The sequence below is a fragment of the Pollicipes pollicipes genome, unplaced genomic scaffold, assembly GCF_011947565.3.
Source record: "Pollicipes pollicipes isolate AB1234 unplaced genomic scaffold, Ppol_2.1 Scaffold_4881;HRSCAF=5763_pilon_pilon_pilon, whole genome shotgun sequence".
Taxonomy (NCBI): Eukaryota; Metazoa; Arthropoda; class Thecostraca; order Pollicipedomorpha; family Pollicipedidae; genus Pollicipes; species Pollicipes pollicipes.
The window spans coordinates 40443488-40515576 of NW_023596576.1; the positions used below are offsets into that span (position 1 = coordinate 40443488).

Here is a 72089-nt window from a genome sequence, read left to right on the forward strand (position 1 = left end):
CACACACACACACACACACCACACACACACACACACACACACACAGAAATGCGGTTGGCCAACCCTGTGCAGGTTTCTTTACGGGGGGACGGTTTTCATGGTGGTTGAGGCATTAATGGCAAAAGCTGTCAGATTTTCGCTAGATGCGGTAAATCTATCACCCGCCACCTTATGTAAGCCCAGCTATCGTGAGCCTCAATCCCGTCTTTTCCGTTTCCTGGCGTTCCGTCAGGTGGCAATGTGCATGTTCACTGTGATGCCTTCCCTGTGGGGCCTTCCTGCGAGGCCTTCACACACTCCTCTGGGCGATCACTTCAGCACAGCGGCACCATGAATGCGATTTGGTGTCATCCTTGACGTGCAGCCGCGGAACGCGACCGCGCTCCAGAATGATGAAAACACTTGTCGCCCCGACTGCGATTGATTTACAAGACATGAGATCCGCCCCCCCTGACGGGCGCCTGGTTGGCCGAGATCTGGTTTGACTGCAAGGTGACACAGGTCGGGGCGTATATAAGCCGGCCCCTGCTGGCACATCGGTATCAGTGCATCACCAAGAACGTCACCATGAAGACCGTAGGTGCTACGTGCTCAGACCACGGACACAAGGCGTTGCTTTGCAGGAGAAGGCGTCTGTGAACGTTTCGTGAGGAGTCCCGAGGGGTGATGGAGACGTCGTGTGTATACGCTGAGAACGAAATAAGTTCGTGGGTTTTCATGGATATGCACCGTGTGGCTCTTCTGCAGCTCTGCATTTAAAGGATCAGTTGTGTTTCGGATAATGGCATTGCGTTAATGAGAAAACCTGACCTCCTTCGGTGTGATGGCAACAAAATTCAGCCAGATAGACCTCAGAACGCATATTTGGGCTGTGATGTACGGTGTGCACTGTGCAGGCAGAGATGCCGTTAGGCTCAGTGTTGACAGAAGTCGCCTGTCACTGGACTGGAAGTCGCTCAGCTGTGGCGTATATTTACCAGGTTTTCTCATCCGCATATTTCTCTGCGTGTTTGTCCCCAGATCGTGCTCCTGTGCTTCGTGGCTCTGGCTTTGGCCAACGAAGACGCGAAAATAGTAAATTACCAGTTTGAAATTGCGGAAGACGGTTCCTACGACTCCAAGTAAGTGCTCTTTCATGTTCCATGCCGCAGTGTAGTTCAGGGTAACGAAGCATGAATGCATAGCATAGCATGTCATTCGTACTACGCAGTGCCAGAACATGCAGTAACACGTACAAACAGTGTTAAGACATGCGTAGTCATGTTACAAATGAGTCGAATGTTGCTCTACCACGCGATAATGATTGCGTTAATCGTCAAGGTTCTTTGTCATCGCAAAAATACTACCGTTACCATCCATTGTGCAATTCATTGTCAGTATAATGTAAGCCCTTGGATGCCTTCATTGTTATTGCACAGACTGCCGGAGCGATATGTCTGCTAAATTCTAGCCCGAGTAATCAACGATAATCGAGCGCTGGCATTCCAGGTTCCAGACCACCAACGGCATCAACGCCAACGAGGACGGCATCTCGTACCCGGGCAACGAGCCGGAGACTGGCAACTACGTGAGGACTGGCTCCTACTCGTACGAGTGGGAGGGCGTCACCTACACCGTCACCTGGACGGCCGACGAGAACGGATTCCACCCGGAGGGTGAACATCTGCCCGACTTCAGCCACACCCGCGAGCACATCGGCGACATTTCAGAGGGGCAGTAAAACACCCGGTTATCAGTCTTGAAACGTTCGGGAAGTATTGCGGTGGCGTAGGCGAATATGCCTCGATCATTTTCATCAAAGAATGTCTTTCGTTACATGTATGTTTGTCGTTCCCATCATTTAATGTCTGTTGTCAGTCCATTGTTATAATGTGAACATAATAAATACGTCGCCAACTACATCCATCGTACCTTATTCCGTCTTGATCGCGTGCGTCGCAAATCGATTTCGTGGCGTCTGTCATAAGTCCTGACGAATTTTCAGCCTCAGTGCACCTAAAAATCCAAGGAGCCAGGGATCAAATTGTGAATTTGGACGCAAGAGCCTCCTGAATTGCACTTTCCTGATTGCAATTTACTCGCCAGACATGAAGTAGTTGGTGTTAACTTCTAAACCGTGAAGATCGCTGCAAAAAGCGGGCTGCTTAACTTGGGGTAACTTAGCTGCGCTCTGCCTTGGCACCATACCTCAAAATATCTCCCCTACCCTTCAGTTGCTTTCCATGCATTTTATTTATATCTCAGAGACATCAGGTCATCATCATATTGTGATCAACGCTTGCTTTTCAATTGCATTGCGCTGTTATCATTGCATCAGGCTATGGATGTCAGTAGCGTAATGTTTGGCAACACAATTAAGTCAAGAGAGCAAAGGTAGATAAATATAACTGGCTTCTCGCCTCGAGATCTCCGGAACAACTGACATAGTTAACGCGTGTTCGGTTTGGAGGGGACATTATACCCGAGTAGGTTTCTCCAAAATAACTTTCCAACGGCGCGCCAAATTTTGTGCACCTGTAGGCATGGGCCATGACTGTCAGTGGATGCAAAAATAAACCACCTTGTTACTGGAGAACTCCTTTTAGGGGCCACCTTTTGACGCCCATTTTTAACTAGCTGATCACATGGACATTAACAGACATCGTATTTGGACTTCATGTCCCGATTATTCGGACCCGAGTACAAAGCTGCAGTTGTCGCGACCGCCGTCGCCATGACAAACGTTGTCATGACAAACGCCGTTGTCTAGCGACGGCAGAATTGTCTGCGAACCATTGTCAGCTGTTACCGTTTAGAGGTTCCATTTATTTAATCCTTTTAACCAACACTCAGCGGGCCTGCGGGCTTAAAGGGAATGTTTCGCATTTGAAAATATGAAACCAAGTATCAGATATGACGGAAAAACTTTGGGATAACATGCGTTGGAAAAAGCAATGCAACTGAAATGAATTACTTTCCTAGCACTTAGCGAGGAGTCCGTTAAGATTTTTCCAGCATAAGGGGCTAATTTAAATTGAAGTTGTGAGCTATTCAGAGGACTTTCAAGAAAAGTGGTATTGCCCATCCAATCGGACGCTTCTGATCTCGCAGCAAGTGAAAAGTGCAAAAAATGTGGCGGTTTTAGGTCTCAGAGCTAGCAACGCAATGCCCCTCTTTGATTAAGATGCCCCTCAATACGTCAGTGTCTGATTAAGTCATGGTATTTTGCACAACATTGATTGAGGGTCCATTAGCGGCCGCTACGTGCTCATGAACACCAGATGTAAACGGCCCAATCATTATCTCTTTCTGGGCTTTGAACGCCGCATGACCGATGGAAACGTAGGAATTGAATAACGGTATTAAGGTGTCATGGATGCCTGGGTGACCTTGAAACAATCAATCCGAAATGGTTTGCACATCTTCCCTGGCGTGTAGCTCAGAAACTAGGAGGGTTTGGATCTAAGAAGGGCATTGCTGTGAGCTGCCTTGAGTGATCTTTAAGATGGATGTTTCATTTCAAAGCCCATATCAATGTAGAACACCGTTTTTAAGCACAGCAAATGCTGGACAATTTAAATCACATCAGCGTCCAGATTCTCGTGACCAGACGTAGCAACAAGATTGACCGCGATACCACAATACCGCTGTACCACAATGCTAGGACGGAAGAGAAAACAGACAACTGCATCAACAGAAACGGAAGTGTGTGTGTAAAAGGTCACCAGATCTCATGCACAAACCGGGGTTTCGTAGTTTTCAGGGTGTTCACATATCGGATTTACACCTTAAGAGCCAGAACAGGTGCAGACATCAAGTCAAGTGCACGGTGGCGGCGGAAGTATTGACTACAATTTGCTAACGGGTCTTAATAGTTCTGACCCCAAGGCTCCCCAGTAATCGAACAGAGTTGTCACCTAAGCCGCCATTGATGAGGTTATAAAAATTAGGTAGTCGTGAAACAGTCTGTTTGTGACTGATATCCTTTTAAGGAGACGGCAGTCTTCACAATTTTCTGACAATTGCAAAACAAAGAAATAAAGTCGAATTCTTCAACGTCCTCATTTAAAATTTAAAAACTTGTAGCAGGACACATAGTCGGTTTTTTAGGGGGTTACTGGTCAATTGGCGTGCGTATGCCGCAGCACCTGCCCTCAAGCTATTAGATTCTAAAAAGGCTGGACTTTCAGCGTATTTTTTCAGTGCAAGGTTTAATTGTCCATAGCCGAAGGTGTCGGACTGCATAAGCTTGCTTTTGGCATCATCTACATACTGTCGAATGGTACCTGAGGTACCTACAGCTGACAGACGTCTGTTAATTACGTTAATCATGGCAAGATCATCCTAAGTGTTTTCCTACGCCTATAAAGGGATTTGGTTACAAATGACTAACGTTCAAAATATTGATACCGGGCACAGGCTCCACCGCATCCAGATTGACCACTGCACGCGAAAAGCACGGAATAGACATGACTTGAAAAGAATTCGCCAACGAAGTTACACAAACTGGAACTGAAAACACCAAGTCATTCTGCATTTGTCCCAAACTAGCAATGTCCCACTTTGTACGATATCGAGATGCCGAGCGTTTTCAGTAGCGCAGCCAGACCATAACGTTCCGTAACATATGGCAATCAATGTACTAACCTCACATTCGACGACTAGCCACGGAAACTGTTTCTTCATGTCAGCCAAGGGGTCCCTGTATTTCATGAGCAGGCACCTTCTCCTTCGAACGTCTGGTCCTTCAGGCAACGTACTCTTCAGCGCTTGGGTCCGTTTGATCTTTGAATTTGTAGATGGAATCATCTCCGCGCCATCTTCTTGCCGTCTCCGCTACCGTTCCCGTCTCCGTTACCGTCTCCGTACCGTCTCTTACCGTTGCCGTCTGCGCGCCGTCCTCGGTGGGCACGGTGTCATAGTTGGGCAGGCCAGCCTTCGCCAGTTGCAGTCGTCTGGACAAAGTGAACCGCTTCGCCGGCCGCGTATCGGGCCTGACTTCCGGATGTCGGTGGCATGTGTGACGTGTGTTTTTGAGCTTGCACTTCAGCTTCGCTCTTACTGTGAAAACACGTGAAAGTGTCACTCTCCACGAACAAGGCCTGGCGAACGCGTCTTCGGGGTACATGGCATGATCACAGCTATGTAATTACTACTTTGTCCACGTAGCACGCACGCACGCACGCCAAACGAAGAGACAAAAGTACGCAGAAAGCCAGGCACATGTGCACATATATATGTACATTAATGCAGGAATACATGCATGGATGCATATATGTATACGTACACATGAGCCCGTATACATGGATGCACGCATGCATACGAACATGCATATGTGCATACATGCATGCATACATACTTCCATACATAATCGCTCCGTTTCATTCACGCATACCCAACAGCACCCACATACCTATCACGCGCAACAACACAAAAACACGCGCTAATAAACGTGGGCAAGGGCACACGAGGCACAGAGCATGCACAAACACACGCACACGAATTAGGCGTTTCAACGGTGTCGCCACCATACAAACAAGCCGAAGCGAGGCATATCTACGATAAAGACGTCTCGCAGTATCTCAGATCGAACTAGACAGGTAAGCGATAAAAACGGCTGGCAATCATCCAACTTACTCGTAGTTCACCACCGTACTTTCTGGATGTGCCACGATCCCAGCCTCTCGCGATCCTGACCTGTGGTGGACTCGGCGGAGAATAAGACATGAATAATTACGGTGGATTCCAGGAGCATGGCTCTCGGTTGGAGGGATTCGCCCAGGGCACCGACGAGTTCAGTTACCCAGTTAAAGAAAATGCTTCACAATTGAAGGCATTAGAGCCAGCATCAGATATTATGAAAAAGCTCACTTATACCTTTTGGTACATTTTTGAGCAGAAAAGACTGGCCTAGACAACAGAGCTTCTCTGTTAAAAAATATACTTCTCAACACGGCATCGTTTAAGATGTCATCGCACCTTGCGCAGCATTGATTTGAAAGCCTATTGACGGCCGTTTTATCCGGAAATAATGCTCACGAACGTTAGATGTGAATGACTCGACAATTCTATTTTGCATGGCATTGATCGCCGCATGGCTAATGGAATGGCAGAATTTGAGCACTGTCCTAGAATTGATGATTTTGGGTGCAAAGTAACACCGTATGAGGATAATTTTTTCAATTATTTTCCCCACATCCTATGTGAATTTTTCACTCCTGCCTGACATCGTCTAATCACAAATGCCAAACCCTTATTTCCCTTTCTGAGATTTTCAGATGTCATCCAAAGCCGAGCTCGCTTGAAACCACCAAGCATAAACGGGGCTCCACAGAACCTGGACACCTATGACTATGTCCCGCCTGACCTACATCTGAATCATGTCTATGTATGCACAGAGCAAGGGAGCCAGGTACCTCCAAGCCCAGGAACCCGGGCAATCCAGCCGCGTGCACGCATTAAGTTTGGTTTGGTTACAAAATGCATCACCATCGGCAGCTGTGTGCCAAATGCAAGGTTTTCACGCATCCCCCACTTATTTATTTTTGTTGTCTCACCACCATACCATGAAAGCAGAGCCTGGTGCAAACACCAGCAAGGCCCGGTAGAGAATTTTACTCTACGTAGTTCTTTTTCCCGGGAAAACTTGACCACTAAATTGCACGTCTCTCCCGAAATGCAGGAGTGAAAAATTCAAGAAATGTCTTCTAAATTAGAGTTACAAGATGAATATCACCATTTCAGCACCCATGTTAACAGATTTTAAGTGAAATCAGCTGACAACCAAATTTTGCCGGAAAGTATCAGTCTTTATATTTATGTAACTGCTTTTGTTTTTTCTTGGTATCATGCGAGTGTGATACCACTTTATTCTTTCTTCCTTTTCGATTGCCTTTAGAGGTACCATCGGTTGCTTGAAACATTGACCAATATTTCTGCAAGATGCTCCAACTGCAACCTTGTACACATTTTATACATAAATTGGATTAATTCGCCAGCCGCTCAAACATGTTTGATATGCACCCACGAGTGAACAATTCAAAGGGAATGAAGGAGACCATTTGAAGCGCGGAACTTATTTTTACCGCCATTTTTACCCCATTAAACCCTTGCTACACCATTTTCTTGGTTTATGTCGGCGCTCAATAATGATAAATCTGAGCATTTCAGTGTCTAACCCACCAGGCTACCTGACAAGGCTATCCTAATGCTGCCATGCAGAGCTTTGGGACAAACCTAACGCAGCTAATACAGAAATGTTTGATGGCGAAATTCTGCCCTTTGAAGATGTTTATCGTGCACACCTCTTACTTGCTTCGCATCTTAATCTCGTACGTTGGTGGGCATGATTGACATTTATATTTGAGGGGTTGAGTGGGGTGACTCTGTCTGCCAGCAGACCATGCAAAAGGTACTGGCTTTTTGTTTTGGGGAAGCAGGAAGAAGCCAGCAAGTCTCCTGTGGACCAGGTAATTGCTTACCTTACCTGCTTTTAAAACATTATTGGTAACCAGAGTCAGTCATTTTCTGTTTTAATCCATCGAGTTTTGTCATAAGACAAATTATGACGCCACAAGGCATGCCATGGGCTTATTTTGTTCCATATTCTTGATTATTTGCCCCAAATTTCCTGAAGTGGTCTCTGATGGCTGCTTTAACCAGATGTTTTCTATAGTTGTCATGGTTTGCTGACTGGCACATGACTGCACTGCATATATGCACCATATTTTTAACACAGGGATACTCTAAGCTGCATAGCAATTATGATACGGGTTAAATATTAATATGTAACAAATAGTCAGAGCATCCCATTTAAAATGTGAAGCCAATATCTCAAACTTTGTCATTAAATATGAATAAACAAGCCTAAATAGATGTCTTTGCTGCAGCTGAAAAGGCAAGCAGCAATACGGGCATGGCCATCTAAAAGTTATGTTACTTTTGGAGAAGCGAGATTGTTTTGTAGAGCATATCCATTATTGCCTCTGACATAGGTTAACCATGACAATCAAAATAAGTTGTTCAAAGTGACTTAAAGTATTTTGGTTTGTGTGTTGTCAACTTTGTCTGATGTCAACAAGCATACACAAATGAACTAAATAAAAATTGCAAGTTGAAACCAGCCAAAAACTAGCTTTATCATGTTGTTATCACAAATGCTGCTGTCAACAGATAGGTGAGTTGAGATGATGTTCAACATATGGGCTACTCTAAGTTAGGTTAAGCTGGCCAAGTGCATGGCAAGTGGCAATAGGAATTGTGCAAGAATCAGTAACTCACAACTGCTGCTGTGATACAAACAGGTTAGACAGGATGAGATGAAGTAAGGCCTCTTTAGGTTAGGCATAGTTAGGCTGCTTTCATGGAAATAAGCATTGGTATTTTGCAAGAAACAGTGGGGAAATGTTTGTTTTCCCTGACCCCACCTTAACAGAAGCCAGAGGTATGTCTATTGTGTTTGACTTGGTGATGGGCTGATGTGTAGGACTCCAAGGTTTTTTTGTTTGGGTGTTTTATGCTTGTTGAACTTTCTGTTCTTATTTTGTCATTGAATTCCTTTGCTTTGTTTCGTGTTAAAAGTGCTGTAGAAGGGTAGTGCAAAGTGATGCATCAAATCATTGGTGTCAATAATTTTTATGCTCATTACACTGTCATGGAATTACTATGCTTAAATGTATTCTGTTTCACATTTATGGCATTTATGTATTGTATATGTATGTATTATTTATATATTATATATTATTATATATTTATGCATTTATTATTATTAAATGTATTATGTTTCACATTTATTTAAGATGTAAAAAACGAAACAGTTTTGTCAGGTTTTTCGTATCACGTCCATGCCAACTTGAAATAGATATCTGTTTGCTGAAGGATCAGTCGCGAGCTCATAAGTTCCATATTTTGTGGAATTTTTTTTACACTCCCGTACGGTCTTTTTGCGATGAAATTTTTCACTCCCACCCTAGCTCGAAAGCGATCCTAGCTCTCTCAATTTGAGTGATTTTGTTATGGCATCATGGATGCCACGCAGAAAATAGAGTGGATTAGGTCTTAAGAAGGGCAGGGCATTAAGCTGCACCGAATGATCTTCAAGATGGCTATTTCTGTGCAATACCCAATACAAATGAGAAACCCTCCGCTTAACGTAGTCCCTGGCTCCAGGATACCTGGGGAAAACGACTGTCGTGGAACAGGTCAAACTGTCGTTGGCTGCACGAAGGGGACACGTGACGTGTAATAGCATTTTGCTTATTCCCATATACCGTGGCTTCGTGGCTTCTTTGGTAAGTTAGTGAAATGACTCGCTGCTCCCCAATGAGCTAGTGCTTGTGTTGCATTTGGAAACGCCGATCCCGAGTCGTCGCAGTAGCATCTGGAATGGGCGGTAGGAGTGTTCCATGCTGCGGTGAACGGAAAACAATCATTTACGTCTGTCCTAATCGAGTGAGAGGATTAAAGGGCACATGACGCCTTGTTAGCACTCCCGGTAATCCAATTATACCATTCAGCAATCAATTCAATAGAGCGATCTCCCAGGACAGCTGGCTAGGCACACCATGTACAGGGAGCAATTTTGTTGTCACTCACCCGCTAAACTTACCGTCTGCCGCGGCGAACATCTGCATGAGCTCCGACCAGTGGCGATTGCTTGACTGCTCCGTTCCGGCCAGGGCGGTCCGACAATAGGGCGCCAGGCAGGCCATATGTTGGAGTTAGGCACATTGGTCACGGAATTTAGCCGTGCCTATTTCTGGCTTTACGTGCTTCAGCTACGCAGCTTGTAAAAAGTAGTTCGTGTGTACTGGGTTATGATTATGGTTGCCGCCTTGAGACAGACTTTGCCTCACAAGGAAAAGCCATTTATCTAATCGACGTCATATCCTACATCGAGTGTAAAAATATACACGCCACTACCATGATCTGGCCATAACAAAATAGCACGTGAATATATGATATGCACAACGGATGTTGTCCTAAAAGATCTGATGACGAGACGAGGCGGACAGACGAGTCACGAGACATCAGCAACCATGCTCACGATCGTCACCCTTCTCAGAAATGTTGATACTAAAGCTTCGCGCGGATTTATTACTAGCCGGTCTCGCTGAGCCCTGGTAAGTCCACCCACCAACCCGTGTTACCAAAATTATGCTTCCAGTCCGATCCGATGAAACAAACTTCTGGGAGCTAGAGACGGTACGCTCAGCCCCCATCTTGGCTCCCGCGCTTTATCTACCATCTCCATCCGACGGGCCTCCAAGCCCTGAGCGGCTCCCTCGTTACCAGCTACATCCTATGGCTTGAAAAGGGTAGCCTCCGTCCATGGCACTGGCGTTCGACGTGACATGCGCGGTGACAGGTGGTGGCATTTTCATCTGGTCTGTCCAAGCGCACCCCCCGTGAGCGATCTCGCCGCCAGTAATTCACTGGGTTCATAGAGAGTGCAGTCGGCATATCGTAAATCCATGCGGCCAGCTGATGTCATGTGCCAACCGCACTTACAAAAAGAACTTGGACGGCCCGCGCCCACACCGGCAAGAGGAGCATCACGACACCGCGAGAGGAACCTCCGTTTTGGAAACGCTTGCCGGCGACCACGCATTTAGAATGTAGCTTCTATGCGACACTATCAACGGGCTATCAAATGAATGCATGTTGCGACGGGATGGGTCGACGGTTACAGACATTTTGATCCGGTTGTCTGTGAGCGGAGGTTATTTCTCGGTCGTCAGCTAAGCTCTCAGGAAAAACGTGACTCGAGAATAGAGCTGGGTGTTCAAGCTTTTTTCAATGCTGTACTTTTCATAAATATTCAGAGAAAGATTCAGACCACGGTCACCCCTAGCATCAGATAGAAAATTTGCATAAGCTGGTCAATATCGCAATGCCGTTAAAACCGCCATTGGGTAAGAAGTGTAACAAGCTACGACGCACTGTCATGGCCTGTATCTTGCCTCTTGCCTGTTGCCTTTGTACTGCAATAACTCTGCAGGTTGCTGCATTCACTCTTATCATATGAAGGCCGCACATGCGCTCGTAATGCTTTCATCGTGGTATGGCTCAAGTACGTAACGTAAGAGTTTGACAATAATGGCAGCATTTCAGATGTCCGGGATTTTCTTGAGTTGGAAAGCCCATCACCGGTGCGAGTTTGTTTTTGCTCGTTTCGGGAAAAACAGCATGGGAAGCTCTTGTCAGGCTGCGTTCTTTAGCATCTGATTGCGTAAACTTATCATCACCGCACGCTGTCAAAAAGCGCATTCGTGAATACTCGGCTGTGTAGATCTTCCGAACAGAAGCTGTCCGGTGACATTTCCTTGCCACCTTTGTCAGCATCTGTTTTAGTAAAATGTGGAGTCATGAATGCATCCTCGCTTGGGGGGAGCCCCCGCGTGCATTACGAAGACTGCTGGTCCGAGTTGACAGGCGGGAGTTTATCATGTTGTTTTTATTCTTTCACGATATGACAACAGGGTAACAACGGACAACACTCACCAAGAACAACCTGGACGGACGGAAATTACGGCGGACATGGCTCAGCTGAATGGGAAAGGCCCGGTCATTTGCAATGAGTCCAACCCTTTCCATAATCTTTTCGTACAATTTTGATGTCATTGACTGCATGTTACTCAACATCCGAAACGCCTCCGATGTGCTCGCGGGTGTGGCTGAAGTCGGGCAGGTGGTCACCCTCCGGGTGGAAGCCGTTCTCGTCGGCCGTCCAGGTGACGGTGTAGGTGACGCCCTCCCACTCGTACGAGTAGGAGCCACTCCTCACGTAGTTGCCAGTCTCCGGCTCGTTGCCCGGGTACGAGATGCCGTCCTCGTTGGACGAGATCCCGTTGGTAGTTTCGTATCTGAGAAGCAAGGCAACAGTTAAAGTTTTCGCTTCTGTTTCGCGTTTGATGGTCGCCATTTCCAGGGAATTTAAATGATTTACGTGATAAGTTACCAATGTGTTCCACGTGGTTTTAAGCGTGCTGGTGATATAGCATACTTCATAAACATAAGCAGCAAAGCAACGAAGAAATGCACAGGCGATGAAAGGTTGTGATGTGTCCATGTTGGTCACAGCGGTTTACAAAAACGTATGCGGTTCCTTACTCGGCAGCGTAGGCACCATCCTCCTCAATCCCGTACTGGAAGTTGACGATTCTGGCGTCCTTGTCGGCCACAGCCAACGCCACGAAGCACAGGAGGAGAATCTATAGCAGAAAAGAATATACGTTTTGGCCCACTGGTCTCCACAGCTGGGCTTATACAATATTCAAGATGAACGAAGCAAAATAGCACAACTTTTGAAAAAATGGCTCGATAATGATATTGTTATTTCATCTCCATCTTATTATATACACATGCATATACATATATATATATATATATATAGCATACACACACACACATATATATATATATATATATATATATATATATACACGACGCATGTGGTATTCTGCACGGTGATATACACACTGATGTACAAGCGGTTAGACCTGCCGCCGCTGCAAGCGCCACTTTTCATTCTGCACGAGTCACAGCCCTCGCCGGGTAACTCACGGTCTTCATTGGTAGGCTTGCGTTGGTCCACTGATGCTTCTGAATGGCTATGCGTCGGCTTATATAGTTGGCGGGAGGCCATCACCTCCAGGACCAACCAGAATTCTGTGAATTTGGCCGGCGGCCCAACCTTGAGCGTTGACGTGCAGATGCCGATTGAGAGGCGGCAGACAATCGGCATGTCCCGTGCAGGATGATAGATCCGCTGCAGAGAAGCGCTGGGATGGTCCAACGCATGGGTACTCGACCGCAGCCTGTGTTGCGTGCCAGCTTCGTTTTTGTTGGCTTTATTCCGCTGAATGCGTGGGCTGTCTCAACGGATTATTACGAAAAGAATCGTAAGAATGACACTGACGATGGCTGATTGACTTGCAGTTTTGTGGATAGCCTTCACGGCATGGTTTATCACCAGTAAGCATTATTTCCATTCTTACCTCGTGCGGACCCGTTTTGACGTTAGGGTGTCGATGCTCCAATAAAAAAGAGGTAAAAGACCTGCTGGGTAATTTAACCCGAGATCAAACATCAAAATCAAACGTTTTGAGATCAAAATCAAACATCGAGATCAAACGTTTTGATGCGATGTAGTGCATTTCCGACTTGTTTACGGGTGATGCGACTTCGATTGATTGCGATTTTATAGCACTGCAACTTTGCGCATTATTTGTCATTTGTTGTGCAGCCTTCGTTCTTGTTTACAAGGGTCACATCACCTTTCTTTTCTAACATGAGCAGGGGGCAATGTATTTTGCCCACCATAAAATGTTTCAAATTGTTTTTGTAAATCCATGCAAAAGGTCGCAAGTAAATGACGCGTACGTCACGTACAATCCTCTTGCAGGTTCTATGACTGACAATTTTCCACCGAGAAGAAAACAATACACCGCATGCCGATCGATGAAAACACAGAACTGGTGTCATACTCCGCATCTTCCTCATCTTGGCTTTATAAGATGGCCTGCCACCTGCATTTTCATCAATGTCGTATGGACCGAGCTAGCCTGTCCGCCAGCAGTACGCCCAAAATAATCTTCCCTGGGACCATACCGAGCGTAAAGTGGATTTTTGCTCGAACTGCATTTTGACAGATGTCAATTGACGGCTTGAAAGGGCCTTTTCGCCTCACGCACTATTTACAATGTCTGCTTAAACTTGCGCGCGCATGCACGGACACTCAGGACGTTGGATCTATCCCTGCCTACCTCTATGGGTCCGAGTGCCTTGAGCTTGTTTAGTGATCTATCTTGACGTCACATTGTCCTATACGGTACAGATGATCGTACGCCATTGTCCGGCTGCGCTGTCGAGACCCGACATGAACGTTGAAAATTGTTGCCAAACTGCCGAACCGATTCTTTTTGTGCGAGCGCACGTGCGTGGCTGCATACGTCGCCTCCTACGTTTTTTAGTGCGATTACCCGTTCCTTTGCCAAAGTCGTAATTTGCTGATTTGGTTCCACTGCGACCCTGCGTTGCTGAGAGAGCAGTCCAGTTGCCGTCCGCCATGCGATGATTTTTGGGTAATTTTTGAAGCTCACGTTTCTCATGTTAAACCAATGAGAGCCATTTCCGCCTGTCACGTGAGTTACACCACTCGCACAGGCACGGCAATCGTAAATCACATTTCATAACCGTATTCGATTGTATGTAATCGTATTTCAGTCTGAATTAAACTGAATGACAAATGAATTAAGGAAAGGAATGATTCTTCTGAACCTGACACCCACGTGCAGGATTCATTCAATTTAAGCTACGTCTCACCCAAATCGTTACGTATCTGTTGCTCCGTTACTGGCCCCAAACAACATGGCTTACTCAGACAATGTCATATTGCCAAGTGCGATATGGTCATTTGACAATACAAAATATCCTTTTGTGATATTGCCAAATGTCATGCTGTCAAATGTCACATGGGCTTTGTGTGCGCGGAAGAGGTGGAGTACGAACATAAAGCACGTATTAACTTGCCGTTTCTTCTTAAAAAACAGGCATTCTAAAAAGACTCACGGGTCACGATCCGTCTCCCATCACCTGCCACGAATGATTCCTGAGTGGAGCGATTAGCTTAACGAGGCACTCATCTGCTGAGGTTATATGGCGTCGCTTGCCTCTCGCCCTGGTATGGCCGCGGCCACGCCTCCAGCGTCGCCACAGCCACCTCTCGGGAGATTGAAGTACTTCAAATGAGTGCTATGGTGGCGATTTCACACGGCTTGTTTGGCAGCACCTCAACGTCATACGAAAGTCCACCATATCATTTGTGGTCGCCTGAGGATGCCCAAAGATGCCTCAAAGTGCGCGTCAAAATAGGCATTGCGTGAGCAAAAGCAAAGGAAGACTCAGGCTGGGACGCCAGGGTTGGCAACGTCATCAAGAAGAGGGAGGTCGGTTAATGGAGTCAATTGTTACTGTAACAGAACGATAGTTTCCTGAATGACTGCTCCTGAACCGAGAGTTCAAGCGGCAGTCGATGTAACAGAAACACGGAAACTTGTTCAGCTCCCAAAACAGTTCGCGTGCAGACATCCTCCGAAAAGGTGATGTGCGCCGTGTTCTGGAACTACAAGGGCATATCATTAAAATACTCAGCTCCCAAAGGTACCATTGTCACAAGCCCGTTGTACGAAACCATCCTGAGTAAACATTTACTTCCAGCCACCGCCACGCACCGTCCAGTGAACACACGCAGCCGGTTCGTTCTCCACCACGACAACGCCCCGCCTCATCGTGCCACCGCTGTGACTGGAACTCCTGCTGATGAGCATTGAGCTGCTGGAACCACCCTCCGTCTTCCGCGGACCTCGCCGAAGGTCGATTCTGATTGATACACATACATGCGCTGTCCACAAGCAAGTGGACCTTATCTTTAGGACGCACTGGTGCTTGTCTGTCCACAACAGAACATGTAACTTAAATATGCATTGTTACGAGTCTGACGAGTATATTTTGCTAACCGGAGCAGACCGGATTGCATTCAGAAATTTGAAAAAGCCGCACTGGCGGGCAGACTGTATTCTGGAGCGCCGGATCGTACTGGACGGGATTAGTTCTAGGGTTGGGGTAGCCAGGGTTAGTTCAGTCGGCATCCAGGACCGCAACAATGCAGTCACCGCAACCGGCAAACAGACCGCAAACAGATGGTCAGTCAGCAGACGCGCAGGTGGAACAGGCCAGCAAAAGGTTGATCGGAGCCATTTTATGTCCGTGACCTCTGATCTTTATGAAGTCAGAGACGACATTCATGTTGACGTCCCTGTGATGAGAAAATTTGACATTCCACAATCATCTAATTGTCTAAGAAACCCCCTCAAATGCGTACGGCCTCGTCTTTCACTCCGATGTCACATCAGGTTGAATGATTCCCTAGCAATTGTCTTCGTTGACAGCCATTGTCTGAGTTTGGCCTGCCATAGGTCAGCAACCAAGGATGTACATTTATTTTGCGTACATCAAGATCGGCTTTTTAATTTTATTTTACCCTTCACGGTGTACAACAGCTACGCTGCGCCGTTGGGAAGTTATTTTGAAAAAGCCTTCGGGGTCAAATTGATCGTCCAGCGCAGGAGAAAATACTGTACAGAAAGATGGGCATTTCACGAATGGATATGCAAGTTTGCACGGACGGATATTACGGTCAGATTGATACATTTGTATGGATGGATACGGCGGGCGAATGGACAAAATTTGTAGGGATAGATGCGACGGGGAGGTCTGCAAATTCGCACCGTTTATATCAAAGAGCATGGTCGGGCTGATGCGAACAATCAAAAAGGCATCGGGTTCGGTTGCTAACCGGCTTTCAAATCGATTCCATGCTCTTCCCCGCACCAAACTAACAAAAGACCTTCAGCTCCAGGTTACTAGGGCTTATCGGATCAGCGTTTTGTTTGCAACTTATCTATCCTCTGTGTGCCACGAGGCAATGGTTAAATGGCATTATGGTGCACATATTGGCGGTATTGAGGGTGCTCGACGTTTCAAGGAAAGCAATTTCTCACAGGTGACTAGGCGCATGTCATGCAACGCAACGCGGTTCCGCGAAATGAAAGACTATCTAAACATGAGAATGATATCATTGCTCCGTCCATTACGAACGGTGTTGTTGATATGGTTACAGAGCGATTCACCTCAAGAAAATGTAGACGGAGGAAGCATTCTTGACAAGTTGTGCTTCCGCTTTCCAATCTTGTAAGGTATATCAGGTCATTGATCATCGGGCAGATCATTTTCAATATACAAAGGGCCTTCATATGCTTGGACCACGTCGAACCTTTGAAGCCTATTGCCGTTAGACCGTGGTGGCTAGATGGTGTAATATGCCGGGAGAACTGCCGACTTCTGGTTCTTTTCTGTAAGTTGCTTTAGTCAAGACCGGGGGGTCCAAAGTCTATCATAAAATATTCAGCAACTGCGCACGTTTCACGGCTTGGCCATGGGTTAGCCACGTTAAAGTGCCCTTTTTTCAGGCCACGGCTTGCTAAATATTAAATATATAGGTTCACTCAGAGTGCATCGAAATGAAGCTTGAACACTACCCTTTCAATTTCCGGGATTAAAAACGTGCGGTCCTGGCACTCCTTTTCGGGCTATCAGGCAAAGCGTAGACCCATACACACGCCGCGATGTCGAGACGCGGGATCGAAACCTGTTGCCGCCAACTCTTTTCAGCAGAGTTGAGTGGAACACACACTCATGGTCTTTAACTGGCGATAGAAATGCTCGTACACCGATCTTTTGACTAGTTATATATATATATATATATGCATGTATATATATATATATATATATGTATATATGTATATATATATATATATATATATAATTTTATATTATATATATAACATACATATATATAAACATGTTGTGTGTGTGTGTGTGTGTGTGTGTGTGTTGATGTGTGTGTGTGTGTGTGTGTGTGTGTGTGTGTGTGTGTGTGTGTGTGTGTGTGTGTGTGTGTGTGTGTGTGTGTGTGTGTGTGTGTGTGTGTGTGTGTGTGTGTGTGTGTGTGTGTGTGTGTGTGTGTGTGTGTGTGTGTGTGTGTGTGTGTGGTGTGTGTGTGTGTGTGTGTGTGTGTGTGTGTGTGTGTGTGTGTGTGTGTGTGTGTGGTGTGTGTGTGTGTGTGTGTGTGTGTGTGTGTGTGTGTGTGTGTGTGTGTGTGTGTGTGTGTGTGTGTGTGTGTGTGTGTGTGTGTGTGTATGTATGATGTATAGCGTCCAACGCAGTCGTGCTGTGAAACGTGCTGAGAATTATTACAAGAAATACAGATGACATCTTTTTTATCTATAACACATACTTGGCGTTTGTCATGAAGCCACTAGGCTGCGGACAACAGCCTGTGCCAGGGGTGCACATCTATATTGTGCCTGACGCATGGAGCCTATCGCGATGGTAGCCGTTCAAAGCTGGCCGTCCCTAACGCGACCAGAGGTAGGATCAGGCACTGTGGTACGTGCCCAAGTTGTGATGCTGGCGGTCACTGCTGTCCAGGGCCGGCAGTACCGCCACAGCACAGCAACGATGGCACGGTGATGTTGCGAGCACCTCTGATTGGGAAGCGGTTGTGCTTGAAAGTAGGATGATTAACATCATAACAATAAATGCCACGACGGCGAGCTGCTACTGCACATCTGCCCTGAGATGAATATCTTTGGAAACTTCTCTGAATGATCTTGATGTGCTTAAACACCTGACACCCATGGCCTATGTAGCCGTGTCCCCTAACAGCATCTGCGATGAGGTTTTTGAGGAGAGTGAAGAGAATGCAAATAACTTATCGGCGGGTACACTGAATAACTTTACCCCGAAAGCTAGCTTTCACATCAGAAAGCTGCATAATAGGTATTTGGTGCTTAAAGATAACGAAACCGATTGATATTACTCATCAAGCCTTGTTGATTATAACGTAACTTCCATCCATTGATCCCAGGGTAGGAAAGACACACCGAAGCAGCTGAATTAGAATGGGCAGCGCAGATAGATTTATAGGACACATAATAGCCGGCAACATGTGCAGCACTGGCTCAAGGCAGTAAGGGCACTGGCTGAACAATAGGTTGCACTAACCCATACCTCAGCTATGCACACTCTTATTAAAATGCAACATGAGTTGTTGGTATAATATTTCTGTACCATCTTTCACTCAACATTGGCTGCAATTGTTAGCAAGAAATTGTGTTGATACAAATATTGCGATGATGTTTCGTAATAGATATAATGCTGAGAATTTGGTTCCCGCTGAGCATTCAGAATATTCCAACATGTGACCCAAACTTCAACTTCTGCAAATGCCACAACGCTGAAATCTTCTCTCGGACAAGCGACCATTCCATAATGCCAAAATAAAGTTATGAGCCTTGTGTCCTGAATAATGTCATTACTTCAGCACGGGATTTAGCATAAATCACAGAGATGCTTGATTTCAGTGACCAGCTGTACATTTCAGGTACAACACAAACCATTGTGCCCATTATCTACAACCTTCGCTGCTTATACTGGGTGCATTTGCCAACCGCAGGTCACTGTTTAATGCAAGGTATTTGTATTGCAGACAACTGCATGGAGCATTGTATCTTGTGATACGGCCTCCCCCACAATGTTGAAATGCGCTAGAAAATGCTGGTTTGCCGTTTGTATATGGGTGCTACAATATTACAAAAAAACAAACCAAGGCAAAAGTTGTCATCACACCATAATCCCCTACTCTGGAAATCATTTGATGGCATTGGTTCGGCTATTGGATTAATGAAACAAACCTACAAAATGAAAAAAAACTTTTGGTTAAAATGAAGTGTCCCAGACCCAAAGAGAAACACATTTGGTGAAGGTGGTGTCAGATGGCCCTTAGCACGGTCCACTAACACTTTGCACATATTGATTCTTCTGATCTGGAAAGACATAACCGTGCAGTTTCCCGTAAGCCGATTATGCCAGAAAACGCAAGCAATTTTTGACATCAGATGAAAAGCTCTAAACAGTGCAGGCTAATAATTCATTTGGTTAAATATCATAACAGGTGTGTGCACAACATTCCATCATAACGGACATTTCCATTACCTCAAAGTGTCACTCATTTCTCAATAAATGTGTCTGGTGTGTTCATGCAACTGTGCTGAATCGATGACTGCTGCTTGGCCTATTTGATAGGTGGTAGCACCTCTATGGACAATGGTGCAAAGTTATCATTGCCTGTGTTGTATATTCATTTGTCAATCAGACAAAAATCTTAGTATTTATGCATTGAAAAATAAAAATATTCTCAGCCCCAGCATAAATATACCTGAGAACATCTTGACCAGTCACTTCGCATACACCACTCAACAACCGGTAGCCTGCGCTACAATGTCCATCACTGACTTGCTGTGCCGCATCCAGTCATTACGTGATCAGTTACGTTGCAGAATTTTTAAAACGAGTCAATGTGTAATCCGAAACATAATGTGACTTGGCAGAGAACAAGACATATCGTGTCAGAACAGCGGTCAAACGGCAGTTTATTGTCCGAGGGCTCTTAACCGCTCATGCTTCGCTGCCACAGTTGAGCGAATGTTTCTTCATGCCATCGGGACGTGAGCACGTGTTTTTAATGGATGTTCGATGTGTATCCCTTTGTCGACCTAATGGGCGTTGCTATATCCGGGAATATGTTATGACATGGCGGCGCAATAATAGCCGAGCGTGTATTTTATCTGCTTATTGAACGCATGCCACATTGAAATGTGCTGGAACGTGGAGGCATGCATACATACAACCAATTGGATCCAGGAATCAGTGTCTAGTGTTTGCATAAGAACCAGACAGAACCGGGATCAAAGATCTCATTTTCGTGAGGGGAGAAATGGTATCCACGAGCCGACACTAGGGACCCGGCGCATGTGCCCTGAAGACTTTGATCAGATGGGGGCGGCTAGGCGTCAGAATCGTTAAGTGCATTTGGACCAAGGAGCACACGCCTCCCGCGGCTTTGTCGCATGTTGCTGTCGTCAGCTGGACAGTGGGCCAGGAGTTCCAACGCGGAGGGTTTCACCTACCTCGGTGCCACCAAGTTGGCTTAGAAATCAGGTAGCGTAGGGTTCTCGTGCCCTCCCAACAAGGGTTAAATATCTTCCACGGATTGAAGTGATCTCAAAGGGAGTGAGGTGACCTGATTGATTGGTGATTCAACATAGCGTGAATTAGGACCGGACGGGATTTTTAAAGGTGCCAGATCACACGGCTTCAAAGGATCGAGAACCAATCAGCTGGAAATTACCACCAAATGGTCCCAAAAATGCTCAATAAAGTCAGCAATTCAAAAAATTGCCCATAAACCAATAAAATATAACGTTTGTATGTAAAGCCATCCACAAAAAGGCTGAATAGGGCGTAACTCAAGCACACATTTCACAAACAAATTTTCTGGTGAACACACTTGATTCTTGATATTCTGATATGAAGGAATGACACCCACATGTGCTGCCATGGAAAACAAGGCTTTTCATTTCTTCCAAGGTAATTACATCTCTTAATAATCGACAAACCTCCTGTCATTACATAAATATCATTCCTCCTGATCTTACCAGCAATTCCATTTAATTCTATTGGGTGATATTGCATTTTAGAGTTCAAAAAGTAGTCGGGAGCATGTTTTGTTGTTCAAAACCACACCAGAGCTTTTTTTAATCCAAGCTCCTGTCTGTAAAAATTAAAAAGGAGAATTCCATGGTAACGCTAAAGTTTCTCTTTACCTAGTCAGTTCGCTAAATTGGTAAGTTAACATCCGCTTCAAATTAGTTATGCTGCTTCAACTGATCCATTTCCAGGTGTGGGCGGACACAAAAATTGTTCCGTTCTCATAGATTGCTTTTTTGCCTCCCCTTCCCAACCAATGTATCTCAAAGAATGAGCATGTCGTCCTCCAGACCAGAAGCAACTTTCTGACCAAAAGTGGGTTACGTACACCGTATCCAGCAAGAAACTTTGGAATTGGGTGGGTACCTATTTATTTGTGTCCTACCTTTTCATCTGCCGCTTGCATTAACTATGCACTGACTGGACGCCATCACCTGTGATTATTTTAAAGGTGCAACACACCCAGAATCAGGAAATTGACATGGGCGAACATCCCACCCAAGATCGTCCATTCAAAACGAGATTTGCTAGGATTTGGAGTAACGTGTGCGATCATTAGAGCCCTTGGCAAGTGGTTAGTGTGCATATGAGATTCAAAGCGCCAGCGGTCGCGACAGATGTCGGTTGACGGGCGACAGGCACCTAACTCTCGCACCACATTTTGTGAAGATGGGGAATTCTACGTAAGGCACTCACGGCGAACGAGAAACGCTACACACTGCATGAAACGCTGTGCCATGTAGTAAGGTATTCATGCCATCTCTCTTAACGCGTTGAAAACGAAACAACGGATGTAAGGTTGCGAACTAATGTCAATATGCAATTTTGAAAAGACCTAGTGTTGAAATGGATCAGTATAATTCATTTGATACATTTGTATGTATCAAATGAATATCAATGCCCTTCTTAAGGCCTCATGCACAATCAGGCTGCACTATGCAGCCTGCTTGTGCATGAGGACCGAATTGGGCTGATAAATTTTGGGAAAAGCGAATTGGTGGGCGAACTGGATCTGAAAAAGCCGGACTGGACTGGACCGGATCATGAAAATTCAGTCTGTGAAGTGGTCTAGTTGGTGAGCGCATTGCAACCGGCGCTAGAGTAGCTTTGCTTTCAACCATCAGCTGAATGCCTGCATGTCACCGCCTCGGCGCCGGTTTACATCTGTTGATATGTATACCTACGTATAAGTATTTATTTACTTATTTCTTTATTTATTTATTTATATACTTATTTCTTTATTTCTTTATTTATTTATTTATTTATCTATCTATTTATTTATCTATTTATTTATTTATCTATTTATCTCCTTTCTTTTTCATAGAGACTAGTTCGTCGCACCACGTAACGTCGCGTCGCCTGATTCTGATCATCTGGACTTGTGTTTGGCAAGTTTTATATTAATTACTTTCTTCCCCGCGCTGTGATTCAGTGCTTCAATGCTGCAATTGACTTGAATCGGAGATTAAAGCGAGTGCTCCACATCTGTATGGGGGTTTGAACTGAAAAGGCCATCTTGAAGATCATTCGGTGCAGTTTTTAGCCCTCCCCTTCTTAAGGCCCAGACCGCTCTAGTTTCTGAATTACACGCCCGCGACGGCGTGCAGCCTTTTTCAGGCAGGCTATTTCAAGGGCATCCAGGCATCCATAACGCCATACTTAAGTCACTGAAGTCCCGTCATTCCAAAGGCTATAAGGCGACTAATGCCAATACACTTCAATTGTTGAGTCGTTAAACTTAAATAGTCATCTTGAGGACCTTTTGATGCAGTTCACGGTCATGTCCTTTTTAAGACCCAAAACGTTCTGGTTCCTGAGTTACACGCCCGCAAAACTGCAAAAAGACTGATTTGGAGCCTCTTTCAGAGTTGCCTTCGCAATGATGATATCATAGAAACGTCAGAAACATAGAAAAAAGAAAAGTGTGAATTGGGGGCTCGGAATGTGTGATCACTGATGGTGTGTGCCAGTGCCTTGTATTGATCTTGATGTGATGGGGAGTGAGCGTGCGAGGTTTGTACTTATGAGAGAAAGCATTGTTTTGGTATTCTTCAGTCTACTGACTCCCAATAAAATGTGATATATTGACCTGCCTCTACCTTTAGATTTGTGTTTGAACATGACAAAGGAATGCCGGCAAACTAAGAGAAACAATAGTACTTATGTTGCAGGGATGTACAAAGGCAAGTACTGGTACTGGTACTTCATTGTGATCTTGCCAACATTTTGAACCTATTGAGATATTACAGCATGTAATTAATCCATTACATGTCCTTATATCAGCGATTCATTTTGGCAGTAGGGGCTGGTGCGTGTAGCTCATTAATGGACATGCCCAGTACAAGCTCACATTATATGGCTTTGCAAAATTGTCTTTCCCTAAAGAATTCCGAAAAATAGAGCTGTATTATTGCTGATGCACATCGCACTGTCTTCACAAATTGTGTATGCACGCGAGCATTGCTCGTGAGTCATCAATGTCATAGCCACTGCAACTTGTGTGGGATGCTGGGTGTTGAGAAAGGTGGAAGAGTATTGCTCTGTGTGTCTTGGACAGCAGTTAGTATGTTTATCATGAGCCTTGTGTGAAATTGTGTATTTTTGTGACTGTGTGAAATTCATTATGAAAGCAGCAGGGATTGCAGTACAAAGGCCGTATCATTGTTCATTATGCCATGCCGCAGCACATCACTTAAGTAGTGTCACGATGACACTGTTGACCTGTGCCATTACACAATGCACCACACTGGTTGACTATTCTATGTGAAGCCCATGAGATAACAGCTCAGAATTTATGAATGACTGATAACAACTGATTTAACAGCGCCGGAGGACTATCACCAGCGAGAATGCTGTTTCACCACAATGGCTATGTCAGGGTAACCAAGTAGCTGCATAAATAATCCAAAGCAAGGAAAACATAGTCCATAGCTCAACCTTACCTTCTTTAGCATGCAATAACAATGCTTAGGCGAATCATTCATTGCAGTGTTACGGATTTATTGTTCATTTGTTCATGTGATGGCGTTTCCGGTTGCGACTAAAAAAGTAGGTACTGTGCACATCACAAGATGTCATTGTCAGGGCTGCGGCATTGCAGGCAATGTTAAGTCGACAAGACAGTTACTGACATCCTCAACAGTCCCTGGCAGACTTCGGTGAAAGAATGATGACGTTAAATGAGTTTTCACAGCATATCGTGCTTTGATACTAATAATGTGCCCTAAAAGCTGACGATCGCTACGTTGCGTATGTCAAAGAACCTAACAACGTTTCTCGTACGACCAGCACCAAGACAAAAAATCCACAAACAAACCATTCATTAATCCGCCACCCGCCACAGCCCCGTGACGAGAATGGCTGACTGGTGTCAGCTTTCGTGCGTTTCGATGCATTCTTTAGCTCTGACTGCCAGATGCTGCCAGGTTGGCTGTCGTCACAAAACCATTCCATGACGCTATGAAACAATGACGTGATGGGTCGCATTTTTACAAACTTTGAACTTTTGCCACTTAGCGTCATTTTTGAACCTTGAAAGCCTACCAATGGTTACAAGTAAGCTTTTCCCATCACATCTGTTGCCTAACTCAATATCTTCAACTGTGGAACATTCCCTTCAATATCTTACCTTCGCAAAAACGATCTCCTGACAGGGGCCGTCAAGGGGTGCTTAGTCAATGTTGATCAAGGTACGATAACCTAATCAATGGCATACAGTGGTTTGGGAATATGTCTACTAAACACAGAGTATTTTTACTAAACACAGACCAGTATGTTTACTAAGCACAGAAATTGCATTGTTTATAGCAGTCCTTTCCACGTACTAATTGTTTAAGTGAGTGCTTGGTCACATCTAATGCTTGCCTCAATATCTGCAAACGTGGAATATTTCCTGTAATCTACTTGTCTCCAACGTTTGTCTGAATCGATTAATACATATAACGATAAGGGTACTGATTTGGACCCCAAATGTCTAAGCGCTGAGAGACCCGAAGCGAGCCTGACATCCCAATGCGGGATGCTAAGTCGACTGAAACCTTGTTGCTACCAGATTACCAGTTACATTCGATCGGGATAGCGTTTTACGTAAAGGGGTATTTTACTTACGGGTAAGACACATATTAAAGGATTTTACGCGGCGCGGTGTTTTACTTATGGTCCGTGATGTTTAGAACTTCGTAATCATAGCATCGCGTAATCCTGTACGGGCAATAAATTAAACAATGAATTGAATCGTTAACAAGAAATTACAATCGATGCACAAAGATACATCAAGTAACGTCAACGATTCAAGTGGACGACGGTGCGAGACATTTCGCAGGACATCCCGTTTTTGAGCGGTATCATTTAATGTGCGTGCGTCTTGGTGAGCACGGCTTTCCTTTTGGCACACGCCGAGGATGCAAATACGACTAGTTTCAAATTGTCTGTGAGGCACACCTCAATGTTTCGCGCAGGCTTCACCCAAGTTTAGCAGCGCCCGCTCTGTCCAACTGACCTCGAAAATCAGGATTCAGTGAATGTGTCTGTATTATGCCTCACATAGTAACAACGGGCTTCACAAAGGACTCGCACGATTTCAACGGACAACATGCACACAGGACAAAGGTTCCAAAGACACGGCAGTTGATGACGGATCAGTTTTTCCTTTGAAGATTGTTTCCTCACGGTTTATTCCGCAATGCCTCCGATGTGCTCGCGGGTGTGGCTGAAGTCGGGCAGGTGGTCACCCTCCGGGTGGAAGCCGTTCTCGTCGGCAGTCCAGTCGACGGTGTAGGTGACGCCCTCCCACTCGTACGTGTAGGAGCCACTCCTCACGTAGTTGCCGGTCTCCGGCTCGTTGCCCGGGTACGAGATGCCGTCTTCGTTGGCGGAGATCCCGTTGGTGGTCTCGTACCTGCGATGGCATGATCATCGTCAATGTATATACTGTACTGCACTTTCTGTAAAGGTGATTTGGTACCGATGAACTCATGCATACATCCTGTGATGCCTGCTGGCATGCTAAATAAGAAGAGTTTGATAACAATGAAATAAATAATTTCATGACAATCCGGAACTGCTATGGGTCGCAGAGCATAGCAGAGCCAAGCCAGAGCAAAGCCACTCGCCGAGAGCTCGTCGCGTCGAAGAGCAAGCGACAAGCGCAGATCGTTTGGGGATCATCCCGAAGTGCGTTCGGATCCCACATCGGGCATATGATTCACATTTCCGTAACAAAGGAGAGTACTGAACCAGGCGACGGTAGTCTGATGGCATTCCGTGCTGCGTTAAATAATGCAGCACTGCTTTTCTAGCGTTGTAAAGCAGAGTTATTAAATAGTTTGGAGCATTTGGTTGGCGCGGTCAGCGCTCACATGACCAACAGTTGGTTGGCAAGGGCTTGGATTCCACGGTCACGAGGAAAACAAATTGTCGAACATTTTTCAGCACTCGCCCAATGGATGCCTGGTCCGCGTGTCATTCCAGGCATCCAATGTGGTGTTCTAGATCTTCCCGGTATTCTAGGTTCATGTGCGACTTAAAACAATGTGCAGCCCATGACTGTTCGCGTGCTGAAGAGTTGTGGTAAGTAAGTCGTGCCAAAAATCACGTGGTTGGAAATCCTGCCGCGGCGATGCAGCTCTGACATCTCTGCCATTGAAAACCGTACCTTGCCGTGGCGAAGGTAGGATGTCGCCAAAGGCGCTGCATTCCTTCCCCTATGCCTTCAGCTATGGCATCATGATCACTTGGCCGAAGACATGATAGGTTAGTAACAACTCGAGCGAGTCCCGACGGCTTGTTCTAAACGACACTCACGTGGCCTCGTAGGAGCCATCCTCCTCGATGCCGTACTGGTAGTTGGTGATTTTGGCGTCCTTGTCGGCCACAGCCAGCGCCACGAAGCACAGGAGGAGGATCTGAAATAAAGCGCGCTTTTGTGAGACCAACTTTACGAGACCACGATTGTCCGGTCAAACTCCGCTTCAGCCATGCAATTGTCAAATCGTGTGATTTCTGATCACCGCATGACCTGGTGAGCACCGCACAGTTCGCGCGAATGCACTTCGTCCCAGTTCGCCGAGCATGTCTTCTCCAATTGCATAAAGATGGTCACGATAAACACGGCCAGCACTCGGGACTCGGGGCGAAGCTCGGGGGCTTGGAGTCACGAAGAAGCACTTACGGTCTTCATGGTGAGACTTGGGGTGATCTACTGATGCCAACGGGAACGTCAGAACCGGCTTATATACCTCACTGCCCCCTGCCGACCGCCATAATGTTGACAAACCAGATTTCCTTTAGCTCAACCTTGGGAGATAATTCGTGGTAAGTTCGTGAAGGATGATCTGCACAACGTGTTACATGTCCCGTATATTCCGAGGGGTATAAGGGGCAGGGGATATCAGCCTTGGTTTCATGCAGTGAATTATGCATCAATCTGCAAAAGCGCACTGGTCGACCTCCCGAGGGTCCTCAAAACAGTTACATGAGGACATAAAAGTATCCCATAGTGAGTTGGCAATGCTTTTAAGGGCGCTTTATGTGGCTTGACACACGTTACGAGGCTCTTGCTACAACGATGTAAGCAGTAAGATGGCAGGTATACGTTCAGCTGAATATGTATCAAAATTGTTTATTTAACACGCGCCCGGGTGGCCGGCTTGATACCCTTCGCTCGGGTGGGGGGTCAATCAGACCCCCTCTGAGATCTCTGGAACTAAGAAAGCCAAAGACACCAAATTTACAGGGTGTCTTGATCTATACGTTAACTCACTTAGGTCAAAGTTTAAGCTTCCTAGGTCAAGCCTTCAGGTCAAAGAAGGTCAAACAAAGTCCAGTTCCAGGCTGATCTCCAAAGTGCTCCCTGAACCTAGACAACTGTTTCTAAACAAAAGGCCACAAGCCCATTTGAGGTCAATGACCTTGCTTGACCTTTTAAAGGTCATGGTGACCTAAAATGGTACAAGACCGCTCTTAGTTTTGCATTTGAATAAACGACAAAGATTACGCTAGGCGGTATGTTTCTAAAAAATGTTAAACCGGGTCATCATTGGTCAATGACCTGTTCTGACCTCTAAAAAGGCAATGGAACATGTGTAATGCGGTTTCGGCCATCGATAAATTTAAAATGAGCACCAGAAACTACCCCATATAGCAAGCCCTGGTGTCAAAACAGGTTGGTTTTGACCTTGGCCTGGCCTTCATACCTTACTTTATGTCAACGCATGTTGCTTATGTAATATTTTTGTTGCTTAAGAAAGCATCTCAGAGATGTATGGCTTCGTCTAACACTCCGTTATTGCATTAGATTGAACGACTCCCTAGAAATGACTTCGCTGAAACCATGGCCTGACTTTGACCTGCCATAGGTCAGCGACCTCACAAGGTGCATCTAAATTTTTTATGTCAAGCAATCTGTTATTCAGTTGCCTACAGCTCTCCAAATTTTGGCGCGGCTACGCAGCGCCGTTCGGAAACCATTCGGGAAAAACCTTCGGAGGGGGTCAATTTGACCCCCACCCGAGCGCGTGTTAATAAGCATTCACCGTTGTACCGGGATATGGTTTTCACAATGCTGAGTGTTCGTGAGGATGTTGGGCACGATGCTTCCTACCATGGCTCCGCTCACAGCACCTTGTTCAAGGCACCTGCGGTTACTGCAGTCGCTGCGTTCACACTGATCGACATCGAGCATTCGTCTGACGTCATATAATGCCATGACGTCATCATTCTGCAATTTCGTCACGAAACGCGTCACAGTTCTTTGTCCACTGCGGTTTATTAACAGGAAACATAGGCGTACAAACGCTTCAAAAAGTGATGTTCATGGTATTTTTCAGGATATTTTTTTTCTGGAAGGCAAGCCTGGTGACCGGGGTGGGGTAGAAATGGAGGCTACTGTCCGTCCTGTATTACATTAAATACGTTTGAAATGATTCAATGTCACATGTCTGCTATCTTAGATTGTTATATGCACATCTACAGCTGTTTCTCACCGGTGGACAATCTTGCCTACTGGACTCACCTATGCCATTCGGAAAATATCGCCATTAAGCTTCCCGCGATTATTGCTGTTGAATTATATATTTGATAATATAGCTGCTTCTATATTATATATATGATAATATTGTTGCTGAAAGCAATGTCAGTTTGGACATTGCTTTCCCTGGGAGGCAAAATTCCATGAGCGGGTAGGCGTTCTGGATTATTGAAGAGGCATCTGTCTTGACGGGGCAGACGCTAAAATATGACCTGGACATAGGCTGATCAGAATTTTGAAAGCGAATTGATGGTCTATAGTGCGTCAGAGTTTTCATGTGCCTAGATTTCGCTGGTTGCTTTTCAAGATGCATTGCAGTCGCCAAGGTACCAGTTTTGTCGCAAAATTTCAGGCGGAAACAAATTTGAAAATTCTGAATTTATTTTACTTACTTAATTAAACTAACTTACTACTATAATTTATTAAACACTAACTACCAAAAAAAGACGACAAAGACCAGACAACTGAGGTTTTTGCTGCAAAAAAACAGTCACAGAATGAAGACCTTTCTGTCATATACTACTGATCACAGCGCTGCTTCCGCATCCCGTCGGCGGCCATTGTCCGCGGACCGGCTGTCCCTCGCATGACTGCTTGGGAACTGGTCGTGCGGCTGCTTTGCTGCGTATTTTTGGATCGGCATTACTAATTACCGGTGTGTAAGATATGTGTTGGACACCCGCAACTGTATCTTTTTTCGAATTGTTTTCCCTTGCACCACACCGACCTCCTTCCGACCGACCACACCGAAAGCTTCCGGGAAGCTGTTTGCCTTAGGTATGAATTGGTCCAACGGACATTCAATTGCCCCGCATTCAACGAAGCTGGCGATCTGCTTTTGAATGTAGGCGGAGGCGTAGCTAGACCCTTGCAAAGGGGAGGGGCACAGAGTTCACAGAAGCTCCCCTGACGGTGACCCCCAAAATCGCCGGATAAAACTGAGTTGTTAACAAAGGACGCGATTTTCTTCGTTGTATGACTGTTTTTACCCTGTAACCAAAACAGAAACAGGAACCAGAAGCTACCGCGGGATCAAGTCTATTTGTAAGTTGGTCAGTGCGTTTGCGGGGAACGTTATGGACGTAGAAAAGACAGCAGTCATAGCCTTATGCCACGGAAGAAAATTAGGGGAATGGAGAAATAGATGTGTTGATGCGTTCGGCAGCATGCCTTTACTGAAACGAATAGCAGAAGACTGGTTGTGCTATTCGTTTCGATAAAGGCATGCCGCCGAAATATCAACGCATCCGTTTTTCTATTCTCCTGCTTTTCTCCGAGGAATAACGACAGCAGTAAACGCCAAGGCGATTACTGCTGTCTACTTCTGTTTGTATTTTCAAGTCAATAAACCTAACAAACTGAGCGACTGCATGGAATAAATCAAAGGCGCTCTTAACTCACAGCGGCTCAGTGGACTTTTCTAAACTGATACAATTCAGAGGCGTTGCCATCATCTTTGACCTGCATTCCACAGACAATCCAGCATTGACCGGGTTCATCAGTGGCACACAATTGACCGGCAGAGAAGATTTATCCCGTCTCCTTGCCTGGAGAAAGGCTGGGCCAAATCCAAAAAATTCAAATCGCGATCGATAGCACCGTGGCGTGCGGTTAAAAGCACACAGCAAATTTAAGTTTAAATATGGATTTAGGTCACAGGTCAAGGTAAATTCAGAAAAGTTTTACTTCAGAACATCCGACCGCTCCCGCAACGCATTCCATTTAGAAGGGTACCTCGAGGTGCGAAACCATCGCACTGTGTTTGATTACGCCATCGTTTCTTACACAGCATTGATTGAGAGCCGGATGACGGCCGTTATATCTGAAAATCGCACTCACGAACGCCAGATATGAGCGCCTTGACGGTCGTATTTTGCTTGGCCTTGATCGCCGCATAGCTTATGGAATGCCAGAGTTTGACTGATATTATTATGACGTCATAAATACCAAGGTGACTTTGAAATGCTCTCCCTGACATACCTTGGATGAATGGAAAGGGTCTTTGGAAGGGCCCTTGATTGACAAGAGTGTCCCAGCACTTTAGCAGGAAGAGCCCGGCAACAGTGCAGGGCCCTCCGAGCAAATGCAAAAAAAAAAATCGAAGGCGACGTGCAAGGCTCCTTGACGATCAGAATGCCCCTGCAAATGGGCGTATAGGTCCCTCGGAAACAGCATAGAGCCCATAGACAGTGTAATGAGGCTTAAAATTCCCAATTCACAATTTTTAATTCCCTGAAGAGTTTTTTTTACTTCTCGTGGACCCTTCACTTTCGCTTGCAACTGTCATTGGTCGCCTGGAAATCCAATAAGTATAAGTTTGCTACGTTCAGTGTTAAAAACTGCACTTTTAAGGCCGGCTATTGGCACCATTGGGGCCAATGGGCCCAAGGGGGGCATGGTCCTGTCCCCCTCCCCCCTCTGGATAAGCCCATGCGTGTCAGGGAGGAGAACAATGTGAGGTGATGAATCTCTTTAAGGGCCTTCGGATCGACCAGAGATTCCGTTCCGTGTCGCCATAATGACAGCCAGAAGACATCCCGCGATTGGACGGCATGGCCCTTCAGCGCTTGACCGGGGACAGTAATGTTCCCCCAGTGTTCTACTCAAGGGGCTCCTTGCCCAGAAAGAAATAAGAGGCCTCATTAATGTTGAGTAGAGTGGGTCCAAATGAGTTCAAAAACGAACAAAGTCATCCCATGTTTGCCTGATAACGTTCATTCTTTTGCAGAATCGGCTAGTGACGAACTGTATCAAAAGGTTGGAACACACGCGCCCGACATCTCGGGAGCTAGGACAGCGATGGCCTGGGTTGCGTTTTCCGTAAAAGCGAACGGCTGCCCACTGCAAATAGCACCAGGCGGTGGGCGCCGTGCTTAAGTCTCCCCTGGACAATTAGCAGTTACAGCAACACAAAAAACTGGGATTTTACCTTTACTCTTTCAGTTCCACCACCGGATTCCAGCTCCACTTCGCAGTACTGTAAGGGCTAATCCTCTCCGATAATCAATCTAGAAATTGCACACGTGAAAGGTATGTCCAGATTTCTTTCTTAATGTAAGATTTTATATCCTTAAGTGTTCAAATGTGTTTTTTTTTAGAATTACGTCATCATTTTCGTCTACCCATTGATCACAGCTCAATGTTATCCGCTGGGCCGGCACCGGGCGGCGCACGGAGACTGCAACGCCTGGTGTCGAAGTTTTCAATGTCAAAGGGAGTGCTGCCCATTTAGATGAGGTTTTGAACTGAAGTAGCGATCTTGAAGGTCCTTCGGTGCTGTTCACAATCCTGCCCTTTTTAAAACCTGAGCCCTCTGGTTCCTGAGCTATACGCCCACGAAAATGGGGAAGAGCATACCCAGGAGAGTATTTCAAAGGTCACTTTGGCATTCATTGCGTCATAATACCGTTATTTAAATCCTGTCATTGCATAAGCCATGCGTTGATCCATGCCAAGAGAAATATTATTGTCGGGGAGTTCATATCTGGCGTTCGTGAGTGCGATTTCATAATATTACGGCCGTCAATTGGCTCTCAATAAATGTTATGCGAGGTACCATGACGCGATCAGACCGTGACGCACACTTTTTTTAAAAGATTTGATCCGCACCATTGGAGTGGATGTATTTCTGGTGTTAGGGCTCACGCTTAACAGTGCTTTTTGTGTTAGCCCTGACCCCTACCACCCGATCGCGCAATTCCAGGTAACGACAGAATTTAGTGGCAAAAGTCTAACGTACCGCAATGATCAGCACGGTCCGTCCTGCCCCTGCCGTCAACTGACCTTTAGCGCGACCACTGCCACCGGCCGCAGGTCATAGCTGTCAAGGGCAAATAGCGAGAGCCTAAAGTGACTCGAACCCAGCCCGCCACGGGTAGGTGGATCGGAAGGCAGGTGCTTTAACCAACTGAGCAACCGGGACGGACATCGAGGAGCATATTTACCCAGCAAAGTTCTGCCGTCTAGAGCAGTCTTTTCCACTTAAAAGATTTAGCAATAGTTCTAATTGAGCCTGTTTCATCGCATCTTATCTTTGCTTCGATACCCTCAGATGTGAAACATCCCCTTAAAATGTGCAATACTCGGTGAAAATTGATCGCTGAGAAAAATTGGGCAACGCGGCTTTGAACATGTGCACTCGGAAATATTAGCAACAAAAGCCAGACGCCCGGCTTTGCAATCTCCTTACGTCGCGCGGCGTCGGCCCGCACCTGTGACGCAATGGGATAAACAATGGGCAAACGGAAAGGTGATGCATATTGAGGAAGGTGGCCGGTTGGGTAGGTAAATCGGCATGCATGTGTGAGGTAGGACAAAAGTAAGTTAAGCGCAACGTAGATCTGAAAAGGTGGGGAACCAAGTAACGTCGCTGGGCCCCCTTGAAAAGTGAGGGGGGGGGGGCATGGCCCCCTTACAACCTCCCCCCCCCCGTTCTTACACCCAAGGAAGGAACCGCAATGATCGTAGCCGAGGCTGCGACACAGTGCGGCGCGTTTAGGAAAATTCAGAAGTATGCGCACATGGAGCCTTGTGGGCAACGTTAGTTCTGCTTGTAAAACGATGGACAAGGGCAGGGACGCACTTGCAACTAAAAATGCAACCCCCACATCCAGCGTTGCCGTCTCCCCAGGCCGCTAGTCGTCCTCTGACCCTGCGGTTTCGGTCGCACGGCGGCGCCGCAAAGCCGAAAGTAATGACGCATCTGAAATTGGTGGCTTAGAACGCTTTAAGACCAAGGCGGACGTTTAAACGGCCGTCATGGCGTACAAATCACCTGTGCGATTTTTACATTTACAATAGGAAACGTATGACATTTACAGCACCGCTATCTGGTGGTGGATCTGGAAGAGCAAAGGTAGAATCTCTGCTTTTGTGTTGCTGTTACTGAAAAAGTATACATATCACAGGCTTAGCTCAGCTCATAAAAATGGAATGTACGCCTCAGTTTAATCTTCGAACGGCACGAATGGATTTTGAAAGACTTTCGAAAGAAGCATTTCACAACGGCCGCTTCCACGTGCCGCTTGGTGTTATCTGCAGCCGCCAGCGGCATTCGATTTTGCGAAAATTGCAACCCCGGCCATCGCCGCTTGTGCTCTTCAAATTGTGAACGCGCAGACTCAAAACTTGTTACGTGGTTTGGTACCTCTTTGATACTTTTTATGTACTTCTATGTAATTCGCAACACTCATAACGCGATTGTGCAAAACTATGCACGTTCTTCGGCAAACATGGGTTGCTCCTTGTAACACTAAGAAAGGACACTACGTTTTTCCAGGCAAAGGGTCCGGTGGGTGGATCACTAGGAGTCATGATCGCTCTTGTTCAGTGACTGAATGGACATGCCTTCCGAATCGGATGCCTACCGGCTGCCATTCTGGCAACGTGGTAGTGGGGTTTTCTGATCGACCTGGAGGCCCTTAAAGAAGTATACCATACCTTGGTCCCCCTCCTGGCGCAGTCCTCCTCCCTCACCTTGGTGCGCTCCCTGACGCGGGAAGCCCCTGACACGGGAAGTTGACCCAGATCGACGTAAGAGGCTTCTTGTTGCAGGAACCCCGAACAAAGCACGTCGCTGGCACCAACGTGGGAAGTGGGTTCCCCGGGCTCTGATCGTCACGGAGCCGACTATTCGACCTTCGATGGTTTTTGGCAAGAGAAGGGCCATGCATTGTCTAAGGAGAGATACACGTGTGCATGCACATATATATATATATATATATATATATATATATATATATATATATATATATATGAGGATGGTATAGTGGTTGTTGCTCCGCTTTGCTCCGCAAAATATATATATATATATATATATATATATATATATATATATATATGCGTTCTATAACTTAACATCACAGATGAAATCCTCATAGAGCGGTATGAGATTTCTTTTAGCGACCGTGGCGTTGAGGCAGGACGGGACGTTACGTGTACTTCAGTCAAGACCGTCGGCTGCAAAACAGCCTCTGCAGCATTGATTCAGCGCTGCACTGTATTGGTTGCTGATGGACACCGCGATTGGTGGGCAGGATTATCCGTTATTTTGGGACGATTCATCAACATTCTGCAGCGGTGGTCACACCGGCGCAGCAGCCGTGCACATACCAAACGAGGACCAGGCGGGCTAGACTGCCAAAGTGAACTTCCTGCCGGAGCTTCGTAATGAATTGCTAGGAGGCTGTAAGGCATAGACAGCCGTGAGTGCTCTCGCCATTTCCTTTCGCAGATTTTTGCGAAACTTCTGTCTCCACCCTGCGGCAACCCTGTGAAGTTTTGGCATCAGGGTGTTCTCTTGAGAGGCATGAAAGTGGTAGTTGTACAGCATTAATTCAACATGACGGCGTTTTTTTACACATGATGTTACGGCTGAAGACAAGCACTAAGTTCCAATAGTTGGGCTGTCCGGTATTTTGGGGATGACTTAGTCATTTGGCATCAGAAATTTGTTGACGATGCAAAAGAAGGCACGTAGGAGGCCTGTTAAACTACCCTCCCTTTCAAGTACCCCAACTGATGGAATCAACTCGGAAGTGTCTTGCCACATCTTGACATTCCGATTATTCGAGGCGATGACGATAATACGCGTCGCTTGTAAGCTGCTTAGGGAACAGCTTCTTAATGCATGTGTGGAATGCGCTTCAGGCACGTAATCCAACAACATTGACAAGGCTATGCATCACCGAGTCATGACCTTCTGGAACAGTGCTGCACTAGAGGCCACTTGCTGATTCACTGCCCAGACCATTTACTAGAACACGCCTGCCAAGCAAAAGTTCATAACAAAGATAACAAAGAGTATAACAAAGAGTCACGCGATCTACCTCGACTTTTGCTACACTCACAATGTACCAAAACAATTAACATTGCCAGGGAAATTGTTTCTTATTTATTTAGGTCAGTAACTGTCCAAAAGCAGAAGCCCAATTACGGAAGCAGTCTAGTTTTAAAAACAATACATATACGTTATACACACAAACAAAAAATTACCGAACAGACATACACACATACACATTGCACACGTTCGCACATGCAGCTTATGCAATCAAACACGGCGGTTAAGAGAATGCTTCATGTGTGCCGGCGGACCTAAACAAATCAGATCGGAATAATTTTGTTGGCTGGAAAAAGCCAGATGAGGTAGAATGATGTAGAAAACGATTGCGCCAAACGGCTAGACGTACGACGAATCCATTTTTAGCGGTGCTGACCATTGCAAATGGCTCATGGAAAAGGCCAATGTGCCAAGAGCGCTGGGCGGATATAGCTAGACCCAACAGTGATTTCGGGTGAGCGCAGCCAAACCTCTGATGGTATGCGTTGAATGGCAATAAGATGTCAGACTGAGCAAAACGTGCCTTGATAGATGCTGCTTTGAGGCAAGCGAGATGTTCATAATCCAATGGAGGGCACCGGGACTGGATACTCGAACCTAACCATATGAGAAACCGGTGCTGTAGTCTCTCGAACCGGGCGAGATGGGAAACGGCAGCACCGCTCCAAATAACGCTACGGTACTCTGTGCCTTAATACAAAGCAAAAGTCAAGGGCTCCCGGATGAAAAATGTGTGGAACGCACCCTAGACCCACTGCTGCCATATGATTAAAAGATTGGGGCGTAAATATAAATAGCGCAACAATTCATAATGAAATAGAAGAATGAGATCAAATAACGGTGTAGAACTGGTGGTTTACCTAAATACAATTAGACATTAATATTCACCCAGTCGTATAGCAAGTACAAAATTAGGTGAACACGGTTAAGAGGATGTTTCACATTTCTAAAGGGTTTGGAACTGAAATAGCCACCTTAAAGATCATTCCGTACAGTTCACAGCCCTGCCCTTGGTACGGCCTGAACACCTGTAGTTTCTGAGGTACACGTCCGCGAAGATGGGAAGACTATTTTGGGAAAAATATATCAAGGTCACCTCGGAATTCATGGCGTCATAACGTCATTCAAATCCTGCCTTTCTGTAAGCCATGCAGTGATCAAGGCCAAGCAAAATATTTTGATCGAGTCTATATACGACGTTTGTGGGCATGGTTCCCCAATATAACGGCCGTCAACAGGCGCTCAATGTTGTGCAAGGCACGATGACGCAATTATACAATGACGTATCGAGGAGCATATTTACTTATCAGCGAAATTGTGATGTCTAGGGCAGTCTTTTCTGCTTAAAATTATATGAATACTTATAAGTGAGTTCGTTTCATCATATCTGATGCTTACTTCAATACATCCAAATGTGAAGCATTCTCTTTAATCCAGCCCGGTAAGGCCTGAACGACTTGCATACACCTTTAACTAGACGCAGAAATCGTCCTGAGGAAGGGGTGATACACGCACGCCGATTGCTACCAGTTCGACAACCGTACCAATAACATCTATAGCTGCAACCTTGCATATTATTTGTTTAGGAACAGTGGAAATGATGTTTAGTTGACAAACACGCCATGCCTTGCTTAACGTTAACATTTTTAGCACGGATTTCCCACATATATACTCAGTCGATCAAAAAGCATTAGGCGATGCAAATTTTAACCTGAATCTTATCCAAACTTGTATCTCGGATGTCAGCCCCAGCCCCGTCTACCTCAGCCCCATCTACTACGTCTACCTCTATACTGTCAGTCCCATCTACTATTTCAATTCCATAGCTTGGATGGGATTATAAGATACAGGTAACTGATCCCGTCTGGCTCATACTCTGACCATGACGGCCATGAATCCACCTTGCCTCCATTCTCGGGGTAGATTGCCTCCGAGCCTGAGCGAAGTCGTCGACGCCGCTGCCAAAAAGTGGACTGGTTTTATCAACAGAGAGTTTTGACAGAGGGTTTCATTCATTTATGTACTGCGACGTAGAGGGCGAAAGTCCTGCCGGACGGAAAGACAGCGAATGAGTAGGGATTGCATGCCGCGTCTATCCATACCATTTACTCTAAAGCGACTATCGGTAGGCTTAGTGCTTTAGACGATGGAGAGATCGCAGCGCGCGTGGGAAGAGTCTCAGTCTCGGCCTTAGCCTCGTCAATGAAGCCTACTTTGGTATGGCACCGTAATCTACATCTCGCTCGCACCTCCACCTTCTCTAAACTGGTGCACAGCCATTCGCCCGATCACGGAACACCTGGCGCAGTACCCTGGCGCCGCGGCCTCTTGCGGAATATCCCATCATAATTTGCCGTCTTTGAAGTGCTGCACTCACGCAGCAAATCAGTACGGGAAACCGCATTACCTGGCTCTGCCCGGCACCGCCTCCCACTGATTGAACCAGGGCGGCCGCCCACCAACGCCCTACCACAGCGTTTATAAGGGCCCGGCGCCAGGCCCGGCACATCACTGTACCCTCCAACCAACTCCATGAAGGTGGTAGGTAGTGAGGACGACAGTGGTGGCGCTGGACGACGAGTGGCCGCGATCGCGTCACTTCAACTTGTGGGACGCACGTGGTGTGACGTCGGTGTGCGGCGCGACCGTGTTGGCTCTCGCGGATGTCCGCTCCCGGCGTGAGGACGTGCCTGCACTCGCACCGGATCGCTGTGACGAGCAAGCCTAACCTCACCCGGTCATTTGATAAAACAAATTGCGACCGCGTGCGAGTGGCACTGGATCGCCGTGACGAGCAGGACTTACCTCACCTGGTCATGTGATAAAACAAATTGTGACCGCGTGCGAGTGGTAGTGCGCCCTTTTCACATGCCGAACAACACCGGCGCCTTCGATTTACTGTTGGACTCTGAACGAACCCGGTCCTCCTTGAGTGGTGATGCTTCGATGGGAGCTGCTTGCGATGTTCAGGCTCGTTGCGGACAGGCTCCTCCAATGTAAACGCGCAGGAAAATGACGTTCGCACGTCGACCGGCCATGCAAATCAGGCTTTCCTGATGGCGATATCTGCCGTGTGTGGCGTTTGAATCACTGGGAGGTGAAGACTCATGGAATTCCTTGCTTCATTTTCCTTCCAAAAAATGCCTTCGGGCTGAAGCGAGTTGAAAGCAACGTATGTGACCGCCCAATGATGCTCACAAGATCACCTTGCCTTTTCTTTCCAGATTATTCTCTTCCTGTTGGCGCTAGCGGCGGCAGACCGCAATGCCAAGATTAGAAACTACCAATACGGCATCGAGGAAGACGGATCGTACGAATCACAGTAAGAACGAATGACATCGCTCCCGGTAGTCGGAAGAACGTGGGTGCCACCCGCTTGCGCTGTTCAGTACGGAGCTTTCCACCGCAGCAGAGCAGCAGAACACCATCAGATGTCGCTGGATCGTACGCTAGCAAATTTACTGCATTCCAAATACCGTTTAGCCGCCTTAGTCCCCACACAGCAAGCGGGCCGTCCTCTTTATCACCAACAATCGGCTCATCGCCATCCTCCTCTCACCTTTGCAGCACGCCACTACACTTGAAAAACCAAGCAGGGCAAATCCCAAGATAAGTCGGGTTTAATGTCAAACGGACTTCAGAATTGCTAAAACATAACGGGACAACCGACGATTCCGTGTTGCATGATGCTACGTACGTCCGTGGAACGTTACTCGGTTGGCGGTGAGTTGATCAGGCACACTTATGCACGACAAAAAATACGGAGGTGATGCATTTTTGGTGACATGACTCCAACCACGTGACATGGGTATTCCTTCGCAGCCAGAATTTATCCACGTTGATTGAATATTTGGTCGCAGACGTGACGCTTCGTCCCTGACAGTTCTGTAGCTCACGAGAAATATCACGAGTGCAGGGAATAGGGCACTTGTTCAGCAATTTTCCCTTTAAAACCGTCGTCGCTTAAAATTTTTGACCATCATATATGCGATATTGTCTAACATCGGTTGTCTCATTGTGCACAGAACCTTGCTCACGTAAAGTAGGAAATTCACGGATAATTCTAACCGTGTCCAATATAATGCCATGAACGTTACGAGTTTTGGCATTCAACAGAAATGTCTCGTAGACGTTTTATTCATCAGCAACAGTGTCATAAAACGTATGTGCGTTGAAGAACAGACGTGCAATCCGACGCCTTGTAGGTCACTGCAACTTGGACTGAGCGACTTATGTCCTCCGCGTACAATGCCACGACACGGCATATGCTACATGCATTGATAGCAGCATGCGAGTGCGGCTTAAAAAAAATAATTATATTTCAGATTTGAGACTACCAATGGGATTTCGGCCCGCGAGGACGGCATCTCGTACCCGGGCAACGAGCCGGAGACCGGCAACTACGTGAGGAGTGGCTCCTACTCGTACGACTGGGAGGGCGTCACCTACACCGTCACCTGGACGGCCGACGAGAACGGCTTCCACCCGGAGGGTGACCACCTGCCCGACTTCAGCCACACCCGCGAGCACATCGGCGGCGTTGGCGAAGAGCTGCGAAAGTGATGTATTTCGCTGGCACTACTGTGGTGACCTGCTGCGGAACATGATATGTTGACACAACTCTGAGTTTATTGTGTTTTGTTCGCGTTTACGTCGAACGGGCGTGATCGTTAAATGGCAATCACGCGGCTTATGTATGTTGTCCTTGTCAGTCGTGTCTCACAAACAGCTTATCAGTGTGTTTCCGTGTCCACCTGTGCATCCCGTAAGCTGAAATATTCGAAGGAGTTTTTTGAATGCACTGTTTCTGATCACTAACCTTTTGAATTCAGAAGGTGGGACTGGCCCCACTATTCGATTGACTAGTCACGCCTAACTGCGCATTTTTAAGTGTTGATTGCGTGCGGATCTAAGGCCATTTTTGGACCGTTATGACTTAGTATCTCACAATACTGGAGACTGATTAGTACTGAAATATGAGTCCTCAATGTGCATTAATCGTTGCGAGGGCACCGATCACGTCACTCACTTCACTCAAACTCGCGGAAATTTCAACTGATTTGGCGACCTGTTAGCATTACGAGTACCACAGAACATTTGTTGTGCCACTGCAGCACCATGGGACGGCAGTTCGCAGCAACAGCATGCCTTGCCTTTCCGAAACCAGGAGAACACAAGTGAGATCCGCGGTGGCTGCATGTCGGCTGTCATCGGTCTCTAGCGAGTCCATCGCCCTCTTCAGTCCGTTATACTGAGGAGAGCCTCCCACCATAACGTCACACGCAGACACATGTATGACTGTGCGTGACACACAGAAAAAAAACTTTTGACAAATAATGAAAACATGGTGGCTATCGAGGTGATGCATTCATCGACAGACATGTGTCAATATAGGAACTCCCAGGATCGTATTCCTGTGATCCGGATCGGGATTTTCTCGTATCCGTGATCTTTTTGAAATTTTGTCGAATTTTTTTCTGGAATCCTGGATCTTTCTTGGACTTTCGCACAAAACTTAAGAGTTGCCATGGAGTGAATAATTTTTGACACCTCTTAGACAGGAGTTTGAACTTCTAAGCCCTGTAGTGTGCTTTTTACCAACAAAGCATGCTCCTGCTCAAAGTTTTCACTCTGAAATGCAGTGCCACCCACTGGGGTTAAATGGAATCGTTGACTAGATCAGGAGGAATGGCAGCTATGTTGTGATAAGATGGTTATCAGAATATCAGACATTTAAGTTATCTTGGAATGAATGCAAGATTAAGTTTTCCATAGGACCATATATGTGTGTCACGGATTCATATCAATTTGTCAATGTGGTCTGTTCACCATTCTTTTGTGAGTTGATGTCTTCATTGAACAGATGGGACTAGATTTCACGGACTAATTAATGATAATGTCAATGCCATTGGTTTTCAGTCTGTTCAATCAGTGTGAGCTGGCAAACCTGAAAATCCGGTCCAGTCCGATCCATGTTTGGTGTAAATTTCTGATCCGGGCCAATCCGGCCCGCGGAGTGATCCACAATCCGTGGGTTGGTCCCACCCGTGGAGCACTCTACTGTCGGCACATCATCAGGGTTCGCTGAAGTATGGTAACCGGTGGATGCATGCGACCAGACGGCAGCAGAGTGCCGGTCGGCGCAGTCGAACGCCACGACGCCGGCGTCGGCTCGCTCAAGCGCCTCTGAACCCAATAGCACGTCCTCGTGCAGGACCCCGAGACAGGGCCGTGGAACCGGTCGGAGGGGGAGGGGGAGGGACCTCGGTAGGCGGGGAGGCTGTCTGGGTCGCCCGCCCGCCGGGTGCATGTGCGGAGGCAACCACCAACTCCGGCCGCTCTGGCCGCTCGCGACGGTCCCCCAGAGTGGTGACAGCGGTCAAAACAGCAGCGACAGCGGCATCAACGGAGGTGGTAGCCGCCACAACGACGGTCGTAAATGACGCCGAATGTACGAGCCTTGTGAGCCAGGCGGCACGATATTCCTAAATTAGGATTAATAGTCATGCGATGTATGTTATTTCGTGAGCAGATAACCCATGACGCACTGTATATCCGAGAATAGACTATCATGGTTTTATAACTGTTCAACCTATAGTTAAACACAATTACTTAATCCCACATTCTGGGGCAAAAAAATATCAATGAATGAGCAAGTGCCGTTCTGAAATAATCCCACATGTTTATTCAGTCAGTGAGCCTCAGCTGCAGCCATAAACTTAAGGAGTTTAACCATTTCTTCCTGCTCAACCCATCTCAAGCACATTCCGTCAAACTTCAGTCGTGAGATTTGCACATTTTTTGTCGAATAAATATCAGGTTACAGAGAACACAGGTCACATACTAACACGCGATGGTTTGTAGGCACATCTGATGGATGCAATCAGGCAGGACATGTTCAAATAGTAAACGCCACCTAATATCTGGATTGAATTGAAAGCATGGTCTTCCATTGAAATTTTGATACATGTCTGTAAGATTCATCACATAAAACAAGCCCAGCTTTGTGCAGGTGACACCTAGTTGCAAATTATATTGTCTTTATAACAACGCTGTCTACTACAGGCACACACTGATTTCATATTTAGCAAGGAGGAAAACTGCTGGCAAATGCTGATTGCTAAACCATTCCAACAACACGCAACCGTCCCAGCGATAACGGTATAGTTTCAAAATAAGCGCATCGAAGGACGGAATCGGCGTAAAAGGCTGGTCCATTTCGTCAGCCGTTCATGGAGCTCGGATGCGCAAGATGGCGCAATATCAGCTCACATTTGCTAGTCACGTTTGGATGGATCATCAGCTGTCACTGGGCAAGATATGGGGTTATTGATGGCACATCTATCTTTCAGCATTATCAGGCATCAATCAGGTATCCACTGCTGGCTATAAAACTGGAAACGGTATCAATGTGGTGCGTGATGGCCATTGGCAATGTTCTGTATATTCTTTTCGCGACGTTTATTCATGTGTGAGGCTATCCATTCTTCCATGGTATATGCCAGTGTTCCTTGGTAAAATTGAAAACTGAGCCGCTTTGAGGTACATACCACCTTGTGGGTCTTGGCTTTAACTGTTTTGTTTTGCAGCTCGTTTTGCGACATCCCGGCGGTGCATCACACGCTGTTTTCAAGAGAACAAGTGGCGCGTAGAACTATGGTCACCATGGGTATGTTGAAACAAATGGCGCGTAGAACTATGGGCGCCGTTGGTTTGTTGAAACAAATGACGTGTAGAACTATGGTCGCTGTGGGTCTTTTAAGACAAATGACGCGTCGAACTATGGTCGTGAGTCTGTTGAAATAAATGGCCCGTAGAACTATGGTCGCCGTGGGCCTGTTGATGGCAATATTTGCAGAGCGGCGCCGACCGGCGCGAAGGCCTGTTTTTGTTCGTCCAGTGTTGGACAAACACGTATCTGGTTTCCAATATTGGTTCCTGGTTCCCACGTCCTCCTTTTGAAACGTGATTTTGGATCGTTGATCCTGGCTGGGTTTTTACTAAGCTCCACCTCTGGTTACTGAATCCTGTTGTGTGGCAAACACGCAAAACTTTGGTTCCTGATCTGCACTGATTGTTTTGAAAATGCAAAGATGGGTTCCTAGTTCTCACTGGTTCCTTCAAAAACACTACCACCCAGGCTCCAGTTTCCACTGGCTTTCCGCAAACACCAGAGACTGATTTCCTAGTCCCCACCAGGCCTTTTACAAACCCAACGCCCTGGTTAATGGTTTCCGCTGGTGATCTAGTTGCTGACTGATTAATTATGTTTCCAATAATTTGCCCTTGTCGAAATTTATTCCTTCGAACTTCCTTGCAATCCGACTTGCCGTACTTGTCGGCTTCATGTCTTTGGACTGTTTGCCGATTTGAATTCCATCGCTGTCAGCTTTCATCCATTTTGACTTTTAATCCTTGGGCTTTTCCGTTTCGAATTGAATTGCCTTCGACTTGATATTCTTGAATCTTTTCCGATTCACATTCTATGCGTTAGACTTTTTGCCCTTTCGATTTTTCCCTTCAAATTTTTCTCCAGGCATCATGTGGAGAGTTGGCAATGAAAGCGCCATGTCGGTGCAGAGCGTTGAAAATGACGATACTGCATTGAAAAACTTGCGACCTACGAGCTGAGAGGCAAAACCACGACGACAAATCCACCCAAACGGTCAAGTCCAGTCAACTACAAATCCGCTCAGGACTAAACCATGGCTAGGTAGAGGTAGGATCCATCTTAGATGTGCGATGCCTCTGTTAATTTAATAAAGAGACAACTATAATCAGAAAAACATCATCACTCAGAGCAGTGACGACAGAGCAGCCGATGACAGGCTAATCACCATCTGACATTCGACACTGCGACGATGGAGCAAGGCGCCTTGAATCCAAAAGCTGTAGTTTCCGCGTCATTGCTGGACTTGCATTTTCCTGAAATCAAATCAAGGCGATCTTGAATTTTAGGGATAGAATCTGGCACTTATAAAAGTGCTGCTGGCTGACACAGTGCATTAATACGAAGTGTTTTTCCTGTTTTTTTTTTCTCAGAATATCCGCAGGAGTGTACAGTGATATAACTATGCCTTCAGTGTTATTGGGGTTCAATTTCTACGCCATTTTATTCGTAGACACGACCATAACTTAATCTGCCGCAAAGTGATAGGGGGTGGAACGCATAGGTGGTTGCGCTCACGGGTGTGCTGTCGCCTCATTTAAACCGTTTGGGGCGTCCTTTGGCTAAGATGGGGTATCAGCATGCACCCGTCCTAACCCACACACTTCCGAACTAAATTACAAAAGAGCAAAGCCCGACTGAGTTGTTGCGCCGATTCCGGTGCAGTCTATGGCCGGCTATTCGGCGCCTGCCTACCCTCAGCGCCACCTAGCGGACGGCAGGTGGCAGACCAGTTCGGGCTGCAGCCGCACGCGCGAAGCATTTACAGTTCTGAAAACGAAAATCTCCCATTTCTGGTGAAACAGGGCACTGGCTGTGCAGAATGTGAAACGGGGCGCACAAGTCGAGCACTATTTCAGGGATCAAATTTTTACTTCGCTATCTTAAAGGGAGTGTTCCACATTTGTACAGGGTTTGAACTGAAATGGCCATTTTGAACATCATTCGGTGCATTTTACAGCCCTGCCCTTCATAAGACCTCCTCCCCATTGTTTCTGAGATACACACCGACTAAGATGTGCAGGCTATTTAGTGAAGACTATGTGAAGGTTACCCAGGCGCTCATGACGCCATAACAACGTCATTCAAATTCTGACATTCCATTGGCCATGTGGGGATCTAGGCCAAGAAAATGCAACTGTCGAGCCGTCGATATCTGGCATTCGTGAGCACAGTATCCAGATATAGCGATTGTCAATTGGTTCCCAATCAATACTGTCCATGGAGCGATCTAGATGTTAACCTTGTCAGAGAATACAACCTCATCACAACTTCATTATGATACAAATATAACCTCAATAGAAAGTGCCTTTTACGGTATGGCCGCTGCTTTTCACTACCGAGGAATTCGGTACAGGCCTCAGTTTAGTTCACTTGGTTCGTAAAAGCGTCGTTGGTATACATGATTAACATTTCTTTGAAATATTTCAGCACAAATCGATATCAGACAATGCACCATAGTTTAATATTTTCCATTGCCTTGGCTTAGCTGTCTGTGCACTTTATGTTGAAAACGTGAAAAGCCATATTTCCGAGCAGAGATCGTGTATTTGTACTGGATTGTTCTTATAATACAGACCACACATTTAAGTCAATTTTTCAGCTTGTTTATCTTGTTTCCGGTTTGTATCACAAAACGACAAAAAAAGTATCGATGTGTTCCCCTTATAACGGAAAAGACGCGACTGCGCAACATTTGCCCTCGTTAACAGCAAAAAAGACCATCAGCCCCGTGGTCGAACACTCGAAGCACGCTAGAGGGCAATCAGCACATAAATCTTAAAGCTACGTTATCGTGACCGGAGGGAATGCTTAAGTCTTACCTCCTTTGTTTAGATTTGGACAGTTTTATTCAAATTCGGCAGACATTGTAGATACGAAATGCTAAATGCCAAAACTTGTGTTATCTGGAGCAAGTTTTGCACTAAACAAAACTACATCAAAACCTTTAAGTGGCGCATTTCATGATATCTGATGCCTGCTTCAATATCCTCGAATTTGAAATATTCACTTTAAATACACCGATGTAGTGTATCAATTCCAATGTAATCTCGAACGCTGGAAACCTCGCTCCATATACTACACGGGCGTAGCCAGAACGACATTTACCCGGACAATGCGGCACCTCTAGACTTCAGACAGAGCATTTTCCAAAATGTATAGAAAACAACTAGTTGTTCATCAACTGGAGCAGAAGAAGAAAAATGTCCGCAACGTTCTGAAAATCAAGAAACAGGCTTAGAAGTATAGTTACAGATATGTTAATGTGAGCATGAACGATGGGAGCCAAAATATCAAACAGGAACACTACTATTCTAAAAATGAGCTCTTCACGAAAATCTCCAACTTTGTTATGAGAAACAGTTCTGGCGAATCGGACAAGTTGCATGCACCAGCGTAGTGTATCAATTCAAATATAACCTGGAAAGCCGCAAACTGCGTTCCATACGCTGCATCGGTGTAATCACACTCTCACGACGTCTAACAATGCTTCTATGCGACGGGCATCTCTGGAGCACGTGCGACCCAAACATAACGGGACATGTCAACGCAGCTGACGCACAACATTGACACTCATCAAACGAGCAAAGACAGAACATGCTCTCAAACTCCGGAGAGCATAGTTAGCAATACATTTTCTCCAGGTCTGAAGAAACAAACAAAATCTTACACAACTCTTCACGTATCAGGTAGAGGGCGATTGCTGTTCTAAAGAAACAGACAAAATCTTACACACCTATCGAAGTAGCAGATAGGGAGCGATCGCTACTGTACGTATGGTTGTGACCATACGTATTTGTAGGTTTTCCATTATGGTTGCATTTTATTGACATGTAAATGACGCTGACTTTTTTCTCCGTGCTTAAAGATGTTCCTTACATTGCGATGCACAAATTTATTTCCTAAGACAGTGCTCGGTTTGTGTGCCCCATCTAACAAGCTGCACAACCAGTGCCCTGCTTTACCAGAAATGGAGCTTTGCGTTTTGAGGTTCGTGAGTGCCTCGTGCGGCCGGTCGCAGAGCCGGTCTGCCACCTGCCGCCCGCTAGATGACGCTAAGGGTGGAAGGAGCCGCGCTGCCGGCCAGAGACTGCGCCGGGAGGGCACGGTAACTCAGTCGGGCTTTGGGGGTTCATCGCAGTGGCAGCGTGGAAATGTGTGAAGTGGAACGGGTGTATGCTGATAACGAATGTCAGTTTAGGGGCTCCCAGCCCTTAAAAGCAGGCAGCAGTACATTGATAAACGCCATTCATTCACTGGTTGCCTTTGTTTGAGAATCCAAGAAAGAACAATTTAAGTACTATCCAATTCATTCATTATTTTGAATGTGCTAGTCGAAACCAAAGACCACCGGCTTGTAACCTCAGTGTATCGTAAGGCCAATGATGTCGACATCAGCTTAAACGCCAACAGCAAATGTCCAGACCGGTGCAGAAGAAGCGTTACCAGAGCCTTTATACGCAAAGCGTTTCGAAACTGTTCTTGAATTATTTTGCGCTGGGAGTTTACAAGAGTAGCATAGATCATCAACAATGGAACTGGAACTGAAAGGTGAATGAGGAAATCCGACATCATCTGGACAGGAATACGAGAGGCAAATGAATCCCGAAAGACGAGAAACAAAAAAAGGAACATGAGACTTTTGTACAAAAATCGAATTACCTCTGCAGACGAACGCATCGTTCGGCGAGTAGTCACTAAGTACATGCCTTGCACCGTTTGAGGCCAAAACCTGGAACCCATCATCTGTCACAAAAACAAACAGATCAGCAATATCCTCGTGCTACCAACCTGCAGCGAGACCAAAACCAACTGAAGAGAACCAATATAGTTTGCCAATTGGTTTGAACTGATGAAGATTGTAGGCTTCACATCATCAGTTACCCTGGCGTTAAAAAATCTTTATCCAGACGTGTATCCATGCGCCGACGAGAGGGAGCCATTCGATGACACATGGAAGAAAAGCATCGTAGATAAGTCGACCGCAACGACCTCACCGAAAATACAAAGACCTTAAAGATATGTCATGAACAGCGTTCGCTTATCGTGTTTGAATCCCTGAACATCAAGGAAGCCGCTTCATCGCTTAACAAGCGAGTGAAGTCGTGTGCCACTTTAACATTATGGGGATGAAACTGTGAAAAGGGGAAGGAACATAGTTCGTTCCAGACCGAGCTACCCCTTTTTTCATTTCATGAGTTACCATCCCGAATAACCAGAGCGAATAAAGAGGTGCACGCGTTAGAGTGTGATGCATTATTTTTTCTTCTTGGCATCACAGTTCTGTGTGATGTGCTGACAGTCGCTTTTACACCCCTTTAGAAAATGGAAATAGATGGTTCCGAAATGTAACATGAAATATATGACAGCCACTTCTGCTGCCTCGATCTTAAACCTGCCAAACGAAGTTAAATGAACCATAAGGTCGATGGAGCACACCTTGAAAAAGCTTATTAAAGCTGTATACGCCCTGGTTTTTAACAAGGTATGCATAAGAAATACATTTTGCAAACTTTTCCATGTATACATATATATATATATATATATATATATATAGTGTGTGTGTGTGTGTGTGTGTGTGTGCACGCATGCATGCATGCATCCAAATTTTGTTAGATGAAAGGCCAAATGAACATTGAATCCCCGGTATAGAAGGTGGACGAAAAAGTTTTGCTCAACATCATCAGGTTAAATATTATAACGACTGACGAGGACAAGTTCTTAAAGCTATCGCCATCAGAAAACGAATGCCTGATTTAAACAAACAGCTAGGTCATGCAACACTTTGGGACTTATTCAGCCACCATCAGCCACCATATCATTTATTCGATTCCTAGAACTTGGCATGGCGAAAAAACGGCTGACAAGTGATGTGCGCATGTTTGAATGTGTTTTGTAATTTGACCTCATATTCGGACGCACAATCTACTTAATTATTATATCTTACTGGTTATACCTAGCGGTAACATGCTATCATATACCCATCGCTTGTATGCTTTGTGTGCATCGCTGAAAATGGAATATGTAATTCCGAAATGTCAGGCGAACCAATAGTTGCCAAACCTGAATCCCCGGTATCCCCGGCAAGTTACTTTGCAGTCCCAATGATGAGTAGACAACCGTAATCAGAGAACTAGAGCAAGCGGAGACAAAGCTTATTAAATGCACCTGCGTTAAGGTTTTTAACCACGCTTATAAAGAAGACACTTTGCCATCTGCATATTCCTATCCACATATCCATGTATGTATGTATAATCTGAGGTATGGGAGATCCTCAGACAGTGACAGAAAAACTTAATAGCCACAACAGTCGTTATCATTTCTGTAATCCGTCAAAGTTCAGATTTAATTGTGCGTCATCATCGGGACACCAAAGGTACACCTAATCGATGTCGACGGGCTTATCACATGTACTGTTCACGACATTGATAATGGTCACAATTAAACACTAGCACAACACCTCTTTGCGCGCAGACGGCGTATAGATGGCGAGCGATGACGAGCGGCGAATGTAAACGAGCTAGTGTAACGCCGTATGATGGGGTCGCACGCACGGCCGTAGGGTGGCATGGACCAGCGGGCCAAGCTAAAAGTCCATTCTGGTTCCAAGCCCATGCCAGTGTGATCGGCGTTCGGGACAGCAACACGTCCAGCAGGCAGTTGGAAGACACGCGGAAGAACATAGAAAACAAGGTTTTCCGCACCCTTTGCTCGGATACTTGATACAGGAAAAACAGAGCGTAGCATTCGTGCCCGCTTTAATAAACACGCTGGAGACGCACGGTTACGGAGAGCGTGCTTACCACGAGAATGTATGGTGGATCGACACATAGCGATAGAGCATGGTGCAACACAAAACATATTTCAAATATTAATTTTAGCAACAAATTAATACACTGCGAGCCTAAAGATCCCAGCAACACTGAACTCACTAGACGTTTGGCTTCATCTGGAACCTGGTTTAAACAGCATTTTCATCGCTATACACGTTCCCGAAGTCCAGGTAATGTTCGTGGTGGCTGATACGTGGCAAGTAATGTTCTCAAGTAATGCTCTGTGTTGGACTTCGTTAAGTTCCAGCTCAGTCGCCTAGTTTTTCCCGCAGCCTTTAGCATTGAAAAGTACACGGGTTTAAGGGAGCTTGCATGGTACACATTTTTGACACCGTTTATTGGCAGTGTCTGCACATATCGGCGACTTTTGCTAGATTCAAGTGTCATATTTGTTAGATCACGCTGAGCCTGTCTGATCCCTTATCGTTCTTGATGATGACCACAGCTCAAAATGTTGAAAACCGCCAATGAAATCGCCATTTTTCAACCCATAGCATTCAAATCAAGGTCTAGCTTATCCCCGAAAACCAGATTCCAGCAAAATCTAATAACGCTCTGTGTGTTATATGATATCCTGGTGGTCTATCTGTCCTGGAACCCTCCCCATACAGGTATCCTCCACCAAACCGAATTATCTCCACGCATCGCCATAGGCTCAATGTTTATCATTCTCAGAAAGTGGAGTGCACTCATCGCCCCTGCTCAAACGTCTATGCCGCTCAAAAACCTTGGCGGAAATATTTCTTAAAGCCAACTTCATCCTTTTCAAATATCTGCGTGCGCTCATTTGCTTACGAACAATTGCACAGGTGCTTCTTGCATACGAACTTTTGTCATGGCGAAGTTTTGTCACGAGGAACACTTTGCATGCATGCGCTATACCAAACATCTGTTTATGCGCTTTGACGTACGAAATTTTGCGTGCATATTTCTGTCACATGAACTTAATATCTTGCATATATTTTCTTACGAAGAGCTGCGTACACACTACATGCAAACGTTCGCATGCATGAAGTGCGTAAGCACATTATGCATGCAGCACGTACTGCATGCGTACATTTTCGCAGGCACTCTCGTCCTAAAATCGGTGCATAGCGTATGCTGTGTTGCGGCCGTCGGGGAAGATGGCGTCACGGTCGCCGTAGCAGATGCCGCTGCGGTCGATGCCAGCAACGGCGCGGCGGATGGCAACCGAGGAGGCCACGCGGCACTGGCACGATCTAGGCCAGTGGCGGCGGCAGCGGCAGTGATCCCCAAATAAGGAGATAGCAAATGCGAGGTACGAAGCGTTTCATCGAAAACAAACCCAGGTGTCTCAATTTCACAGCGTTGAGTGGATCGTCACCATGAACTTGCTTGGGAAATGCTTATGAGTCGCCCTGTTCCAGAGAGCTAGATTCTCCGCGCCCCACGTTGTTTCGCATTCATTTCGTCCTGTGCAAACAAGTTGAGGAACGATTGAACAGTTTCCTCCATCACTTTCACAAGCTCGTCTCATTTCCGCGGGTCTCTTGTCACAACTAGCTGACAACCATGCTCGCACTGCTAGTAGCAAAAAAAGAAGCTAGCAAGAGGATCCGTGAACGGGCCTTGGTACACTCCATAGGTTTTGGTCGAGGACCGCTGCTCGTAGTTTAAAAGGGCAGTAACATTGGCATAGTAACTAGAAAGCACACCGTAATAACCGAAGTGCATTCCCTTGTAACCATTACCGTAGCTAGTGTTCTTGATACTAGATTTTATCATCTCAGTTCTTCCCTATTCACCTGCAGAAATAAACAACATCGACACAAGTGAGTTTGAACATTTGATTAGCTTCAGTACACACACGGGCTCCCCACGGTATCTTGCCGTCACTTTTATGTCACCAGCCTCTCACTCATGCATATCTGGTCTCCACAATTTAGGCTTGTCCCACAATGCCCTAAGTCCAGCTGCATTTTGGCTGCACCCAATGGTTTTCAATATTTTTTCAGTTGAAACCCCATACAATAGCATAAGGTGCATGATACACCTTGTGCGCTCGATGCACCTTATACACTCATGTGTCCTATGCATTTCGTACCCCCTAGCACTGTTCAGTGGGAGAGCCTGTCCTAAGCAACATAGTTGCTATGTAGTAAGTAATAATGCACCCCAATGTCATTGTTTAATTGCGTCATCTTACCTTGCATAACACTGATGAAGAACCAATTAAGGGTCGTTGTATCTGTTTATCGTGCCCACGAACGTCGGATATCAGCGACTCCACAAATGTTTTCTTTGGTCTTAACCACCGGAATGGCAGGATTCCGGTGGTCAAGGCTGGGTTTATATGACGCTATTATGTCGTCACAGATGCCTGTGTGACCTTGACATACTCTCCTCGAAAAAGTCTGCTCATCTTCGCGGACGCTTGGCTCAACCTAATGGAGTTGACATCCTAAAAAGCGAAGGGCCGTAAACTATAATGAATGATCTCCAAGATAGCTTTTTCAGTTCAAAGCCTCTTACAAATTTTGAACACTCCCTCATTGCACATATTAGGCAATACTCAACATGCAGCTAAATGATAACTTATCATTCCAATGTGGTCTAGGGGCTTTCATCAGGCCCTGCAGTACTTAAATTTCTGCCAGTCCGTGTTATCGGAACGGTGAAGACCAGTTGATTAAGTCTCAGCCAGCTGAGGCAAAAGCCTGTGTATAACCCTATAAGATTGCCAACACTCATTTCGGGTTGGTTGGCGCTGTTTCAGTTATTCAGAATCTTACTGAAAATGCCCAATAGTTTGCTAGCGGGGTACGGAAAAGCGATGTTATTCTGTGAGATGCGACACGCGACGCCAACAGCCCTAGCTGCTGCAGAATATCATCATTGGACACTCGAACGGTCCATGCACCCGGCATGCGGCTTCGGTTTACGGGTGGAGTTGCAGAAGACTTCCCTGCTGGTTCGCTTGACGCGAATCCGGGTAACCACTGGGATGCCCTTACAAGCATATATATATATATATATATATATATATATATATATATATATATATATATATATATATATATATATATATATCTGATTTAAACTTATCCACCCCACACCAAAAGATGTTTTCCAATAGAAGTGAACAATTTTCATCCTCACAACTTAAAACTTATTTCTTGAGTCATGCAGTCTTCCCTGACGGTGAGATAAGATCTTGAAACGTAAGAATATTAAGGTTGCCGAATATCTGAGTGATTTTGTACGAACTACCTTTAATCTAAGCGATAATGCTTAGCCAAAAGCCCAAAAATTTGAACGTTGCATAAAAAGGCCCGTCGACGCTAGGTCAGTGCTCATTTTAATCACACATGCGTAAAAGGAAGGATTCTGCCAACATATGTAGATATATGTACAAATATGTTTATTGGATATATATATATATATGAATATATGATATATATATATATATATATATATATATATATATATATATGTATGCATATTTGGAAAAACAGGCCCTTAGGTTGATGAGATCGCACTATATCAATAAACTCATCCGTTGATGACAAGCTGTAAGACATGAGAAGATATGGGGACAGAAGACCATTAAGACGTTTTGCAATTCTATAGGTTGGTGAAGGGATACTAGCCTCTCTAGATGTTGAAAATCTATTTACAAACGTGCCACTTGACAGAACCATATCTATCATCCCTGACCGCGTCTACAGTCATCCTGAAATTCCTCCTCTCAAAATATCAAGGCGCCTTCTTGAACAATTACTGAAAACCTGTACGTTGGGAAGTTCCTTTCCGCGGGCCTGATGGCCGAATGTATTGCCAAATTGAGGGTGTTGCGATGGGTTCACCTCTAGGACCTCTATTCGCTAATTTCTTTATGGGACACGTAGGAGTAGACATACTACAAAATGACGACATAAGACCGGACATTTAATGCCGCTACGTAGACGATATCGTTGTGGAAGTTAGGGACATTGACCAACTAGGACATCTCAACACCTTTAAAGAACGGTCTGGCTTAAAATTCGCAACAGAGCTAAGTGTGCAAAACGTAATACCCTTTCTTGGCGTGGCTGTCGATAGACAAGGACAACAATTCAAAACAACTGTATACCGAAAGCAAACAACGGACGGTGCTTAAATGCTGACAGCGAGTGTCCTGGACGCTATAAAATTAGCGTAGTAAGGTCCTTCATTAGACGAGCATTTAAGCACTGCTCTGATTGGACAGGACTACATTCAGAATTGATAAGAATCAGACGGATCTCGGTGAACAGCAGTTTTTGAAATTCTGACGTTGAAAACGAGACACAGCGACATATGACAAGATACTTTGACGGCAAGCCAAGGCAAGACATCCAACCAACCGTCAAACTGTATTATCAAAATCAAATGACATCTGCCCACAAACAAGACGAAAAAGCTTTACGGGAAATTATCTCTCGACATGTTTAAGGCAAAAACGACCACAAAATGGACATCGTCATTTACTATTGGAATAAGAAAATATCAAACCTTCTTATCAGAAACAGCCCAGACAAACCCGACAAACTAAAATGCACCAATGTAGTGTATCAATTCCAATACAACATCGAAGGCTGCGAACTTCGTTCCATACACTACATTGGTGTGACCACGCCACTCTCACGACGCCTGACAATACACTTACGTGACGGGGCACCCTCCGGACCACATGCGACAGGAATACATGACATTGACACAACAACTGACAGACAGCGCTGACATTTTACGGACGTGCAGCGACAGAAGACGCCTTCAAATTTGGGAAAGCATATTCATTAACGAACTCTCCCGGCCTCAAACAGACAGACAAATTCTTGCAGAGCCCTTGAACCACCAGGTGGTGGGCGGTGAGCACTTCTGATGTGATTGTGGCAATAGTGTTCCCATTGTGTCTTTGTGGAGTTCCCATTATGAGTGCTTTGTTACATGTATGAAAATGAAAATAGGATTCCGTCTTGCTTCAATTAGTTATGCTTCACTTATGCTCTCCGTACCAAAAGATGTTTTCCAACAGTAGTGCACAATTTTATTTTTCATCCTTTAAAACTCAAAACTTACTACTTGTGCAATTTAGTATTCGACGACGATGAGATAGGATCTCGAAACGTTAGAATGAAAGGAGTGATGAATATATGAGTTATTTGGTGCGAACCATCTTAATGTAAGCGATGACGCCAAGTCAAAGGCCCGGAAACTAGAACGATGCATCAAAAAGCTCGTCAGTGCTGAGTCAGCAGTTACATTGCCTAAGATTACGGGGACAGGAGTACAACGGTACACAGTTGCAATGAAATAATGTAAGTACACTTAGCCGGTACCGCTAGACAACGGTCACAGTTAGCGAAATTCAACACGTTCTTTGCGCCTAAACAGGGCACTTGAAAAACGCAGAAACCACGCGACGAAATGCTGCTTCGGCTGCATGAAAAAGCTGCCTTGCGTGCATCAGGTAGGTCAGGCGTCAGGTGGCGCCCATAGACTGCGTTGTGCAGGGCGTCTAACGGCAGCCCCAGGTCGACTAGATTAAACGGCCCATGAACTGTCACTGGGTAGTCGGGCTCTATCACGCAATTTGCATAATGAGCTGCTCAAGCTCGTCAGCGCCAAGTGCGCCAACGGCTGCCTAGCGACGCAGACGCATGCCGAGATCAAATATTTCACAAATATTATTTGCGCTCCTCCGTCCTTTCTGCGGCCGCGCTCATGTACTGTTAGTGTTTGTGATCTGGGTCACAGACAGGCTGCGACCTGGCTCACCGTCACAATCGCGGGCGCCGCACCTCACGGCGGGCACCACGTCACCAGACTCGGAACGATCGCGTCCCTGAGTCCCACAAGGCACATCGCTGGTGTCTCCCGCGAGGCTCACGGGTCCGCGTCGAGCCCGAGCGTCCACCCCACCGGCGCCCCGCTCCGTAGCCACCGTTTCTATCACCCGCAAAGACTGCTCCATGGCTGGCCGGTATATCATTGTCCGACAGGACTCTAGCGGGTAATGGGCCAGCTGCTCCGGTCACCGATGGAACTGATGCCCCAGCAGCCAACGGGGCCGCTACGGAGGCCTGATTGGGTGCTGCAGCAGTCACCGGGGTGGTATCCGGAGAAACAAGCGATATGAAATGTAGGCGAGTGTCTTTTCCGAATGCGTTTAACCGAATGTCATGTGGGCGGTGCGTGTCTAATGTCTATGTCTGTGTCGTGTCTGTCCCACAATGTCTAAATATTGTAATGTCCAACGGGACTTTGCTGCATGACTCCGCCAGCGTGTCAAATTGACGTGAAGATCATTTGGTGCAGTTCACAGCCCTGTCCTTCCTTGGAGCCAATGCCTCGCGTTTCTGAGCTATGCGCCCGCAAAAAAATGTGCAGACTTGAGTGCCGACTATTTCAGGTCCATTCATGCATGCATGCCTGCAAAGCAGCATCATTCAAGTCCTGTCAGCCCACAGACCTTGCAACTGCTCAGGCCAGGAAGAATAGTATTGTCTAGCAGTTCAGATCTGTCCGCGGTGACCGCAATGCCCAACTCAGATCACATTATCAATACAAATCCTGCCGCATCATTGGCCATGTGACGTTCAACGTTCAACGACGTTCAAAAATGTAATTGACGAGTCGCTCATACGAAGGGTCCTGGCGTCCACGAAGCATATCTCCAGAAATAACGGTAGTCAATTGGGTCGCAACCAGTGTTATGCAAGGTACGACGCAGCCTCTTCCAACTGAAGATAGACGCAGCCTCTTCCAATTCAAGGTAAACCAACAACTATGGGTGAGCTTGTTTCACCATATCTCATGCATGTTTCATTGTCTTGGAATGTGGAGCATTCCCTTACACCTGCTGGTGATTGTCAGAAAACGTCACCCACATCCGCGGTGGAGAAGTATGGGATAAAGTTCGGTGCCCGGTAACGATAGAGTTCGGTGCGGAGCGCTAGATTGTTCGTGGGTGCGAAATACGTGCGCTGAAGGTCACTGTGTTTCAGCCGATTCATAGACACACGATTCGGCTCCTAGTTCGTTCCCATGCTGCCTAATGGCTGACAAAAGCGAGTGCCTGTGCAAGCGGGCTGTAGTTGGCAACATCTGTCAGAGAGAATCGCGAAGTGGCCAGCCAGCGCTTCACACACTGAGCTGGGAATGCTTTGAAGGGACCCGGACAACACGTCCTTGCAGCGACCTTGGCGCTAAATCCAACACAGTGAGTTGTGACTGAAGGAGGATTTGGTGCTGTTCATTGGCAACGTTGCACGCATTCGTTCGGCTTGATGCTAAGCAATGAAGGCCTTTTGAACACACCCTTATGACGCGATCCTCCAAGCACCTGGATTAGGCGTGCTCATGCCGCGCAATGCTCTTGCATAATCTTAAAATGGCATGCGGCCGTACCACTTAGCTGGAGGTATGCACAGGACAGTGTTTGCACGGAGATAGAAGCTAATTGCAAATCGTGATTGATGTCATTTTGTAGCAGTCCAAGAGACATATTCAGGTTCACTTTAAAGGGGGGCTTTGCATCTGCTTGACTTATAACTGACGGCTGTGTGAAGTACTCTTTCACAATGGTGGTGACTTGCCAGCGCGAATGGGCTCCACTCAGTTAATATTGCGCAAGGCCGTGCTCAACTTTGCCAAGGGTATAATTCAATTCGCTATACAAGCAAAACCGTCGTGCACTAACCACCTGCTATTGGTTGGGCTGCTGCTGGCGTAAAATGCGGTGAACCGAGCGCTGGTGAACCCGGTTCACGTGTGCCAAGGTAGCAATGGACTGATCCTGCCAGCAATGCACGATGAAGCCAGAGCTCTGACACAGTATGTGGGCGTGGGACCCCTCAGATTACCTCGGCCCATATGCGAGTAGTTGAAGACATTGGGCCTGCCAGATAGTTTTGCAATCTGTAATTTCCTATTACGTGCAGACCACTGTATCTGTTACAGAAAAAACATTGATTTTCACCCTCCAAAGCCCCGAACAGCTTTCACATTGACAACTTTAAGTGGTCCTCGATCCGAACGCTGAGTTTGAAACGGCACTGTCACGAAGGTACCACCAAACTTCACTTACCAGACGTCCTTCATGGGCAAGATTCAAGGCAATACAACGCAACGTTTGGCTCTGTGGCGATAGTAATAACCACAATGCAGTGTACTGGGATCTGAGTGAAAGACAAGCCTTTCAGTAAGCCGCTCGATTTAAAAAAAACATGACTGTCGTTGGCCGACATATAGAGACATCACTGATCCCTTTTTTGCGGACGCGCGAGGACAGGTCCAAGCAATTAACACTGAGCGTTGCATCGCAGCTGCGCTGAAGCCCTGCACCGAGTTCGGCCTGAAATGCTGAGTCACTCATGGTCAGAAACGGCTGCAGCTAGACGGTGCAGCGCCGCGCAGGGCTCACTCGACTGACTGCAGGCTCTATCTGGAATGACCATAGCAGCCCACTCGATTTCTTCACTTGAGGCTGCCTCAAGGACTGGGCGTATGTCAACTAACTCCGCACAATTGAAGAGCTGAATGCCGCGGTCAGCTTTCAGGCGGACTATCCGAGGCGCAGGTAGTAGATGACACCTGTCACTTACATGCAGGAGCTCCACCTGTCCATGAAACCGCAGCGCCAGGGCGCGCACCTTGTTGGCGTGCACCCAGTGTGCATTCCTTCGGGCACGTTTCATAAAAAAACAAATGTAGCCTGATGAAACCTCAGGACTAGTTAGGACTGGCTGGTAAGTTGAGATAACATCTCATTAACGCGTATACGAAGCATGAAAACGAGCTAGGAGAGCGCAACGTAAGCTTGGAGAATGTCATACTTTAGAAGCGCTGTGTGCAACAAGTTTATACATATTGCAGATAACCAGCATGGCTCGCAAGAAAATGACAACGTGCCTGCTCCTGCTCAGTGCATCGTTCGCCCATGCCGCCGAGTGGTACACACAGATGGAGAAAAAAGAGACAGGGTATTGCGGTTCCGCGACGGGGCATGGGCGTGCTGAACATCACATAACCACACGACGCGAATTCCATGGGCAACGGGTATCGGGACGCTGAGGAGCAGCAGCCAGTGCGGTAGGCACCATGACGGAGACCAGGGGACAGACACGGGGCGCCTGACGCCAGCAATTTTGCCTCGACGGGGAAGCCAGATAGACTGTCCGTGGACTCCTCTGTGAGGGATAGATGTGCGACGAAGCGCCGCGCGGGCTGCAAATACAGCTTGGTGACTCAGCGGCTGGGGTAGAACACACGCTGGCAAGTGTGTCCTGCAGTTTCCCCCGTGGAACAGAATGATCTGGACGGACTCACTTGACTCTCCCGCGCTCGGACTTGGACCAGTGGCTGAGGACAGTTGTCTTCGCCGGCCGTCGCGCCCTGCTACAGCAGCAGCGTGCAGCGCGGTTGGATCGCTGGTGCAGCCAAGGACGGCAAGCGTACAGGCCGGCACGACCAATTGAACGAGCTCCAGTCACGAGCCGTGGTGAGTCTCAGCAGACGACGTTGACCACTCAGGACGCCGTAACGTCTGCTCCGCTGCGTGTGATCCATGCGGGAGAGGCGCAGACTGCAGGATTGTGAGCAGTTCCAGGACATGTCCCCCGGCGGCAGACTCAGGATAATGCGAGACAGTAAGCGCTGCTTGAGGTGCATGGGTAAGCGCCACAGGGCCCAATATTGCCGCAGCAGATCATCTCGGCCGAAGGACAAGCTGTGAGAAATGATACTACGTCGACCGGAGTACGGAAACGGGACTGAACAGAGCGCCGGAAAGGGTCGCTGCGAAACCAGGACTCCGGCACGTGGTGTCGTGTTAGTCCTGCTGGTGGAAGACGACGTGCCTTGTGGGCGATGGCCGCTTGGCCGCGTGTCGGGGATTTTGTCCGGTTCGAACGGTCGCGTGCGATCGGCCGGCGTCCGGGGCCGCGGCGGTGAGGTGCACCGCCCAGCGAGTGACCTGTGTGGTGAAAGAAGACATTCATTTTTGTTCGTTTAATGTTAGCGAACAATGCTCTGTTTATCATAAGAAAGAACGGAATTAAAGTGCTGCCAACGATTTTGCACGTTTTTTGTGCGCGGGTCACTATTCGAGTGTGCTGTAGCCCAACAATTACCGGCATCATGACCGGCATCACTTTGGTGTTGCGGTAATATTCTACGCAGTGAAAAGTTTTTATATTGCTTTACTTGTATATTTCATTGTCTTTTTCTATGTTTTATATGTTTTAGTACCTACTCACCAATGAATGAAAAATATAATCTGGCGTCTGGATGGATTATTGGGGCACAAAGTAGGGAAATTGCTTATAATGTGTATCAACATTTTGTCGAAGACCGGGACATGAAGTTGAAGGCGGGAGACGACGACGCCGTCCTTATTAAGAACAGCAGCTGTTGGGCGAGGCCAACATCGAGCACGAGGCGCCGGCCTTCGTTGACGGCTTCGTGGCGGCCAAGAACAAACACCTCGGTCCAGGTATGGGACTATCGACCCGTGAGGCACCACCCAGCTGTGTGCCAGACAGCTGGATGCACACGATTAGCCAGGGTGGTCCGATGGTGAATGACGATGACGACACACGATTAGCCGGGGTGGTCATGAGCGTTGTCGGGGTTCGAGATCGTGCTCCAGCTATTGATGGACCCAGGCATGGACCGAGACATTGATATAGCCGACCCCCTCACAAAGCTCCTGCTGAGAAAGAGAAAGCTGCTGACAAAGCTCCTTCGCAGATGTCTGGGTTGCTTCAGACGGGGTGTCATATCGCATAACCCTAAATTTAAGCTGAAACATGTATGGTTGTGTGTCTCCGCTCCGCCCCCCCCCCCCCCCCCCCCCGGTTTACTTCGCGCCCTCGCCAAGTGTGCACAATAAAGTATATGCTGGGCGCAATAATCGTTTTATTAAAACACAGTGAATTGAGTCATACGCGTATTCCATAACTTGGCTGCGACAGCCACAAGTCGTGGACCCGGACATGCCCATTCTTTCGCTAGTTATCGCGCCCTTGTTTTCAGTCACATTTTCTGTTGTCCAGCGTCACATAATCGGAACGGGTAAGAGAGACGGTCAGCGGTCGACGAGCGCTGCACTGTCTGCACCATACTGATATCTTCCGCCCCTGATCATACATATGGACCTGAATGGCACCGTGGCATTGTCCCATTTCAGTGCATGGGCTGCCCCAGTTGGCTGGCGTCTCCACTACTGTTCCCAAAGCAGCACGGCCCTCCGAAGCTGGCCCCCTCCCCCTTGTTTCTGCCCGTAAGGTTCAAGGTCTACGGTTCAGGTGCAGCTGCAGTTTTTTTACCACGTCATTACTGTGTAAAATGTCGGAATTTGGTGACCAGGCAAATAGTTTTTGTTTGAAACCTTTGACTCTACCATGGATAGTAACACGAACAGCCCGAAACGGTTAATTAGTTAAAAGGCTCGCATATGCCCGGTTGAACGTGTACGGTACGCAGCTGAACGAATTATTTAAGACGGCATGACGAACCAATATTGGCAGCTAATTGATGCGCCAGGTACTGTACCTATTAGCGGTCGTGGGTTTGTCCGTCAGTCCAGTGCGTAGGCGTACTCTCGGTGAGGCTGGGATTTGCTCGTACAAACTTGTCCCCCCTCCCCCCGCCGCATACCCCGGCTGCGCCCTTGACCCTCACCCGCTTCGCCCTCGTAGCACGGGTAGCTGTGCCACCTGTGGCCTGTGTGGTGGTCTGGCCCCACTTTGCACGCAAGATTATGGTTCGAAAGTCTCGTTTGAATTTTGTATTGTGGTCGACAAACTGCACAGAGCGGCATGGATTATGCATGATCAGTGGCCGTGAATCGGGTTCAGAGATTTCTGCATAAAATAGACGGGAACTTTCCTTTTAAGCATGCGCATAATCACTTTGGTGTGCTGGCGGGGTCCACTTGCATAGGACGAACTGCACTTAGTCGAACGCATGGTTTCAGGTTGGGGGTGTGAGACTGGTCTTCACCAGGTGGCCAGGAATATAGTCATGGTCCTGAAAATGATCAGATTAGATTACCGCATTCTGCATATCTAAGGCGCCACCCTAAGAGCAACGGTACACCCATGTTTTCAGGCAAAGAATCGCTCGGTAATGTAAAAAAACGAAATGCCTTTATTGCGCTTCTGAGCATTCCTGCGAAAGGTCACTGTACATGACGGCACCTTACTGCCAAGAAACAACCTTGCAGCTCCCTCTTGTCCAGCGCTCGCACACCGATTCGAATTTCTCCCATCCGTGACGTAATAGCACGCACGGAGACCACATAATGGAAATTTAACGCTACGCTGTATTGTAATAGACAAGACCAACCACAGCATTTCAGCGTCACTCCTACTTTCCAAGCGACTCAGTCGACGTTGCCATCCAACGCCGCCGCGCAAGCCGGTGCGATTTTATGACGTCATCGCCCAACGTTGGCGAGCTGCTAACCCAACCATTTTCTCAAGCCGTGATGGCGTTCCCGTTCATGAAAAGCTACTGGGGATGCTACGCAGACGTTACGTCACCATGGGACTAAAGTTTGGTAGCCCGCAATATGGTTTTCGATTGATGCTACGTAAAGGTTGGTAGGTACTAGTCACGTGATAAAAAACGATGATTTTGCCATTGACCTGAACAGCAACACTTATCTGCATCCTTATTTCGATGTTATGTGAATCGATATAATAATTTTGCATTTTAAGCCTTCTAAAGACAAATCAATATCAGGATCTGATTGCAACAAGATATCCTTCTAAGCCACGTTTTCTAGTTGCAAACACCCACGCCATAATCGTTGATGCTAACGCGCGTGAATATCTATGTGCAATGCGCTTTTGGAAAATGCATACTTACACGGAAGTAAAAAGCATCATGTTATGTTTACGCTAAATTACTGGGCAATGGTGGCCCACATATGTTCGCACTGCAGTACCTATATGGAGTGAAATGTAAAAATAGGGTACTGTGAGGGGGGTAGGTGCCAAGAATTTCACTGTCGGTGTGCTATGATCTTCCCAGGTGTTGGCTCACTTCCAGATGCCCAATGTTGGATGGGCTAAATGAAGATAGTGGGCAGAGAATATTACCGCCGCGACCCTACAATATCCTATTAGGCTATTTCGGAGCTAAGATATGGGCCTCAACCTCTTTAAATGGCAGAAATTGCAAAAATTGCCAGAGATCGACCCATTTTACAGGAAAACTCTACGATGTTGAACCGAAATGGCACGCACTGTCCTTAAGCCCCCGGGAGTTCACACAAGTTACCCAATAAGGGCAGGCCATCCCTGCACCGTACCCCAACGACGCTCCCCCTTAGGCTACACGATGGGCATTCGCAACTTCTCAAGGCGCGTCCCAGGATGCTGCGAGTCCGCCGGACCCGCCGTATCTCATCTTCCATACTATGTGGTTGTTTTGGCACGCCGTACTCTTCTATACAGACTGCGTCTAAGCACTTCCGGCTGGAGTTCTTCGGGATAAATCACTGGTGAATAGATAACCCCAGCTGTCCTGCCGGGGCAGGCTGGAAGCACATTACAGCAATAAATTAGTCGTCCTGCTGCAAACCAACGTTATTTCACTGCTGAAAATGTTCAGTTAAATGTGCTAGGTGAAAAACAATTCGGCTTAAATACATATTTATGTTTAAATCAGCCCGCAAATAACAGCGCTTCCACGCCCCTATATCACAGATGTTGTGATTAAGTCCCATGATGTCACCTTAGCGCCACCCAGAACGTAGTAACGCGGGAGCTTCGTTCTATCCAAAGCCCCAGAACAGAGGCTTCCACACTCTTTCCCTGCCCCAGGTACGAGCGAAAACAGTGCTATCGCTTGCCGCCAGGAATGAGTCCAGTAGCATTCTTGCTTACCGCCAGGTGCCAGGCTAGCACCAGAGACGCGACGTTCCAAAAAATTTCAGCTCGCAGCACAGTCCGCCCCGTCCCGCTAGTGATGCAGCCCGCGAACTCTCATGTCATAGCGCTGATCCACCATTAGATGGTGTTCGCTGTCCCTAAGTGAATGCATCATGCAACCATACCACATAGAAACCACACTGGTAGCTTGAAAATAATCCACTTCTATCACTATCTTTGTTGCCGCCCAAGCTACCGCTGCGCGTTTTGTTACGCTGCGTGAAAGCTTTGTGAGAGCAAGGATGACACAATATTTTGTGCACGAAAATTTGCCCTCCAATAACACCACTGGCCCTAAGCAGCCAAGTATCATGGACATCATCGAAAACTGGTATCATCGCATGCTACAGCAAAAACCTAGCAAGGGCTGTTAAAATAATTTCCGTGAATTTTCCTACAGTTTTCAAGGTCTTACGGCTTTACCTATGGCTTAACATCTTTGTGGAATGCCTCATTGACGTCGCATGCTGACGATGATTTATTTTACACGTGCAGATGCAGTGTTGGAAAGAATGAATAGATCAGACAGGAAAATACCCGGGTGCGAAAAATGTTTAAAAAATACTAGCAATCGCAGTTGAGGAAAACTGTATCGTTAAGTGCCCCGTGTCGTGGTCGCAAAACGCATCTTCTGCAAACAGACAAACTGTAAGCCACCACATCTTACAGTTCGACGGCTGTCGCCCAATTGATCGCCAGTAGCTACCGGCTGTATTGACAAGCGAGTGTAGGTGGTGCGATTTAACCCAGTTTCCCGCTCACGCCATCAGAAATCAGGATCGTGATTTGCTAGGTGGTTTGTTTAAAGCAATAAAGGTTGAGTGCACCACACCCTCACAGCAGTCGAGTGCAGGATGTGGCTGTATGTATATTAAGGACCCACCAAACAGCTGCTCATTGTTGTAGAAGTAGGCTGCTGTAGGCTGTGTAGTTGTAGGCTGTAGCTGCGATGTAGGCTGTAGCTTCGGAAATTTGAGCTGTTGTCCTTGAATTCGTTAGTGCAATGTTTGCTTAAAGCTGTGCACGTTGTGAAACTTCGTTTGCTGGTGTGTCATGGTTGTCATTGGTTCCTGTCGTTGGTGTTGTGGAAAAAATATGTCCTCATTATTATCTTGTGTATGTCAGCACACTAGTGGGTCGTTTATCACGTATGGAGTAGTTAAAAAATGCATCATTTTGCATGCTAAAATTGTTTACCCCCGAAAGCCCGCCCCGCCTAGCTGATAACCCCAGCGTACCAAGCACCGGGTAGAACAAAGTCCAGCGTAAAGGCAGCAGTATGGAACTAGAACTGTACTAGATTTGTTACGGAGGCCAGATTTCTAGTTCATCTGAAATATTTCACAGGCCGTAGCTGAATGAAGCTTGGCGCAGAAGCTACAATAGTGAAAGGTATTTAGATTTACATGATGTACTCATGTTGTATGTATTGTTGTGTATTTACATGTTGTGTGTTGCATTTACATTTTGTACATGTTGTATTTACATTTTGTACATGTTGTATTTACATGTTGTACTGTTGACTTTGGGAACTCAGGAGCTGTACACAATATGACGTGGACAGCTCTCATTGGTCAATAGCAAACAATTTTGCATATTTTATAGGGGTAAGTTCTGGAACATGCCGTATTCAAAGCCCACAGCCTGGCGATTTTAGATCCAGCACATTACCGATCTTAGCACTGAGACCGCTCGATTTACCGCGAAAGTCCGAAAATTCACGGCTTAACGTGCAGGGAAACTTTGGCCCGGTACCCCATGGGAACCTTTTGTAAACGAAAAATGTGAGTGGATCAGCTCAAAGCAATAGGCAATTGGCATGGCGACGAACGTGGAGATGAGAGGGAATAGTACCGTAATTAACAAACTACAAACTACGACTGACGTCACGCCACAGCTTTGAGAAGCTGTTTTCTTGCGTAGTTTGTAAACTCAGAGTACGCATTAAATACCAGTAACATGATAAAAACCCACATTTCGCCGATAAGCTGGGTGGCAGTTCCGTTCAACACATGTAATTCAATTTGAAGTGAAAAGGTATTGCGCATTTTGCGGTTGAAATTTTCTAAAACGATTAAGATTAGCACCTGCTTCCAAAAATAGCTCCTACTAAACCACGTTTTCTAGCTCCAGCATCCGCACAATGTTCGTCATTGTCACCTCGCCTGAATATTGATATGCTGCTGAAAATGACGTGTTGAGGTTGCGTGCTCTAGCGTTTTTCTGTTCGATTACGGTTTATATTTTTAACGTCGCATTGCCCCGTGCCCGAGTGAGTAAAACCATGAGTTCGTACGATCGTGGTCATATCTTGCACTCACTGCCGAAAGGGCCTAGTCGTCAAAAAACCTGGCTGTTGGCCCGCAGGCGAGACGATCCCGTTGACATGGAGTATGGCCGACTTTGTAGCCGGCATTTTGCAGCGGATGAATACGAGAGGGATCTCAACATCGAGCCCCTTAGCCGTGATCAGCCGAAGGCAAAAACCCTAGACGACACCTAAGGCCGACAACCGGGGCATCACAGAACATATCAGGTCGAACAGACTACAGGTAAGAACATTTCCCCAGTTTCGAGGTAGTGATGACATTTGACTTGTTACCTTTTTTCCTGACTTGCTTTCTAATCGGATTGTTTTGAACTGATGAACTTGTGGCATCGGGGTTCACGCTGACCGGTGCTTGCCTTGCGAACCCTGACCGCTACCATCTGATCGCCCAATTCCATTTCAAGGGCAGAATTTGGTGGCGCAAGTTTCAGGTACCGCTGTGCTAGGCATGGTCCGTTCTGCTCTCTGACGTCACATGCCCTTTAGCGCGGCCGCTGCCATTGGCCGCAGGCCATACCTGTCGAGGACAAATAGCGAGCGACTAAAGCGACCCGAGTGCATCTCGTCACGGGCGGGCGGGTCAGAAAGCAAGCAGGTGCTGAGTCAGCTGAGTGAGTCAATCCGAGTCAGCGGGACGTGCAACTGAGCGAACGGGACGGACTTCGGACCTTCGATGGTTGTGTGATGAGTTTCAGGGAATGTTCGACATTTGAAGATAATGAAGCCAGATATGAATGAATCAACCAATATGCTGATTGCCGCATAGTCAATAGAATGACAGGGCTTGAATGACACCATTGAGGCGTCGTGGATGCCTTAGTGGCTTTGAAAAAGTATGCTTGAAATAGTACGCTTCCTTGTTTTATATATATATATATATATATATATATATATATATATAGATGATAGATTATATATATATATAATAATCTATCATCTATATCTATCTAGTATCTTTATTTATCTAGTATCTATGTCTATCTACTATCTGAAATAGTCTGCCCAGGAACTAGAAGGGCTTAGGTCTTACGAAGCCGCGTGTTCGTCGATTACTTTTGCCGCGTGGATGTGTCACTATCAATCTAGTTATTAAAAGTGAAGTTTTAGTCGAATGTCTATTGCCGTTGTCTGGTGTTCCAAGAAAAGGCACGGGCCGCATTTTAGCACTTATAAGACGAACATCTTGGGCAAAATATATTCACTGCAATATAACACTGCAGATTTCTCACGCTAACATTACCCAACACCCATAGAAGCGATGGCGAGACCCCCTCCGCTCACCCCCTCATCATGCAGCAGGGCGTTGATCCGCTCTGCAAGTATGCGGTGGATGATTTGTGTTTTCGGGCGCCGACTGCACTGGTCATATGGCGCCATAAATTGCGTTTTATTCAACAGTTGAATTATGATAGTCAGAAGGGTCACCTCATAAACGTGTGCCATGCAATCCGCCACTTCTAAGAAAATGAAAAATATGGCCGTCCTCCGCGCACTGACGAGGACACTTGCCCAACGGACGCGTGCGCTCAAAAGCAATGAGGACAACGTGGCAAGATGTTCCGCACGGCCTTGGCGGACGCGTAGGAGCAGCTAGTGCAAAGAGATGGAGTCGGGAGAAGTTTCCCCTCGTTCATCCTTAGGAACACAGCTCGCGCGCACGTTGATCAGGATGGTGAGCATTAACGGGACGCGCCGCTCTGAACATCTCGTTACGCGGAGTGCAAGGTTGCGAGGACGTCACGCCCAGTGAGAGCTCCAGTGGCGCTGGTGCTGAGTCACTTCATCCCGGGCTTCTTTCCGTTATGGGAACGGCACCGCGGAAGCTTGCGGCGGATGAAAGTTCTGCTCGCGAGGTCGATGACGCACAGAAACCGCGAACGTGGAGCGTGGGATCTCATCAGCGGACGCCGGGCGCATGGACGCCGCACTAGGTTACGCTGGGCGAATGAATGTTATCTTGCGTTGGCTCTGGCAGATCGTGGGTACCTATCCACTCCTCCCCCCTCCCCCTCCCCCTGCCTCCCTGGCTGCACGGTGGACGTGGTCCGATGGAGCACTCTTCGTGCAACTCCAGGACGCATTGTTCCTAAACTTGGGTGGGGAGAAATATTTCACAGAACATGATACCGATACATTGCAAATTTCTAACAAGCATCGCGCATCAGCAGCTCAGCAGGGCCTGATGGTAAAAGGCACTTACAGAACAGGGAAACGTTTTCCGCCAACACGTCTGACCAAGCGCTGGTGAAATACCCTTGTCACATCATGACACCTTGAACTTGTACTGGACGGCGGAGGCGCTCCATCAAATCCCAAGCCGTCATACTAGCGGCACGGATCGGCCAATCATCCTTAGATGATGCAGTCCAGCTAAACATGCCTGTAACGTGGGACGGGCTACCATGGGGGCAGGCGACTACCAGGTCTGAGGAAATAAAACAAGTGACAGGACGGAAATCACAGTATGTTACCACTGTATATCACAACCGTGCTGCAAACCGCACGATGTATGCCACGGTCTTAGGAATAAGAAATGCGGGACAGAGGCTGGCGGGATATCGTGTTCAAGCAAGGTTAGAGGGCTGCATAACCCAACAATGACCCTTTACATTGTTTTTAAAAGATTTGGAGGTCAGCTAGCGTTTCAAATAATAGGGTTACTCACCCTGGGGCCAATCATCACTGCTTGAAAGTGCTGGGACGGGTAGTTCGTTCAAAGGAGCGTTCCACATTTTTATGAGGTTTTGAACTGAAGTAGCTATATTGAACCTTAGGTGTCTATTCGCAATCCTACCCTGCTATAGACCTATGCCTCTTTTCATTTGAGTTATAGCTCGCGAAAATGTGAAAGGTATGTAGAAGAAATCAAAAGTGGTGTGTGAGCGTTAGGCCAGTTGAAATCGAGGTAGTTGTTTGGCAGCAAGATGCCATCGTGTCCAGCGGTCACGTGTGAGAATCTTAAATGACACAATAAAGGCCTTAATTTTTAACCCTTGCGAAAACCAAACGAAAAGTGGTTCAACTGTTCCGAATGCATGGTGCACCATCGCTCAAGGTCTGACGCTGTAAATGTGGCAAATGCGTCGATCTGCTCTGGTCATTTGCAAGACCGTGACTATGATCCTAGCTATCTGGTTAAGGCCAGTCTCGAGCCCAACGTGAAACCACGTTTACGACTGCAACGAGATGCATTTCTTTCGATGCAACTGGACATCACCATCACGCCGAAGTGAATAAGCATGTACTTCAAAGGGAAATTCCCGCCTGTGTTATGTATCTTTTTCAACCCGAGTCATCGTCACTAATGCATGAAGAATCTGTGCCGCTCTGCGCAGTTTGTGGGCGGTAACACAAGATTAAAACGGGATAGTCCAGCCATAATCTTGTTTACAAAGTGGGGCGTGACTACCGCGCAAGTGATGGTAAAATCTACTGGCGAGAGCGGAGGGGCGCGACCAGCATTTGCGACGGGGGAGGGCTACAGTGACTGCCTGGATTTATCACCGTATTATACCATTGCATTGTATCATAACGGTATAGTTGCAAAGTCATTCTGCTATACGACAGTGTCAATATCCATGTATACGGTGCGGACAATTGCCTAGATACGTTACCAGTTTTCCGACAGCGATGACAGTAACGATGAAACCAGCAACAATGTTACAAGGGAGCAGGGCTAAGTGCATAGAGCAGAGTCTGCCGGGCCGCTGGATGAATACCCAAGCAATATTCCGGTATAATTACTTGGATTACGTGCCCCCCCCCCCCCCCCCCGCCTTCCCCCAGTTGACCCGGTTTGGTCAGTGTACACGTGTTTTATGTCATGTGCAAAACATAAACGGTAGATATCGGTAAGGTGCACGAAGCGCGGCACTCGTGGACCGTTGGCTGTCCCTTTTAGCGGCCCAGATAAGGATGTGATAACGAAAGAATGGGCATGTCGGGGCCCCGAGACGTTGTGCTGTCATTGGTTTTTCTGTTGTTTGCCGGACATCGATACCTTAACACGCGGCCTTGGGCCGCCCATGGTTATTCACGCAGCAGCGGTCTTAATTATTTACGGTTTTGAACGATGTTCACCCGGAAATCACGGCATTAGTCCCAGCCGGCCGGGAGAGAAAAGTAAACAACAGCGAACAGTGGCATTCCTTCTTGCTAGCCTGCCTGTAAATGTAAAATATTCTACGAAAGCAAAACGGTGGTCTTATTAGGTGTATCTCGGGATATAATGCATACAAGACGTATAAGGAGAGGAAATATCATGAGCAACACCTCCGGCGATATACTTTAAATGCACGTTCGGTGTCTTTAATAGATCCCAAGTTCAGCGCGCATCCAAGCGTAACAAAACTGCTCTGAGCCACCTTCGATGTGCATGTAAGCTCTCGGCTGCTCGGCGCTGCAGGATCAGGGTCAGGCGAGCTGTTGGCCAACTCCCCTCACGGGCACCGAGGGCGGTGGGACGACTCCGGTCGAGGGGCGGACTATCGGCCGACGGTGCGGTGATGCTGGCGCCGATACCGCCCCGTGTGTCAGTCATCATTGCGATGCTGGCCCGACCGGCCCCCCGCGCGGCGCCGGCCGGGGGTCTCGGGAGTTTATTGGTACACGGGTCCCCGGCGGTCCCATCTCTCCAGCTGTCAGCGGGCCGTACCCTCGTCAGATGGCTAGCTCGATTTGCAGGCGGGGTGGGCGTCGCTGAGCTGCCGTCCTTGCGAGGACGCGGCTCGACCTCTCGCTTTCAGCCGGGCGGGGGGTGGGGGGACGGCGGTGACTGGCACTGCTGACGACGCCCGCCCGCTGCGGCGGCGGCCGGGCCCCGGCCGCCCTGTGGTCAGGCGGGCGGCCACCTCGTCCCTGCGGTTACTGGTGTCGGACAGTCCGGCGCCTCGGATGCGGGCTCGGGATCGAGATGACCCGAGAGCGGGACTGTACGCGGAAGTCGGATCTCGGGATGGTGAACAGCAGAGGATGTCGGATAACGGGTTGCAGGAGGGAGTGGGAAACTACGAGACGGGAGCAAGGCGAGGCTATTGGAATGACGCCCGGTTTTCGCCGGAGCTGCCTGAGCTTCACAGAAGTCCCCATGGTGTTTGCGTCCGCAATACATCGCGGGGTCCGGGCTTGCAGCCAGCTTTTACATCCCCGCCTTGGAATGCAAAAGTGTCGGGGTGATGACGATGTGTATCTCGAAGGCGTAGCTATGTTGAACGGGTTGCAGGCAACGATGTCCAAAGGAACAATCGTGACTGCTCTGCTCACGGCACGGCGTTCTGTAGAATGGAGCCGATCCGAGGATGCTGCCAGGCATTTGTTTGC

At 46.9% G+C, this 72089-nt stretch overlaps 4 protein-coding genes across 4 annotated transcripts; 2 read left to right on the forward strand and 2 right to left on the reverse strand.

Moving 5' to 3' along the window:
• Window positions 1–554: 554 nt before the first annotated feature.
• Window positions 555–1922, forward strand: LOC119101346 (cuticle protein CP14.6-like). Its single transcript, XM_037224663.1, has 3 exons — window positions 555–576; window positions 1021–1121; window positions 1489–1922. Exons 1-3 carry the CDS (start codon window positions 568–570, stop codon window positions 1718–1720), a joined length of 342 nt encoding a protein of 113 aa, XP_037080558.1. The 5' UTR covers window positions 555–567; the 3' UTR covers window positions 1721–1922.
• Window positions 1923–11433: 9511 nt separating this feature from the next.
• Window positions 11434–12564, reverse strand: LOC119101637 (cuticle protein CP14.6). Its single transcript, XM_037225041.1, has 3 exons — window positions 12544–12564; window positions 12091–12191; window positions 11434–11843 (listed from the first exon to the last, which is right to left on the reverse strand). The coding sequence occupies exons 1-3, from the start codon at window positions 12550–12552 to the stop codon at window positions 11612–11614; spliced, it is 342 nt and encodes a 113-aa protein (XP_037080936.1). The 5' UTR covers window positions 12553–12564; the 3' UTR covers window positions 11434–11611.
• Window positions 12565–25668: 13104 nt separating this feature from the next.
• On the reverse strand, window positions 25669–27344 carry LOC119101313 (cuticle protein CP14.6). Its single transcript, XM_037224603.1, has 3 exons — window positions 27320–27344; window positions 26953–27053; window positions 25669–26047 (listed from the first exon to the last, which is right to left on the reverse strand). Exons 1-3 carry the CDS (start codon window positions 27326–27328, stop codon window positions 25822–25824), a joined length of 336 nt encoding a protein of 111 aa, XP_037080498.1. The 5' UTR covers window positions 27329–27344; the 3' UTR covers window positions 25669–25821.
• Window positions 27345–38537: 11193 nt separating this feature from the next.
• Window positions 38538–40810, forward strand: LOC119101762 (cuticle protein CP14.6). The gene is made up of 3 exons (XM_037225181.1): window positions 38538–38555; window positions 39239–39336; window positions 40340–40810. Exons 1-3 carry the CDS (start codon window positions 38547–38549, stop codon window positions 40575–40577), a joined length of 345 nt encoding a protein of 114 aa, XP_037081076.1. The 5' UTR covers window positions 38538–38546; the 3' UTR covers window positions 40578–40810.
• Window positions 40811–72089: the final 31279 nt, after the last annotated feature.

Excerpts from the sequence above, each read along its gene's own strand:
- LOC119101637 (XM_037225041.1), bottom strand. Across the intron at positions 11,844-12,090 it reads GATGGTGCCTACGCTGCCGA|ATACGAAACTACCAACGGGA; the intron begins GTAAGGAACCGC and ends CTTGCTTCTCAG.
- LOC119101346 (XM_037224663.1), top strand. Across the intron at positions 1,122-1,488 it reads GACGGTTCCTACGACTCCAA|GTTCCAGACCACCAACGGCA; the intron begins GTAAGTGCTCTT and ends CTGGCATTCCAG.
- LOC119101762 (XM_037225181.1), top strand. Across the intron at positions 39,337-40,339 it reads GACGGATCGTACGAATCACA|ATTTGAGACTACCAATGGGA; the intron begins GTAAGAACGAAT and ends ATTATATTTCAG.
- LOC119101313 (XM_037224603.1), bottom strand. Across the intron at positions 26,048-26,952 it reads GATGGCTCCTACGAGGCCAC|GTACGAGACCACCAACGGGA; the intron begins GTGAGTGTCGTT and ends ATGCCATCGCAG.